At 36.4% G+C, this 72,089-nt stretch overlaps 2 protein-coding genes and 1 long non-coding RNA gene across 4 annotated transcripts; all 3 read right to left on the bottom strand.

Moving 5' to 3' along the window:
- Positions 1-32,281: 32,281 nt before the first annotated feature.
- On the bottom strand, positions 32,282-35,042 carry LOC135155633 (uncharacterized). 2 transcript variants are annotated; one of them, XM_064105289.1, is made up of 4 exons: positions 35,000-35,042; positions 34,627-34,780; positions 34,122-34,186; positions 32,282-33,512 (listed from the first exon to the last, which is right to left on the bottom strand). In XM_064105289.1, the coding sequence occupies exons 1-4, from the start codon at positions 35,034-35,036 to the stop codon at positions 33,355-33,357; spliced, it is 414 nt and encodes a 137-aa protein (XP_063961359.1). In that variant the 5' UTR covers positions 35,037-35,042; the 3' UTR covers positions 32,282-33,354. The 2 variants fall into 2 exon arrangements, with proteins under 2 accessions (XP_063961359.1, XP_063961355.1); XM_064105285.1 differs by lacking the exon at positions 34,122-34,186 and having other exon boundaries at positions 32,436-33,512.
- A 16,159-nt stretch (positions 35,043-51,201) lies between these two features.
- LOC129267674 (uncharacterized) lies at positions 51,202-52,681 on the bottom strand (the record flags this gene model as incomplete). Its single annotated transcript, XM_054905343.2, has 2 exons — positions 51,202-51,425; positions 52,408-52,681. Coding segments are annotated over 2 exons (498 nt in total), but the record flags the coding sequence as incomplete, so codon positions are not given.
- A 10,666-nt stretch (positions 52,682-63,347) lies between these two features.
- LOC129264448 (uncharacterized) lies at positions 63,348-71,712 on the bottom strand. The gene is made up of 4 exons (XR_010294775.1): positions 71,593-71,712; positions 68,899-69,240; positions 65,458-65,670; positions 63,348-63,428 (listed from the first exon to the last, which is right to left on the bottom strand). It is a non-coding gene; the product is annotated as an uncharacterized LOC129264448 (long non-coding RNA).
- Between the last annotated feature and the right edge of the window lie 377 nt (positions 71,713-72,089).

Here is a 72,089-nt window from a genome sequence, read left to right as displayed (position 1 = left end):
TTCTCGACTTTCCATTGCGCAAACGCATGACAAATCAGGAAATTTAAAGCTGGCTCTGTATAAATGGACAAACACTAATCTAATGTAAGTATATTGACACTATATTTACACTTATCTAATGACAAATTCGTCATTTGCCACTTGCCACTACTCCACTCAGACTCAGGATATGCCACCCCAAGGAGTGGTGGTGGACCACCCCTCCAGGTAACCAGGGGTGTAAGACTGCCCCTCTAGCAGGTTCCCCTTCCTTCTCAGCATGCATCATTAAGACTGAATGACCTATTTAGCACTTTACAAAGCAGTAATCATGGTAATGTCGTCCTTCGAGAAAGGCAAAGAATTAAGATAGAAGGATAACAAGATGGATGGATAGATATATATAAGAATAAAGATATACATACATTGAAGTAATTTAATAAATGATAGTCATTTTCTAATGAACATATAAATCAATAAAGAATAAGGAGGAGAGGGAGAGAGAGATCGTTAGGGTTTGAAATAGTGAGTTTATGCACCCCCCCAGGATTTGAAGTAAGTCGTTGTGTTGCTAGGCAGGTCAATGATTTAGGGTTGATATATACATAATTATAAGTCATATAAGTGATTCTCATTTCAAACATTTTAGTTCACAATATGTTTTTTTCTGAAATTTGTAAGATGTGAAAGGTCCGTGCAATTAGTCAAATCTGAACGGGGGAAAAATCGAATTCTCTCTATGAAACACAATTGTGAAATCAATTATTTAATGAAGGGGAACTGTTCCTCCATTATGGCTAATTAAAGATATTGGCAATTATCCATTTCACTCCAGTACCACTGAACGAGACAATCACCTGTTCACAACTAGTCATGTATATAGCCTACTGACTCCCCCCTTTCAAGAATCAATAAAATCATAATTTTTGCTAAGAGTATACTGGAGAGTAAAAAGAACATCTGATCAAAAACCGACATCTTATTTGAGAGCAGATTAGGACAAAAAATTTCATTATCTATAATTCAATAATAATTCATAAATCACACTGTTAAGTTAATGGAGATACGCATGGTTAAGGGTGTGACCACAACCAAAGGTGTATATAGCACACATGTAGGTGAGGGTGTGTGTGTGTGTGTAGGGGGGGGGGTATGCATGTGAGTATGGGAGTTAGGTATCTTTGGGGTCTGTTTATGTGTGGTTGCGGGTTTTGATTGTGTAGGTACTTATGAAATTACGGTATATGTCTATATAGATCGAGGGCAATACCTCGAATAACGACGACTTCAAAACGCTTTATTGACCAAAACAAATTATATCACGACATAATTTAACATTATAATAATTATTTTCTCTTCTTTCCAATGACCTCCGTATATTTTCTTGCGTTGTTTCAAAGCTGCCAAGAGTCGATACATGCACACAACAAAATGTATCCCACAGAGAGAAGCATTTTCACCGCAAGAAGACTTCATATATCACCCCCTTCCCAAAATATACTACATTTTTAGAAGAAGCTGAAAATAAATCCCATTGCTGAGTCACACTTGATGGTATACTGGCCCCATACAAATGGAAATGGAATTGAACGTGACGATGGGCCTCAGACCAAGGTTTTATTTACTCCTCATTTTCGGTCTCTGTGGATCTTTCAACGTTAAAAAATAGAAACAATGAAGGGGATTGGTGCCCTCTTTGTGTCTAGTATTATAAATGTGAAATCTAGAAATGACACATCGAATATATGTGATTGTCGTAACGGAATGAGACTTGAAATTGCGACGATGAGAATAAAAACAATTCGGTGTCATTTTTGGGGGGGTGATGTTTGCAGGAGTGGTGCTGAATGAATGATGTTCAGCGTGATGTAGCACATTTCAGTTTTGAAAAAAAATGTGAAGGAGTGGTGGTGTAAAGAGCAAGCGACTTTAAGAAGGGTTAAAATTTGGACACACATAATTGAAGCAAACGAGTGAAAAATTACACTCAGAGTTATGCATAATGAATTGTAATTATTCTATAATGGATTCGGTAGGTGATTTGATTTTTATTTATCTTAGAAAAAAAAACGGTACGAGCAAAAAAATAAAGAATAAGGTGAAACCAGTCTGATATTCATGCAAGTCCATTTAAAAACATTAATTAATGTTGAGAATAATTCCTATGCCAATGATTTAACAAAAACAAAAATTATATGTTCTGTACGACTTCACGATCTAGTGCGACAACGTAATATACCAGGGAGTTCCCTTCACCCGAACTCTGTGCATACAACGAGTATTTTGAGAAACGCGCATACGCTTTAACCCTGGCTTGCACGAGGGGTAATGTAGTCATTAACACTCGACAGTTAATATTGTTGACAGTTCATTTTCCTTTTCTATTTCTAGAATCCTTTTCGAGTTCTTAAAACCTCACTCCCTCGCTCCCCGTCCCCTTCTTCCACAGACCATCTCTCTCTGCCCTTCCCTTCCTATCTTCATTTCGATCCATCATCCATGCAAACTAGAAAATGAGACGATGTCTGCGGTTCAGCTCCACCCGATTTCGGATATAATTGGGGCAACCAATAACCGATTTCCTGAGGAAATTGAATAATTTCGATTTTACATGTTTATTCCAATTGATTCCCCTAGTTTCTTTCAATGAAGCAAGTGCGTAATACAAATGTGCAGTTGGTTTGAATGTGATGGATTTAACACTGGTCTCGGCAAATGAATCCTAAAAAGATATGAATTTTGAATAATCATGTCAAACGAATAACTCAAATTTTGAGCTATTTTCAATACTACTCGAATAAACTTCTCGCAAATATAGTTGATATGAAATAATGAGTAAAGTAGAATTTACAGAAATGTCAAATGTTAAAAGTAATAAATGGTTGATTGAGCCAACAAGAAGTACATAGATTTCCTCTTCACATTAGTGGGTGACGAAATACATTCGTATTTTTTCCTCCATAATTCAGAACCTCCTGAATATTGTTCTGAAAGGGGATTCTACATTCATGAACTCGCAAATGTTCAGTCAAAAACTCTTATTAAGCATGCATGGACCTAGATCTATGCTTTAAGTCACACCATGGACTAGTAGGTCCATGGCCACACCAACAGAAACCGATCGATGGTGTGTTATTGGTAATAACGTATAACCTATGTCGGTCTGCAAACCCTTTTCCCGATTTGACAGTAGAATTGGTGTAGGTGTGGAACATGAAACATCGTTGGTTTATATATCAAAAGGATCTCATATGAAAATTGGTGTCTGATACTTAATTGTATAATATAGACATGGGATGAAACAAAATGAAACCTGAAATATTCAGAACTTCATGCATGACACGTGGAAAATATTTTTAGTTCGAGGAAGGAAAGTGTCTCTCTTTTTTTTCTTCTATTATCCGAGTTCTAACACTGAGTTACTCATTGCCTCGTGATTGAACCCACACTCATCCCATGATATCAATGTTGAAGGAAACCCTTGGTGAATTTATCATTTTATACCGCTGTGAATTCATTAAGAGAAATAGGAAGATGTGAGAGAGGGGAGAAGGGTAGAAAAAGAGAAGGGAAGAAGAGAGAGGATCAGGGGGAGGGGAAAGGGGTTAAGAAAAAGAGAGAAAAGTTGGGAAAACGTTACAACGTTGAACAAATCGGAGACCAAACGATTATCTTTTACTTGAAATATTTCTTTCCTTTTTTCATCATCTGTTTACATCAGATCTGAGATTTCATATTCGATGCAACATGACGTTTTGTTTTATGATATCTGACAATGAATACAAACTTGAAAAATCTTCTGATTTAATAAAACCAAATGCGGGCTTACAGAGCAGGGGAGTGGCACGAGGAAATGAAGCCCCGTCATAAGAGAGATTTGAAACCGGGATTTTGTGGTTTAGTGTCCCGGGCTTAACCACTGATCCACAATACTTTGATCGGTGTGATTTACGTCATTGGTCAGTGGACATTGTTTTCATGAACAAAGCATGACTGGGACCGGTTCACCCGCCGGTTCATGTCTTTCGATCGTCGATGATAGATAATGAAAGACGACAAATTAGAAATGTTGATCAAATTAACACTTATCAAAACGCACACAGGTGCACTTTTGACACTTGCTCCACTTACGAAAGTCGTGCCCATGCGCACAAATTTACAAATAATAATTATCAACTGAAGAATAGAAATTTATAAACTTCATAATTTTAAACTATGACTGATAAATCAAATAACGAACGAGGTGTAACTGGACAATGAAATATGCTAGATAGATATTCGGCCCTACGTGTGCCAATATTATCATTTTATTTGAGGGGCGGGCGATGAGCAACAAATGATTCGCGATAACTTTGAAGCATTAACATTTTTTTTACTGAACCATATTCCCTAATCCACGTATTCTTCCCATCTGGTAACTTGTATTCATTAGTGAATAAAAAATAATGAAAAAAACATTACTTGACGCTGAATATCGAAACACATTAATCGAACCACAATGATGTGTACAATTTAGCAGTGATAAATGAACGATGCATATTGCCACAACCAACAGGATCAGATACACGGTTTTCTTCATGAAGTCTAAGCAATGATAGTTGAATGAGGTTGACATCTAGCATACACCAAACAAACGGGATAGCCGTACACTTTCATGATTCAGAATTAAACCTTTGACCTTCAAAAATATATATTGATAAGAACATATTAACAACTTACAAGACAAGATGTGATGACGTCACTGTAAGAAATCCTATGTCAAGAAAGTAAGAGGTGGAAAAGTGCAGGTCCACTGTGATGACACAGAGATGAATGATATTCTCGTGCTGCACTTTGGCCAAATCTGAAACTACCTTCAGAGTTCATCAAAGCTTAAATAAAATCGCTCAGTAAATGAGAAACCCACACATTTAACTCAGTCTCAACTGTAAATGTACATGTATATCACTTTAATTAAAAACTGGGATTACAGTAATTTACGTCCGGCCTAAGTACGGAGAGAGGGAGAGTGTGTGTGTAGATTTTACATTGTCGCGAGGGCGCCCCTTTCCTATAGTTACGTTCTATTATCCGTTTGGACAAAACATTTGCTAGTGCCCTACCAGTAACCGTTGATTTTAATATCTTTAGTAAATTTCAAACGAAAAATAATGATGTGATGAGCATTTCATTTTATTCCAACATGTTATGAGATGTAATTCAGCATACAATATCTGAGTTCCTGCCTTGTTGCAATAACCGAATTGCAGTAATTTTTTTTTAAATTGACAGTTTGACATCGTACTTAATTGTTAATGCAGAACGGGATCATTAAGTTTTAATGACGTATTGGGGCAATTTTTCTCTAATCACTTCTATTTTGTTTTTGCATTTGGTCATTCCACATTTACGTACATAACCATATATGGTTATGTACGTATAGTATTTTGCAAGTAGCGTTTAGAACCAAATAACTCTTTCCCTTCCGGGAATGTGTGGGGATAATCTAGACCGTTCTGGAGTGAGTACATCTAGGGGTTTATCATCAAGGGATGCATTATTTAGCTTACCTTTGTTGAACTTGTCCTTGGTTCGCCCCCACATCCCCTCGAGGTTGTTCGCCCAGGTACTAAAGTTGAAGCTAGGCGGTCGGTTATGATCTATGCGATTAGCATTATACCTCGGTGGGTACTGGCCCCCACCGGTGTGGAAAAATCCACCACCTCCATCGCCATAATTAACTCGGCTCACCGGGACCAGCTGCATACTACGCTCACGTTCCAGTCAAAGTTTGAATAATTAGAATTAAATAATTTAAATAATTAGTGTATGAAAATCAAGGCTTTGTTGATTGATGAACGGGGATGATAATCCGGGTTAAAGCTCCTGGGTTAGAGTAGGAGTCGGCGACGATTACTAATCACCTTCAGTAGAACTCACATCAAGGATACATACATTCATTTCTTTGTCACAGTCCCCCAACGACGATTTTAGACGATTAAATGCATTTTTGCTCCTTCTTAACTTATTCTTGCAGGAATTGACAACTGTATCCACTTCATAAATCTAGAGATAAGCGTAGTCACCAAATTCTTTGCTTTCACAAAATGCAGACTTCAAAACTTCACGTTAATCCAAATTGGCTATCACCAGCGACGATAAAAAAAAAAAACAAGAAAACAAATTATGCTTTATTCGTTTTGATCAAAGCAATCATCACAATGAATAATGACATCATAAATCATTTGTAATGATTCCGCCGACAGAGACTACTCCCAATATGGCCACATTTCTTTAATCTCACATTCGTTAAAATTATATTTCCATTCTATCCTGAGAGCTCACTTGTTTGATTCCCACTGTCGTCTGTTGCTAATCAATACATATCGATATCCGGTTTTATATCGTTCCAGTTTTCCCCGATGAAAGATTACTTTTCCTGTCCTCATCGCCTGCTCATCCTTCGATCTTATTCCTTTGTTTGAAATGGAGAAGAGTCATCTACGAAACATGCTGTGGTGAAAGACGCGCCAAACAGAATTCCCATGACGATTCAAACGATCAAAACAATAGAATGGATATTCTTAAATCGAATGATGATTTCGAGTGAAATAATGCTTCTAGAAATCACGTGATTTATTCAATCATCTTAAAAGCGGAATTCATCGATATTTTCAATATTTACCCAAATACGCCTCAGAAGATGACGATAATCCATTTGCCGTTATTTCAGTGGATGTATATTGTCCAGTTGTTGAAAATCGAATATTTCGCAGTGTCAAATCTGTAGGAAAACGGAAATGAAAAATATTAATGATATCTAAAGACACGATCAGGGGTCTGTTTCATGAAAGACTTACAACAGTTGTAAATTGGCCACAATATGGCAACTACCATTGTAACATAGCTCACAGCCAATCACAGTATATATTTCCATGGCAACTGTTCATAGTACTTGTCGTTATGAAATGGGCCCCATAGCTGTTTAATTACTTGATCGTGTCTACATGCAAGAAAATGAGACAACGATCAACACATAATTCACATAATACATAATATGGTTTTAAAACATTTGTACTCCGCTGTAATAACTTTAATATCAATAAATGAAAGACTGATTGAAAGTAGTATTTTACTTACAATGTCACCAGTGAATAATTACAAGTCATATGACATCTTTTCACCAATTTACCGACATTGTGAGTACTATGATAATAGCATTGTAATAGACTGTGAAATTTTTGTACATGTGTATATATATTTTTTCTTTAGTTTTGCAACAACAGTAATTATAATATTATTACTACTACTACTACTACTACTACTACTACTACTACTACTACTACTACTACTACTATTTCTACTACGACGACGACTACTACTTCTAATACTATACTACTACTACTACTAATAATAATAATATAAGCATCTTAATATCTTGTGACGTGGGCCTTACAAAATCAACCATACAAGTGTTCAATATTTCTTTGCTCTCATGATTTTAAATGTGGTTTTTATAATAGTTATTATGTTCAATCAATATTACTCTTCAATTTCTAGATTCCCATGACCAATACTGATGGAAATGCGTATCAACCATTCAACCATACTAATCCAGTTCTAATTATTTTACTCCGATGGACGCTCATCATCAGGTTAGCATTTTAATGCCATTCATAATATGTCAAGGCCAAGTTCAACCAAACATTTTATTGTTTCGAAAGAATGAAGAAAAATCAACAAGAAAATATAAGTGAAAATTCAATCAGAATTTTTCATTTATAATTTTCATAAAACGGCGATCCGCATGACATTGTCAGCATGCAACGAGATAACAATTATTAATCATATTTCTGTCTGTAAGTAAGGGTATGGAGTTCAAGCTCCAATTTTAATATTCGCATTATTAATGTGAATTGTTTTTCTGTATACCCCTTAACGTTTAAGTTAAATTTTAGGCTACCGTTACACCAATAAAACCGACCCCACATCGATCATTCCGATGATAAATTTATATGAAAAGTTATTCGGTTTGAAGTCACTTTCATTGGTTTGACAGTAGCGTAAACGTGATTCAATGGAGAGCATAATCACAATTGAAATAAGGAAACAAAGTATATCCATTTCAAATAATAACAAGTGGAATGCCTCTGGCCGTCTCACCTGCATCACGCGATTCAATATAGCAGCAGTGCTGATTTTGAAAACTACTATAACTCGCACAAGATGTTCAGTGATACTTGGTTACTCTTATTTCCACGTTTTATGAACTAGACCAATACACTTATAGAGATATGATGGCAATTCAACAAATACCCCCAACGTGGCCAAAGTTCTTTGACCTTACATGACCTTTGACCTTGATCATGTGACCTGAAACTCGCACAGGATGTTCAGTGATACTTGATTACTATTATGTCCAAGTTTTATGAACTAGACCAACACACTTTCAAATTTATGGCTGTAATTCAACAAATACCCCAATTCGGCCAAAGTTCATTGACCCTAAATGACCTTTGACCTTGGTCATGTGACGTGAAAACTCATGCAGGATGTTCAGTGATACTTGATTAACCTTATGTATAAGTTTCATGAACTAGGTCCATATATTTTCTAAGTTATGATGACATTTCAAAAACTTAACCTTAGGTTAAGATTTTGATGTTGATTCCCCCAACATGGTCTAAGTTCATTGACCCTAAATGACCTTTGACCTTGGTCATGTGACATGAAACTCAGGCAGGATGTTCAGTAATACTTGATTAACCTTATGGCCAAGTTTCATGAACTAGGTCCATATACATTCTAAGTTATGCTGTCATTTCAAAAACTTAACCTCAGGTTAAGATTTGGTGTTGACGCCGCCGCCGCCGCCGCCGCCGTCGCCGTCGCCGTCGGAAAAGCGGCGCCTATAGTCTCACTCTGATATGCAGGTGAGACAAAAACCATAAATAATACGTAATACCACCGACTTCCACGGTGTGCACACTACTACGTTTTCATAATGCTTATCTAAATCATGGAGCTATAACTCCATCTTTAAACATTTGGATTTTGGGTGGACATGGCCTTTACGAGCTGTGGCAATGTTTTTTGTTGTTGTTGCTTTAAATACATATCATATACTTATGTTGTATTCATTATGGATTATGACTATATTATTTATATTATGAATTATTTTGTACAGTGTGCATGTAAACACATTTCATATTACGTATTGTAATATTTTGAACGCAGAAGTAAAAGCAAAGCAAACAAACAATGAAACTATAACAATTGTTGTATTCATTCATAAACTTTATCTTATATTTTGGCAATATCTACATATTCACTACAGAGAATAAGCAATTCAATAATCAGTCATTACAGGGGTCATGCTACATACCGTTTACGCAGAAAACCCTTCTCTTAACTATTAATCCTATAATAGACTCGGAATAATAATGCTCCTAAAATGCTAAGTTTTTGTTCACATATTCTTTTTAGCAATCTAATCAAATATACTTTAAAAAAATTCAACATCACATTTACTTTCTTCTGTATTCTATTGTTTCCTGACTTTCTAATTACATGTATTTCCTTGCTTTTCGACTTTTGGGAATTGTTGGGACTTTATTTTGACCATAAACAAGATGAAAATAATTGATTTTGATGGGTAAAATGACAAACAATGATACATTTATGAATCTTGGCTAAAAACTATTTGTATTATTGGATTTGTACACGAATTCACGTTTTTGAGCAATTTTGGGTCTGCATGCTCTTATGAAATGTTGCGCAATTTCAGAACCGCGTACCCGGGGTCGCAATTTGGTCTGAAAAGTTGCGCGAGACTTGAAAATAAAATGTCAGCGAGCGACGCGGTGAAAAAAATTTACGCGGCGGATTTATCGCGATAAATGTCGAGGGAGGGGGGGGGGGGCTGTATCGGGCCCCCAGTCTTATTTGGATTAAAGTACAACAAATATGTGAGTTCACATTAGATTGTATACAAATAGCATTCAGTTTTCTGATCCAATTAATTTTTGGCTATGATGCTTATCTTACTCGCATTCATTAAACGTGTCTCCAACTCCTTTTCGTTAGATATTCCAAAACTCTATTTATGTCTGTCAGTAAAAACGAGCACGGGAGCAATTCGCCACATTTTCTTATGAGGTGGGTGTCGACTCCTAACATGGTTAAGCTATCATTTCCTTACAACATAATCTTTGCACAAAGATCACCCATATAAGTTTCCATTTCATTGTCTAAAAATAGAAGTTCGGGATACATCAAATGTGTTTTAAGAACCGGGCAAATTTCCAATTGGGCTCAAATGAAAAGACAGATGTAATTGTTGAAATTTTATATATATATATATATATATATATATCACTTGAAAATTATAATTAACATAGTTAATTATAATTTTCAAGTGCCACTTACGAGAAGAATTACTCCCCCGAATAATTTAACAGAGGGTATACAACACTGATATAACAAGGTATGGTATTGTAATTTTAGTCCAAATTATATATTATTGAAAGCATGCAAATACGAAATATAGTCAAGTTAGTGTAAAAACCGGTAAAACATATCACATTTTGCTTGTCAAAGTCAATCGAGTCATACTTAGTTTAATTGTGTGCCTACTATCTGCAGTACGTAATTTCAGTACAGTGTGTTTTGTTATGCTATAACTTTTTATCCACAATCCCTTTGGGTTTATCCTTCCCCTTTTTGATGTCCCATTCCCCTTCTACAAACTCTAGCGATCTTAAACCATGGTTACACACAATTTATGGATTCCCAATGCATAAATACACACAATCACTCTCTCCCAAATGCACACACACACCCACAAAATACATACACACACGCAAAACAAGGAATAAACCCGTAACGCACCAACATACAACGCACGTCCCACACGCTCAATCCAAAATTTAGAACTACGCCTATAGACATGATAAAGAGGAATAGCCTTTCTAACATTCTAAGATTGTCTATTTCAATAATATGCACTTTGCTGTCAAGTATACAAATCCTCAAAGTCTGTCGTTTAGGGTTTCTTATCAAGAAAACAATTAATTGAATTTATTCTCTATTTTGAGTGTAATTCAGGCTTAACACGAATGTGGGTGTGGGACGCATTGGATCTTATTTCATAAAGAAACAATCTGATAGAGATCTCAACACGAATGTGACAGATCTTGATGCCAAACAGAAAGACACTTTGACACGTGATATAATCTTCAACCCAAAAATCAAGAGCTAAGAAAATACGTCGAATTTAGTATGAAATTCAGGAAATTGCTCACAAATTTAGATTTATATTGCTTCATTTTAACCTAACGTGCAGTGTGTGGTAGTAGTATGAATATGGTACTTAAAACACTTTCCAATTGCAAGTAAAGGATCTCCCCTTCGGTATGGTGGTCTAAAATTCACCCTTTTACATCACATTTACCTCAGATCATGCACCATATTTTCCATGGTCACTCTCATACTCATAATTCATCAAATTTCCCTAAGACATTTTAACAATAACACGGGCGTTTCTAAAGTACACGAATTATTGCGTTCTTCCTTTTGTAAACTACTGGCATATTTTGCTTTGTTTAATTCGATTTGTATTGTTTACTATGGTTTATATGAAGTAGAACATGCGGAATTTACTTTACAATCGAAGTTTAACGAAATAGCAAAAAGATTGCTATTTATTTTAAAATTGAAACACTGATCCTAAATTCTAGGTAGTCAGCTAACCATGTCGATGATAAATGAGGAATAATCGGTATATTAGAATATTCGCATTATGCATGACTATGCATAAGCATTCACCTATTTGATTTCATTGATATTCTTCAATATTTAGATCGAGTGCTACTTGCATATCATTAAATAATTTGAACTGAATAGGCATAAATGGTCCCATGAATTATTACACAAATTGAAATCTAACAAATATGACTTTGAAATTTTGGCGGTCCGTCAAAAGATTACATTATATTAGGCCAAGTCCGATGTACTTTCAGCCCGGTCAAAAGATTATCGTGTTCATGGTCGCATTTTTCGAAATCTGACCAATCATTCAAATATCATAGAAATGGAGTGATAGAAAAAGAAGAAATATAGAACGAGAGAGAGAGAAAGGGAGATATGAATTAAATTCTTTGTTTTGGATATCATGGGAAAATTGTTGCTAAGGTAAGGGATCTCACCTTGTAATTTTTCGTTTAATGAAAAAAAGTGGGGGGGGGGGAGAAAAATAGGAAGAACACAAAAGAAAAGATGGATGGATGTAGGATGTGTGGGTGTTTTTTTTTTTTTACTTATGTATTATATTTCTTAATGTCTTTCAGTGAATTGGCAAATGAATGGATTAATTCATAAATTATGCATATGTTCACGAAGTACTTATCTACTGGTACCTTGATGTATTATTCATGAAGTTATTATGATGTATCATTTATGTTACAAAGTTTATGAAGTCAGTTTATGTTTTTATTCACTGGTAAAAGCAATAAAAGGATACTATAAAACAAAAAATGAAGAAATAAGAGTGTTTAAATAGTGGTTTGAGCCGTGCGCATATATATGACACTCCTAACTCCCACCCCCCCCCGCTTCTCCTATCAAGATACCTTTGCGCTGCCCTAGAGTTCTATGAGGAATATAGTGATTATTACCTTTGTTCAAATGCAAAGGTATGTTTTAAACAAAATTATCATATCATCACGAGATGACTAAATTGATATTGCAGGAATATTATTCATCGACAACGTGATGTATTCACTCTGATCCTGGTATTATGATATTAGCCGCGCATATAGTCATTATGGTTGTTTTTTCCCTTTCTGTTGAAGGGCTCATAGGGAAAAATGTTGAATGGGATACTCGTGCCAATTGTGAATCAATTAATTATGGTATCATTGTGCTTCTAGACAATATGCTTTACATAGATTTTGTTTGTTCATTCTGTACATGAACGGGAAGAGATTGAACGTCAATGTTATCACTGTTATCAAAATCATTGTTGTAAAAATTCTATTAAAATTATCGTTATTTTATATTATTATTATTATAAGTATTATCATCATCATTATCATTTTATTATTATTATCATTATTATAATCATCATCATTATTATTATTTTAATCATTATTATCATAACTATTATCATTATTATTGTTATTATTATTGTTATCATCATCATCATGATTACCTTAAACGTTTTCATTAACAATATTGATATTTTTCGTCTTACTAACAATATCATTGATCACTATTGTTATCATTTTGTAGCATAGAAGTTATTATAACAGTAATTTGGGTCTATAGTAGCAGTGGTGATATGATATTTTTCAGTATAGACTATTATCATTAACAGCATTATTTATTTTAATAGCTTCGTTCATCCTTGTTTTTTGTATATAACCTCATATAAACTTAGTGATACATTTGCTATTTGTAACAATCACAGACAAATATTGTTGTAATCAATGGCAGCCTTTACGACTGAATCAAATAATTGATGTTGATATCATGATGTTTGATCTGTAAAATTAAACCATGAAATTATCCTTTCATCCAAACATGGCCAGAATCCAGAGTATAATAACTGCGAACAGTTTGGGCATCTTTGATAAAAAGCTATATGAAATAAGCCTTTTATTTTCATCTGAAAATAAGCTAATCGTATGAATTTATAATTGTCATATTGATCATTGAATACTATGAATTGCAAGAGTATAATTTAGCCTCCTCAAAATCATTTCATTACATTACATGCGTTATTGCTTAGAAACTGCCAGACAAAACATGCAATACTTTAACTAAATTTTCCACTTTTAACGCGAATAGATAAATTCTTTATTTTTTTTGCAACTCCGAGCAGATTGGGGGCGGGGAGGGTGGTCGGAGATTTTACCCTTCTCGACCCCCTGTTTATTGGTGCCGAGACGCAGAACGGATTCAAAAAAATGTTTTGAGAATGCCCAACAAATGACAAAAAATAATAACCCACAGTAACCACCAGAGGGTTCTGCATATCATAATATGTTATTATCACCCTTCTAAATGCTGAGCGCCAAGCAAGAAGGCAGACGGTCCCATTTTTACCAGTGTTTGATATGAAGCGGGTGGGGATCGAACCCACAACCTCCCGTTTTATACACGAGGCGGGCGTTTTACCACTGAGCCATCATGCCCGGCTTGGTCTTTTTCGAAAATTGGTGAACGGGAACATATAAGTTTCGTCCTAAGTTTCGGAGTTGACGAAAAATTGCAAATAAATTTCGTTTGTCCAGAGTCCAGGCCGAAATTGCTGTATTAACAAGTTTAATTCAATAAGTTCGACAGAACTTCTTGGTTCTATTTTGTTATGAAGGGCATTTCACAAGGCATTTTTTTATCCGTTCTGCCTCGTGGTGAAATCATTCCCTAGAGTATTACAGAATATAGAGACATAACACCTGCCATCGTCAACCAAAAAAAAACCCGACACTATTTTTATGATCTTAAAAATAGATTTTTTAGAACACGATATTCTGCTCAAGGAACACTTTAAAGGACAAGTCTATCCCAACAATGAGTTTATTTGAAAAAAAGAGAAAAATGTAAAAAGCATAACACTGAAAATTTCATCAAAATCGGATGACATTTTTAAGTTTCGGTTAATTTCACAGAAACAGTTATATGCACATCCTGGTCGGTATGCAAATGTAGAGACTGATGACGTCATCCACTCATTATTTCTGTTGTATTTTATTACATGATATATGAAATATTATAATTTTCTCCTCATTCTCTGTGAAACAAAGTTTCCTTCCTCCCTGAACATATGGAATTACCATTGGTTTAGAATTTTATGGTTCAGTCAAGTTGGTCCTTATTGTCAAATATGTAAAAATTGAAATATTGTATAATTCAAATAATAAAAACAAAATAAAAAGTGAGTGAGGGACATCATCCATTCTCTTATTTGCATGACATTTTGTCGTGCATATATTCCTGTTTTGTGCAAAATAAGCAAAATTTCAAAATGTTATAACTTTCTTATTCTACATCCGATTTTTATGAAATTTTCAGCGTTATTCTTGTTTGATTTTCTCTATTAATTCAAATAAAAAAAATTCTAGGGTGGACTTGGCTTTTAAATGAGGAAAACAGGGGGAATACACTTTTCATTGTCACGATGAAGGAAATAATATGGGAACAATTAAGGGTCTTGCATATTGTCTTCATTATCATGCTTGTTTAATGTCTCGAAGGAGGCACTAGACACTATTTTTTATGTTATGAAGAATAGGGTGACGGTAAAGGTACAAATTTCTTGAACAAAATATGATCATCTTCTCTATCGAAATAAAAATTAATTTACAAACCACGTAATTCTTTTAAAATGAAATTGAAATATTTCAAATTTCATGTTATGAGATGAAAAAAAAAGAAATCATAATAACTTTGGTATTTTTCATCCGGTTTGAGAGAATTTTATTCTTTTATTGGATTAAAATACTTTTTCCATTTAAAAGTCATTTCGGAGTGGTTTAACTGCACAGGTCTTGAATTGAAAATGCCTTGCCATCAGCTTGGCAATACATACAGAGACTAATTAATATGTATAAACTTAGATGATTAGGAAATCAATTACATAACTATTTCAAAAATGTAGTTACATAATACTTACATAAGTATGTACATACGTATGCGGTAATCATGGTAATAGACTCGATTGTTAAAAAGAACAGAGTTTAATTCACTATTATAGGGGTAAAATGTTTAATTGCTTTCACCTCCTTCAGCTGAAATGAAATGTGATACATTTTGAGACCCTGGACATGATTCTGATAAAACACCCTTTAACGTGAAACACCGTGGGGATGTATAGATACATCACAGGAAAATGTATGTCTCAAGAAAATGTATGTCTTGTGTCTTGGTATAATAATGTATGAAATCTAGTGGTTGGATAGACGGGGCTCTGTCCAAGGGGCGGGGGAGAGGGGGAGGAGAAAGAGTGACAGAACAACAAGGAGAGAGAGAGAGAGAGGGGGGGTGGGGGGGAGAGAGGGGAGGGGGGGGGGTAATGTGAAAAGATAGCGGGGAAGACGTACACATTATTTATCGACATGGGGAAGATAGTCAGACATCAACAGGCAACCAATCCCATCTCTTATACGAACATAATACATACCCCCAAAACTCACCCTCTATCTTATGTTTCACACCCTCACATAACACTCCCACCCACTTAGTACCTCTTATTTTTCTTGTTACCCCCCCCCCCCTCTCTCATCATGCTCACTCTGTCTCAACTCTCATTATTATATTTGATAGGTTACTTTTAACAAAATTATAGGGTCAGTTTAGGCCAACTACACGTTTTCACGCCCAAGTACAACACTTACACCCAACCGCCACTATTGCTTAGTCTATAATTGGAAACACCCTGGTTTGGGGGAAGCCCCCTTCGTGAGCATCCTGGGTTGGTTTTGTCGGTAAACAAGAAGTATTTTATTTAGGAAGCGGAACAGATCGATAGAAGTTACTTCCCGCTCTGGATAGCTGTTGGCCTATACACAAGGGGTATTTAACACTTCAGGCGTGGTGAAGAAGAGAGAAAATTTTTGTACAGCTTGAATTCATTATCATTTCACTAATTAACAGTAATACCAGCGACACGACACTGCCCCTTCAGCATTAGCGGTGCAATAACTTCAAACATAAATCTTTGGTTTATAAGTGACCGGATATTGTTTAAAAAAATAATGAAAAATAATTTGACCAGGAAATTTACATTTTTTTATTTTTTTAACAAGTGCACACCTATAGTTCACTTTATGCGTATAGCATTTTCATTTATTTTAATGCAAGATAAAAAGAGCATTAAATACTTTTTTCATTGGTTATTGATCGATAGAGCGATAAATGTAATGGACGTAGAAACTAGAAATTATGTCCAAGGCTTGAATTCATTATCACTTCACTAATTAACAGTAAGACTATAGCGACACCGCCCCTTCACCATTAGCAGTTCAATGACCTAAAACATAAATCCTTGGTATATAAGTGACCGGATGTTATTAAAAAAAAATGATACAAATAATTTGACTAGGGAACCAAGTGATCGATCGCAGGACTGAGTTTACGTGAATTGATCATTATATGCAATTAATCGGATAAATCGGCTACACAATCAATCGTTGGTCTAATGCGTTACGCCCCCCATCACCAGATCCTTTGTTAAAAGTACTATTACACAATCTAAATCCCCCTTATAAAATAGTTAGATAACAAAATAACTAAGTAAATGAGTGGATAAATAAATAATGAATAAATGAATAAATAAACAAATACATAAGTAAATAAATACATAAATGAATAAATATCATTAATGATTGCCACTATTCTTCACAAAGTCTATTTAATCGATTGAAGTATTGGTGTAGATATATATTTCAGTATAGGATAGTGTTATTTGATAAGACAAAGCATGTTTATTCTAGTTTTCTAGTTTTTTATAGTACATGTATGGGAGGTTTATGCAAAAAATTGAAATTGCGCCAACTGGCTGTTAAAAAAAAGGAAAAGAAATATTTAAGAACCGATGATATGGATTAATTTATATTAAATACAAGAAGAGGAGTGATTTATAGAAAATGTATATAACTTGATTAAGCTGGATGGATGAATGTGAGTATATAGATGAACTGATATAGTAAAAGAAGAATAAATGAAAAGTCAAAATATATGGATAAGTAAATGATTAAGTAACACCAATAATTTTCTTCTTCTTCTTCTTCTTCTCCTCCTCCTTCTTCTTCTTCTTCTTCTTCTTCTTCTTCTTCTCCTTCTTCTTCTTCTCCTTCTTCTTCTTCTTCTTCTTCTCCTTCTCATTCCTCTTCTTCTTCTTCTTCTTCTTCTTCTTCTTCTTCTTCTTCTTCTTCTTCTTCTTCTTCTTCTTCTTCTTCTCCTTCTCCTTCTCCTCCTCTTCCTCCTTCTTCTTCTTCTTCTTCTCTTTCCCTCAGGTGACCCCTCCACTGTTTTGGCTGTCTTTAAATTGAGCACACGTGTTTCATGTTACCATGCTTTGCAAATAATTGCTTGTCTTATAATTGACTTACTGACCTTTCAGTTTGTTGAAGAAGTGCCAAAAGGACAAGAGTTACAACTTCTAATTGATAACAGTTTCAGAACATTTGTCTTTTGGAATGGATGGCCTTCATAATGGATCTGTCGTTGCCAGAATTTTAAGTGATAAGTAAGTGTTTTCTTTCTGGAAATCCCGGAGTGTTATCAATTGATGAGTGATAATGTGAATCACTGAAATTTTTTAATTATAAGGTTCATAAACGCTCTAACAAAAGTACGTGTATTCACACACTAGTAATATGAATCATTTTAACGCAATCAAATAGCCATTTCTTAACTTTTTGGTCAGGCTTCTTTTTTTTTTCTTCTTCTTCTTCAATCTTCTTTTTCTCATCCTCATCCTTCTTCCTTCTTTTCTTCTTCTTCTTCTTCTTCAATCTTCTTCTTCTTTTTCTCATCCTCATCCTTCTTCCTTCTTTTCTTCTTCTTCTTCGTCTTCTTTTCCTTCACCTTTTTGTTTTTCTTCTTCTCCTATTTTTCTTCTTCTATCCCCTCCCTTTTCTTTATTACTTCGTTATCATTTTTTCTCCACATCTTCTGACTCCCTTCTCTCACTCTATATCTTATTTTAGAGTCCTTGTCCTCAACCTCTTAAAATCGCCCTTCTTATTATAATCCGCTCGAGAAAAAGTGGCGAAATTGATCACTTTCTTGCAAGTGCCTACATATACACGTGTTATGGTTATGCCCATCATTTTCAAACATTGACCTATTTACAGATGCCCAAGCGAGTAAAAATATCAAACTATCCTCAAACACCTATAAACGGTAGCATTTTTTTTTTGCTTTTTATCTTGGCTTATTCTGATATGATTGAAAATAGTTTTTTTTATTTTTTTAAAAACAAAATGTTTCTTTTTACTAAATGTATAACGACAGTATATTATGTGTTTGATCTTACTGATAAGAGGAATTGAGACCTGCGGAAATATTGTTGGGTATCATTCTCTTCAAAATTCGGAGTCAGATTTGCCCAGAAAATCATTTCATTTGTGGCAACATTCTCAGGTAAAAACCCAAAAAGGAGTAACACAGAATCTGACCTGATTCCGAGTCATTTTCGACCAGGAACGGTGCGTGGACCCAACGGACAGATAACTAGGTTACACGTTTATGGGACACATCTGACCATAATTATTCCGTGTCATTTTTTCTTACCCGGAATGGACTGATTCCTGGGTCAAATCTAACCTTGAATTTAAAGAATTGTACGGTTGGTATCAAGGTGTGCTGCAGAAGGGCACATTGTGGCATTATTCTAATATTATCACTGATTATAGTAGCCTTCCATGGAGGTATTATTTCCCTGCCGCCTTTCATGAACTTCTGCACGCTGCAAAAACTCCGGTGTTGATTTAACACCAGCCCGGAATCTATATATGTCCACACCAGGGAAGTATTGAAACAACACCAGTTTGGAATCAAACCGATACTGTTTTAATACTAATTGGTGTTGTTTAAACACCTATCTAGTGTTAGACCAAAACGAAACTGGTGTTGTTTAACACTTCTCTGGTGTGGACGTATATAGATTCCGGGCTGGTGTTAAATCAACACCAGAGTTTTTGCAGTGCAGGAACCTTTCATCAGCTTGGCTAATATTTGATTGGATCCACGAAAGCTGGTATCAAGTTGAGGGAATGGGAGAAAGAAAATCATTAATGTTGTAACTGATTTCAGACTTTTTCAAAATTTCTATCTTTTTTATTATGACAAAAGGTTTTTGGGAGTTGGAATAATAATTAAAATGATAAATTGTGTCCCCACTTTTACGGTTGCCTTCGAAAAGGGCAAGTTTGTATGAAGTGAAAAAGAAATGTATCCATCATGTTATCAAAATATAGTTGAGAAAATGTAAAGAAAATTACTCTCTTTTTTGTTCATGCTACTCATATATTTACAGAATTTTGTTTTCCCTCTGTTCTTTAAAAACTATATACTGTATTACATTTAGGCAACACACACACACACACACATACCTCTACTGGATTTGATTGTTAGTTATTATACTCCCCCATCATGTTAGAGCGTCTATGACTTTTTGTTGACTGTTACCTCTAAAGTTATTGGCAAACATATCTGTGAATGATAGCAATTAAAAACAGCATAATAATGAATATACTGCCAAGTTAATCTTCACTAAACCTCAGTCAAGCATTGATAAATAATACTAGTGTATCACTGATGAAGAACAATAACTGTTTTTATCTGCCAACAAACCCGTCATGTCGTTGTATAAGAAGGGAGTGTCACCTAGGGGAGGGGTATTGAGAGAGGGGGTCGGGTGCGTGTGTTTGTGAAGGGGGGGGGGTGGGAGAAGACACGGATACCCTTATGCTCAATGGACAATTCCTGAAAACATAGACCACAATACATTACATTATACATGTGGTTACCGGTAATTCCAGGTATCGTATAACGTGGACCATCTAATTGGTCTCCCTTTTTCATGAAATAAAAAATAATAATTCTCAACCACATAACGGTGTAATGGTATATCGGTGTAATGCCCTGATATTTAAATGTTTTTTTTAATGATCATGCTTATTATGAACTGAATTGTTAAAAATAGATAGGAAACTTAAATTCATGTTCATTTTCAATTTACTAGGCATAAAATTTTAAATTTAAAAAGGGTAGGCCTATGTGGGGGTTACATTTGCATCATGTTTATTAAGTGGAACATAACAATAGTAATTTTTTATCTATAGAGTTAGTGATCGACAGGTCTATAACAGTACGTGAAGGGAACAGTGATGATACCGAAGGCGCATGGGGGGGGGGGCAAATTTTACCCAGTAAAAATCCCCCGTTGCTTCCCAAAGAAATTTGGAAGAACTGAAAAAAAGTAGTAATATTATGCCTAAATGCGGTCATTAGCATCCTATTCCTCGTAAAAGTAAAACTCCACTATGAAATACTACCGTGACTAATTGAAATTCGATTATGTTCTCTCCCCGTTGCTAAGCTCCCTTCATGAGACAAAAAAAAAGTTTCAATATTAGGTGCATTGGGAAATATACCTCCCTCCTCCATTTGCCCCCCATCCTTAAAAAACACATAGTGCCCTATTAATTGTTCACAGGGGTACTCTGAAGTTTGCATTGTTTTTTCAAGGTTCATGCACGTTGAAAAACATGTTTGAATGTATCCATAGTGATAATGTCAAAAGTCAACATGTTCTGTGTTATCGCGACACTTTTCGTCTTCAATAATGTTTTGATCAAAATGAATTATTTCAGATTTTCAGACAATGACATACACATGAAAAAAAGGATTTATAATATCAACAGCTCACTAATTTTTATAATATATATGTTATCAGTTAATCGGAACAAAATCGATCAAAATGCAATTATTATTTTTTTAATTCCATATTGATGATATTTTCACTGTTTGTTCAAATCATTGACCTCAGAGTACAACTATCCCTTTAACAATTTCAGCAATTTGCTTGGGAATTTCAAGAGCTTCGCATGTTGCTGGATTCTGAAATGTGTTAATGCAGAACCGTGACTCCACATACCGATGACCATACAACTTTAGCTATCTTACTTTCTTACCCCTCAAAACTTACACTATAATGTCTAAATCTCTGGTAGATTTACCACGTGTAAAGTGTTCTTAAGTATTTAAGAGATCTCCGAAGTAGATGAAATTTATCTGCTATGGATCTAAAAATTTAGCCTAATAACCCTTTTTTCAGGAAGCATAGGAGTAATCCATTACGTAAATATTGATTATCAAAATATAATGAATGTCACATAACAATCCCCAAATTGAGAATCGCAGAACTAGATTTTCGCTTCTAAAATTCCGCTTGTATGGTCAGAAGAAAGAATACTAATGAAAAATTTTGTAAAGATTTCTGAGGATTTGTCAAAGTAAAACCAAACGAATGTGTTCGTATATAAGTGCACGATGAAATGCAATATCTTGAACTCGTTCATTGATTTTTTTTTTTGAGCCACGTCACTCAAGTGACTCAACTCCTTTCCAATATCATGCACTCTGTCGTAATCACCTCAGACTAAGTACGATATTTTCTTGAATAGATAATAATTGTCATAGACAGAAATTGAGTCTATCTTGTCATACCATCATGATGATAGGACTCACGAGTTCATTCAGCTGCGGTATTTATATACATGTACGTGTAACAATGGTCACTACATACTGGTAGTAATAATGATCAAACGAGAAGTTCATAATTTTCTCCTCTTAATCGGATACAATTTATTCATGTAAACCAGGGTTATAACGAGTGACTAAATTTTGGGTCGAGTCGGGTCATTTTATGGTTCAAGTAGACGTATCAAATAGATGGGAATGGGTCATGGAATACATGCTCAATTCACTGGTAGGTTAACCTTTACTTCAGTCATGCCATGATTACAACCCTGATATAAACTAATAAAAATATGCATTATTTTATATTCCATCGAAACAAATTGTATTAGAAAAAGTTAAAAAGTTTAATAATGAAGATAAATAGATAGATAGACTCAGATAGATAGATAGATAGATAGATAGATAGATAGATAGATAGATAGATAGGAAATGTCATTTACGACGACAGGTATATAAACTATACATCTATTGGAGGTGACGAAATTAAATCATAAAATAATTGCAATATGTACCTTTAACAACACAGACATTATTTGATGATCCATTTTCATATACTCATTATCAGTCATTCCGAGTTTTTCCATCAGTGAAAGCTCTGTCAAATCTTACGAAGGCGGGTTTTTAAAGCTCGATTTCAAAACAGTCGCGTCATTTCTCTTGTGTTTCTCAATATTCTTCAACAATCCTGCTTTTATTATCTTTTAATCTGACGTCTCATCAACCAATGAAAACAGATTACGTGAAAGGATCAAAACTAAAATCCTCCATAAGGCATTCAAGACAAAACAAAACAGTGACAAAGATTTTCAGCATTCTAAAGTTTTATCTGATTCTTTTTGCTATTCGTCAACATTTCATTCAACATATGCGTTTGTGATTTAGAATTGTTACAAATCAACCTTCACAATTATTCAGAATACATGTCAGAGCAAGTAATAAAGATAAAGTATTGAAGGTTTGGTATAGAACGGCGCATTCCAGAGAGTTGTGCCTTCGAGAGGACTTGTTACATTTCCCAACATTGAGAAAATCACATAAAACATACACCAAAAGTTGGAAACCTCGATCATTTTTTTTTAATAGAAAGAATACTGTAGTTTGTTCAAAATAAATTCAATTAAAAAAAATGGAAACCTCGATCAAAAAAAAAAAAGAATACTGCTCTTTATTCAAAATATATTTCACTTTCATCAAGCTGCACTTGGGTTAGAAACATATATTAAAGGGGTCCATGCATCCATCTATAACCTACACACTAAGAAATCCCGGTGCAAATGGGGTGTACGATACGTGCGTACAGCCCTTAATACCATCGAGGTGCAAGTTAACATTTATGCGAAAGTACGTGTCTGTTGTACACCCTGTACTCTTTGCGCGCACCCCACCAGTCTCGCTGATAGACGTATGGTATAGATAAAGTTGATTTGTGATCGAAGATTACCCAAAATAACAATACACTAACGCCACACTTTACCGAAGTGAAATAATTTGTTAAATATTTATTATTTATGCCCGGGGGGGGCCACTTCCATTGACGAGTGGATACCATGCGCGACCATGGGGGTTCGAAAAGCACCCTAAACACGTATTTTCCATATTCTGAAAATGCACCCCTTAACAAGTATTGACGTCTGAAACCCTACCCTTAACAAGTATTGGAAACAAAACGATACTCTTGGCAATTGAAATGAACCCCTAAACAAGTACAGCGATATTTTATTGTTATGTCACGGGTCCGTCGGTCGTCGTCGGTTTTACCTTTACACACCATTTGGTTTAGTACGGTCCCACCTTCCACACCTCGCGCAAATCAGACTCTAAACACGTAGTGTTGGGGCAAAAAGGACATCCTTTATAAAACATTTTAATTTTGTTTTATCATCCCCGCAAATTTGACCCTAAACACGTAGCAATCCTAGCGAAATAGATACCCTTTTTTCATTATTTTTGTGTTTTTGACACCCTTATCACGTTACGTACGTAACGTGCCCTATCTTGAAAAAGACATCCTTTTTACGTGTTTTTTTGGTCGCGCATGGTATCCACTCGTCAATGTAAGTGGCCCCCCCGGGTATTTATGTGATAATTGTTTCAAAAACACTTTTGATTACGTATACACTTGGAGAAACAGTAAATACTAGTAGATCTACTTGAATCACAACTATCAGCACAAGTCAAAAAAGAATCAGATCATATCGCTAGGGACTTCATCCAATCTCAGCGCTTCTCGTTGGCATAGCGGGAAGAATCTTGACTACAGATAAAATGAGGTAAGTTAGAGTCCCAACTAAAGTAACTAAAAAATCGATACAGAAATTGAATGGACCGGAAGTCTCGACAATCTTTTTGTTATTTTATGTGGGGTACATTATGCACCCTAAGGGGTAGACGTGTACACCCTGTAAGGTGCAGATAGACACCAACAATAGGGATGCACACTGTACACCCCTATTTAGGGTGTATGTGTGCACCCCTTGGAGTACTCATATAGGGACAAGCCTGTGCACCCGTAGGGTGTAAAATTGAGCCCGAATTTCTTAGTGTGTATCAGAATAGTGCTGAACACCATCTCACAACATCATTTCAAAGACTCGAAATAAAGATACGAATTAATGCATAAGAATAATGTGAAACAATTTTTATGTGTAGAATGATTTTAACCAAGATGATGCGCGGTGATGTCACTTATTTCTAAAAAGCTTGTCTACATGGCAGTAACCATTTGGATCATCTACAACGTTCTATGCTTTTCATATTGTTGTTGTTGTAATTCTTGCTGAATATTGTACGTTGACAGGGCAGAGGTTTGTCAAATTACACCTGTAGGTCTATAGGGAGTTATTGTAAAGCGACTATGGAGAATTCAAGAACAGAGAAAATGTATTGTCAATTGCCTGTCATGACAAAGAGCAACCAAGAAGTCTGTGTCTATTAATAATAATGATAAGGAGTATTTCTCAAGCGCCAAATCCAAATTGATTACGTGATCAAGGCGCATTGGAACTTTACTCTGGCGAAATTATTTTTTTCTCGATTTTTCGTAAGCTCTGAAACTTAGGACAAAACTGCTGTTCCTCTTCACCAATTTTCGATAAAGACCTTCCAACATTCTTTGTCATTTGACAGGCATTTGCAATTCACTTACTCTGTTCTGCAATCCTTTTAAGGCCGCTGAGCGAATACTTTCTCCTGAAACAGCAACAACTTCTGCATAAGAATAATATCCAATCTGTTAATAAAGGGGATGAACTCGGTATGTTGAGGAGAGGTAGGATGGAAGGGATCAGAGTTTAGTGTCCTACAAACAAAGCCCATTATAACCCGGAGGTACTGTATCACCATGGTCCATGGGTCACTATAACTAAATTGGCAATTAGCGAGGAACTGTTGAGTTTCCTGGATTTGCTAATCGGAAGTGCGTCGCACCATTCTCAAGACAGACCAGTTCAGTTAAGGTTCATTTTTGTTTATTTTTGCACGTGTTTTTAACTATACATGTATGGTCGAGATTGATCAAGACAATTAGTTTTCATCAAAGAACGAAATATTAAAATATGCGACGAACTGTTTTAACGAAATTTGACCACAATCAGCAACTGTTCTTAAAAGAACATGGCTACGACATGTATGACGAAGACCCCCCTGCATGTCAAGTTTCAGAGATGCAAGATTGAAACCAATACCTAAGTGTGAAAATAAAGGCCTACATTGACCTAATATAAAGTATCACGCAACACATATTCCCCCCCCCCACAAACAAATGTCTAATCGTAACAGAACGACAAGGAAATTGTCAGCATGTTATGTAGTCTACAATAAATTATGGACTGATTCTTAAAGTACTACTAAGTCATTGACTTCGAAAAAATATGGGTAATAATCAAGATGTAGAAAAAAATTGCAAATTTGGCTGACTTGTATCGGTCTATGAGACAATATAACATGAACATCAGAACCCCGGCCAAAAAAAAAACCCACACACACACGGCTCCGAAACACAAAGGTTTGCCATAAATCGCTGATTCACATTTGCCAATCAAGGTAAGTGTAACATGCGTATTTCGCTCAAAGCACTGATCAGGAACCAATCGGAAGTGGTCTTTCATATTTTGCTTAACAAATGATTTGAATATCAAGTGACTGAGCTCAAAGTTTTTTTTATCTTTTTTTATTTATGTTTTTATCAATAAATCATCAACATACAAATCCTTAACATCAAAGTTCACTATAAAGATTACATTAAAAAATAATGATAATTAAAAAAATATTGGAGTAATCAGTAAAATTAAGGGGAAAAAGCAGAGTACATGCATATCATTTCATTAAAGGTCAAGTCCACTCCAGAAAAATGCCGATTTGAACAAACAGAGACAAATCAAACCAGCACAACGCCGAAAACCTCATCAAAATCGGATGCAGAACAAGAAAGCCACGACATTCAAAGTCTCACCCACTTTCACAAGACAGCGACACGCACAACTCAGTGATATGCAAATGAGACGATCGATGACGTTCCTCACTCACAATTTATTTTGTTTTCTATTGTTTGAATTATACAATATTCCATGTTATTATACAGATTTGACAATAAGGACCAACTTGACTGAACCATATAGCATCAAACAATGCTAATTCCACATGTTTATGGAGGGATAACTCGTTGTTTCTCTTGACAATGTGGTAAAAGTTAGAATATTTCATACAATGAAATACAAAAAGAGTATTTTTTTGATATTGGCCTATTTCATCTAACTTGTAGCAAACAGTATTTGCACTAATAATGGGCATACATTTACAGTAGGATTGCTAGTGAACATCAGTTCAAATTCAAATTCAAATTCAAATTTATTTTATTTCACTTCCATCAAACAAAAACAAATTGTATACCATATATAAACATAAATATTTGTATCCGTTACAAAAGTTGCTGTGTCACCCTTGTTAATTGTTGGAGAAACACGGATAACTTATTATTTATCAATAGCCTATATTTCAAATTGAGATAAGTATTATAAAAAAATAATTTAGGAACCCATTGTTTTGTTTTCCATGTTTCAGTCGCTGATATAGGCTCGTTGGTAATCCAACGATCTGTTATCTCGTCTTGTCCGATTCCCAACCCCCTCCCCCTAATGAAATCACCGCGCATGGTTGTTAAATGGAGGTCACCGCCAACTCATGTCATTTTCACGCTCCCTAAGATCAAGGATTCAACTAGAATTTTATTAAAATTGTTTCGTTTGTAGTGTGAAAGTCTCCATGAAATCAGCACAAGCAAGAGTTATTTACCTTTATCATTTTTTCTCAAACAAATTATCTTAACAAACATGACAAAGGTGATCATTCGGGCCCACCTTCGCAAAAATAATGATTCATTTTGTTTTATGACTGATTATAATTTAATCTCCTCCCTGGGGATATGTATAACGGTGGGTGTTTCCCCCTGGGAACTTAAACTCTTGTAGGACCTTCTCTGTATTCAACACCCATACACAAAAATACAAAAACACCCAGACACAAAACTTGTCTGTCTTTCTGCATGTATGTATTGTGTAAGGCTACAATAAATTGCGTTATTCATAATATTTTTGTCTTTAGTTCGTATGTTACTGGTAAATGCGTGTGAGCTCTTTTACCCTCTCCGAACCCCCCCCCCCCCTCTCCTAAAAATAGTATGTTTTTTACAGCAAAATTTATGAAATTATCAATTTTCGAGGACACCAGACACCGCATGTTCAAAACTCCATGGAAACGCGATTAAGTGATGATATCTCATTTCAACCATAAATAATTATCGTTTCAATTGTAAACCTTACTCTATAGATATGATAAAGTTACTATAGTTTATCCATTCACAGAGACGAAAAGGGTGTTATTGTAAAAAGGAGAACTGAATCAACCCACTTTTAAGTTGGGGTGCATGGGAAAGAACCAATTATTGAAAATTCACGGGAAATTGTGGCATGGAACTTAATTTTCATTTTCTCAGCAAAATTGAATATATACGTGCCAATGTGGGAGTTTTTTTAATTTCCCCTCTATCTCTACCTATTTCATGTTTCGTTTGGCTTCGTGCTTTCCACAAGATATTTTACATGTTGAAGTAAAATGCCTGCATAAAACATATGTATATTCTTACAGGATGGGTATACACAGATATCAATAATTCCATTAATAGAATGAATTAAAGATAACTTTGTGTGGGGTGACACTAACAGCGCCAGTTGGTAGAATTCGATAATATTATAAATAGACCTATTTGTAGCAATTACTTTGAAAAAAAAATCGTTTGCAGTACAACTGCGTAACGTCTGCTAATAATTAATCTTGGCAATCATACATTATTAAAGATTGTTATGAAAGACAGCTGTTGCGGTCACTTCCTTACAAAAATAACGATAGTATATAATTATTGTTTGCCGCGATATCCCATTTTATAAACAATGAAAATATTTACTTACATGTGCAATAAATATCCTCTGCAGGTCGCAAGTACTGGTATAAGTTGAAGAAAATAAATTTATTCCGAATGTTTTGCAGCAAGGTGGAAAGGCGAGTCTTCGTTTTCCGTGTAAATCAGAACAATATATTTCACAAACACCTTCCAACAGAGGTGCAAATAAATGTCATGCCACATCACAACATGAACTTGTCCAAAAAAAAAAATACACTGTGCGGTACATGAACCGGCAGTTTGTTAGCTAATAGTGCTGTTTATGAATGCAAACCGGGATTAATCCCATGACTCAGACTCCAACGGATCACTTTTAAAAAGACCGGCTTGTTAGGATTTTTCTTCCATGTCTGTCGCGAATCACTTCTTCGAATATCGACGAAGAGGGCGGCAGACAGAGTCAGTGGTGTATCGAAACGGTCTGTAAAAAGAAACCACTAATCAAAAGATAAAAAGGGAGATGGTAGACATGGTAGAAGGAGGAATGTAACATGTACAGCAACATATTTTCCCAAACTATGAGGTGTTGCCTGAAAAATATTCATTTCCAAGACTATATTCTCATATTCTTTTTTCCTTTAAAAAAATAAATAGGAAAATAAATCAAAGGACAGAAAGGACGGAGAAGGTTGGAAAAAGGGCCAAGGAGTGACAGCATTTTCCATCCTTCTTGAAAATGCTATCACTCTTCGTCCCTTACGAAGATTAATTTAGCCCTTTCTACCTTTCATGAATGTGTTTCACCTTTTTTCACACGTTGGGTTTTAAACGCAGTAAACTCAGATAATTATGCTAACAATTGTTAAAAGTGTGCTACTAAAGAAACCAATACTTCATAAATTTTCTTCATGTTCTTTGTCCATGGATTGCCCCCTCATTCCAGTAGTGGATCTTTCTGTATTGTGTTGGTAATCATCCTAAATCATCAATGAAATGGTTTCATATCAGTACTTTCCCTACATTTACCATTTATATCATTTCCAAGTTTTGTTTTCTCACTTGATCACTTCTTCTTCCTTTCCTCTTCTTCATCTTCTCCCGAACTAATAACATAGATATTTTTCACAAATTTAACATTTATGTTATTCCTAATGGACTCACGTATAAAAGGTCTGAAGTGCCTTTTAAGGGTGAATCACTAGTTTCTGTAGTGTGTCTATGAATTCCGATAAAAAAAATTCTGAGGGAATTTCATAATCATGATGGACTTCGTCTTTTTCCAGTACAAATTAGTTTAGACCCGTATCTGTACCTAAAGATTAAATAACTTTATCTCATCATTTTGTCTTTCTATACTTCTACTATTTCTTCACGCAGACTCATTCCCATACTCTTCGTAAATTTGCCTCTTAAAATCTACTTCCATTCATTCATTACGGCAACTCTCGTCATTTTGAATGTTTGACTCAAATGCTTTAAACACATAACGTCCTATTAATTCTGTTTATCTTACTGTACAACTCTCATAATGTCTCTTTTCTATATTTTAATGATATTCATTTTTTTTAAATTAATTCTTCAACTATTTAAACATTACAATTCACTCACGACTTTTGCATCACCTTCACGCGATGTCTTTTAGTTTCTTTTACATTTTTTTCTATTTTTTCATGAATTATTTAACTTTTCTTTCAATGAACTAATGTAAAAACGGAGTTTCTGACTTATTATTTTTTCTTCATTCTTTTGTCGTGTATGAATTAATATGATTAATTAATTTATTACTTTAATCATTTGAATCATATCATTTTTATTCCCACCAAAATTAAACTTCTAATATGAAAACATAGCAAGTCACATTATCACACGTTTGAAATTTATAAGAAACAAAATGTTATTTATTACATTAAACATGCTGATATACATTATCCACTACAAGAGCTACACAAGGCCCCTGCAATTCAACATATTAATCAGTCAATTAGATAAATATATTCATGACTAAAATTTACACTATAATTCACGTGAAGAGTTTATTTACTAGGGTAATATATCAAATAGGTATAAATTGTGTATAAAGAGAGAGAAAGAGAGAGAGAGAGAGGGAGAGGGGATTGAAACATTACATAGTAACATTTGTAAACTAACAATATATCATTTTTTTCATAAATGCATTTCACAGCTACAGGGGGAAGGCGCGACAACGTGGGGCTACCCAATGCTTTTTTTCTGTTGGTGTTAGCGCGTTAAAAAGAAAGTTAAAAAAGATAAAAAATGATAGAAAGACAAGGGAAACATGGTACATCTGTGTTATATAACTTATTACATCTTAATAGGTCGTCTTCCTTCACTATCATAAAACCCTGGCGCCTTCCCCGATGTTGTTGCTAGATTATAAATTCATATCACATACTGTACAATATTATTTTGTGAAACGTGGAGTATGCATGCATACAATTATAAAAAAAAATAAGAATGTTATTATTATTATCAATCATCATCATTATGACAGTGGGTGATTTTATCATACAAAATCACCCTATAACCCACTATAAGTATGTACCACATTTTCAATAATTTTTAAAGCTATTTTTAAAAATTATTTTTTATGTTTTAATTGTAGTTTTTTAGTATTATTTAATTGAGGAAAGAAATTAAATTGTATCAAAAAGATGTTTTCTTTCTTACCTCTTTTGTTATTATTTTTAATTTTACACTGGTAAATCAATCACAAACAAATGCTGTAAGAATATATATATATATATATATATATATATATATATATTTAATGCAAGAATATAAATATGTAAATAGGATCATCACATCGAGGAGGTGAATACATATATTCATTCAATCGTTGAATTAGATATGTACATAATTATGATTAGAACTACCTTTGCTCTTTTTACATAAATATATATAGATAACATGTAAAATGAATAATACAAGTGAGGTAGTGCTATAAAAATTACCTTCGAAATAGATCTCATTCTGATCAAGAATGTGAATAAGAAAGACATTGTCAAACATGATCAACCATGTAACATTTTATTGAGTATAGATTTCATAAGCTAAAGTTTTACCAAGAAGGCATTCTGAACAAGATGATAACAAAAATATAAATATCCGTTTAAAAAAATAATGAAAACCTTGTAACAAACCTGGTGAAGCTGGAATCTCTATTCTTACACCACCGAATTCCAATTTTAGCAAAAGTTTTATGGTCGCATTTGAGTGCTGGCCGTATATCAGTACGGTCGTCGTTGACACTAACCAATGATTTAATTCAAAGTAGACACCATAGAGAATTCGGCTCCACGGATCTTTTTCTTCGGATGCATATATCTCCAAACATCAACTTATACATTTCTAAATAAATATCTTGGATCATTGAAACATGAGATGCACTACGAGAATCCAAAGAAGGTTGCATATAGTACTCCAATCAGCTTCACAAATTAATATATATCCGTCTTAATTTTATTACACCAATGTCATGAATGTAGTATTGAAAATAAAGCTTTATCATATAGTTATTTAAGCGTGCATAACAATGCAGTGATAAATAACGAAAATTTTTGTATTTCAGTCATTTCAATTTTTACAGTGTGAGCAAAGGACATAAAAGATTTTTGATACCGTATAATTTTTTTTTTTAATTTAGACCAGAAATTGTGATTTCGTGCATGAATTTTGCATGAAGCCCCGGAAAATTAATACTAATTAAAATTACCCAATGAAAATAATCGTCTTGCCCCCCCTTCAAAATACCCCGATGACGCCCCTTAAAAAACAAATTTATTTACTCTGTTTTACTTCAGTATTTACGGACATTTTCAGCGTCTCTAGTTTGAAAAAAAAGTATCATAACGATCAGTTAAAGCATGGTTAGGAAAGTGATGAAACTATAAAAAAAGATTCCAGGGATTTGTACAATGGATTTTGAATCATACCATCAGGTTCCAATCCATAATAATATGGACCTTGTGATGGCGGTTCTCCTGTTAGAGGATAACGATGTTCACCAGCCTGGACATCCTTGCTTTCACCTTGAAGAAGAGGGCCTTGGATTGAGTAGTACTTCTTGTCAGAGCATGATAATTGACTCTGAGCCCCTCTCCCCCTTAGAGACCTTATCATAGAATGATCGCCTGGGATGGATGCATATTCATACTCATGTGTACTATGATTATCAACTGAACCTTCAGAAATCACCTCATCGGGAATTCCATTTCGCTCAGGTCCAGGTTGGACCACCCGGGCACAATCATCGACACCTACTGTTAAGGGAGGAACCTCATTTGGATGGGGTCCAACAACAGATGATCTTCTGAAAAGATTCGGATCACTTGCCCACAGAGATAGAGGATCGTGATAGCTTTGTTCTTCCCTGGTAGGTGGAAATTCATTCGCACGGTCATCCTCGGTGTCAAGTTCAGCGTAAGGACGATCTTCGCTTACTGGTCGGTCAGGGAGGGGTCGAGCGTTTACAGAACGCAAGTGAGCGCTTGTCTCAACTAACCCTGGTCTAGCCTGCATTGACGGATAAGCATTCGTGATAGAAATCGTCGAGTCGGAGATGGACTGGTAATTTTCCTCCACACCTGAAGCTTCCTGACTTGGGGCGTCACTGGTAGAATTTGGAGAACGGAAACTTGTCAAGTCGGAGGGAGAAGATTGATTTTGTCGGATTATCACCGGCGAATCTGTGGTCACAGGATGTTCCGTCTTTATGCTACATTCGTATTCATTTTCGATGACTTCTGTAGGATAAGGGATCCAGAAAGGTTGATGGAATCTTGACGTTCCTTCTGGATTGTGGGTTTCTGATCTTCTAGGTCCATGGGACTCTCCTTTGGTGTTGAAAGAGCACAGCTGGCAAAGACTCCTATGATTGAAATGGGATTTTACAACCCTTAATGATCATTCACATAGACATTTCTTTTACAATCACATGCCGACTTCCATGTAGGTTTGCGTTAAGTAATCGTTATATATTCAAGTTATCATGATAACTTATTAATTTGAACGAGCCAATATTTAAGTACTTTTTGTGAAAGGAAACCCCTTTTCTTGATTAAAAAAAATAAACGTTCTTAGCGGCACATCCCCGTATACACTATAAATACTCAATATGTATAGGTTGGAGTACTTGGAGGTCTACTCCAATGCCTTTCCACATAAAGGGAAACAAACAACCAACTATATACATGATATAAAATATTTGCGTTTTAAAAAGAAAATATTAAATTGACTCGCACCCCTTTTCCTCACCATTATCGTAGTGTAGAACAGATGAACACATTATGACAACTATTTGGGCTTACTGTTGTGACAAATTTTAAAAAAAAAATTCACTCTTATCTTCTAAGGAAAATAATTAAAAGCGTCTCATTATTTTCTCTTCTCAGATAACTTTGTAATCATAACGAGGATTGGTTTCCCCTTCTCTGCAGCGCCACCACCGTCCGGTCTTGCATTTAAAAGCAATACTTGCCTTGAATAACACGTTTTATTCGACAACACTGATCATCACCGGCATCACATGACCTGAATGTGCAACTATGAGGTGCATGAAAAATGAATAGTAGCAGGTTAGTGCATTAATCTGAAAAGAAATGGCTCATTTAAAATCATATTAAAAAAACAATTGTTGCGAAAAGTTTCGTTTTAGAAATAAATTGCTTATATACTCATATAGCATGGTGCAAAAAGTATTGTAATAAGAACTTTTAAAAGTGCTAATCCATAAAATGGACATATGTGTCCAGTGGCATGCTAATTTCAGTATTATTCATATAATAATCATAGACGTGTGCTGGAAATGTCGATTAAGTAAAAGTTATATTTTTCTGAGCTAAAGTGATAAATGAAAAGTAAATGGTGAAAGTGAAATTGTGATATTCTACGTTTTCTCATTATAGTGTTTGATTTGGTTAGTAATTATTCTCACAAAAATTTGCATTCTTTTCAAAATAAGAATGATTTGAAGTTGTTCTTACCCCATAGATGTTTCATCTCCATTATCATCTTCTTTCTGCCGTTTCCGCAAAAAGAGACCACCGCAAAATATGGCGCCGATAACAAAAATGGAGACGATGATTGCGATTTTTCCGCCTACTGAAATTCCGAGACGACTTTTCACCGGACCATTTTCTGTGAATTAATTTAAAACAATATCATTTTCACAATAAAGCCGCATGCGTAGATATTAGTAAAAAAATAAGTTATAATCTCAATTTCTTGGGGTGCTGCCTATGGAAAATAATACACGCATCACCCCCAGCACAGCCCTTCCCAGGGCAATGTGCATCATCCGCCTAAAGATATAGATATGTGGCATGCTAGCAACTGCCGTTTAAAACAGATTCTTACCATCATCCGTCCTGTTAGATGTTGGCTGGGAGAACATACTTGCCGTTGCTAAAGAGGGAAAGATAAAAAAAAACATTAGTAACTTGTAGATTTGACTTATTGAGTCATCGGTTGTACATCTAGACTTACGTTAGACCAATGAGCTTGGTACTTAGTCTCTTAGTCTTGTTTCAAAAGACTTTCTTATGAAATAGAAAGTCTAATTGCTTGCTGCAACGAGATCTACTGTCTTTTACCTATATTTTTTAACCAATTCTCAATTAACCATGGCATTATTCGACTGCAGGCATATTAGACAGGTCCATATTAGTCAAGTTAATGCCCTAGCCTAGCCTCGCCAGCCTTGCCTAGCCTAGCATTTTGTCTGGTCAATAATGGCAATTTGATAAGTGTTTAAGAATTGGATTTGTTGAAGCCTATAAGGGTACCGAAAATTTGAGAGTGCTGATTCATTCATGGCATACATGGAACATGAACAACCCAAAACGACCCCAATTTTGTAAAGTGAAGTCAAACGCGCATGCGTACTCTTATTCCGAAGACGCAATTCATGAATATTCATATTGGGGTCCGGAACTGCGGTGGGAAAAATAATTTCGCGCCCGGCGGGTACGCGGTTCCAAAATTACCTGACATTTGGTAAGTGCATGTCAGACCCAAAATTGTTTTTTAATGTGATTCCGTGTACTAAGTCAATGCAAATTGTTTTTTTTCTCAATCAAACATCATACCCTGTCAAAATATCAGAAATAAATAAATAAAATAAATAAATAAATTCATGATAGTTTATTATACTTTTGTTGGTTTAAATGCATTTATTTTATTTATTTATGATCTAACTGATCGGAAAAAAAGAATTACATAATTAAAAAACAAGTAAAGTGCATATAGGAAATTTTTTGGGCATTTTTTTTAAAGATATTTTGTTAGAAATTAAATGTATATTTTCACCAAAATTTTGCATTTTACTAGCTATATGGTCGCATGTCATAAGGTGGTCCAATTTCGCGAACAGGGTAAAAATGGTCAAAAATTTTATTTTTTGAATTGTTATAGCTATTACCATTCTCTAAATAATGGAAAAGTTTGAAGTCTCGAATACCTTTATTTTTCCTTAAAATTACTAATTAACAGCTAATTATTACATAGACGTCAATGTAAATGTGAATTTTGAAATGTGTTTTTCTCAAATTAGACCTGCTGCACATAAAATGGTGTCAAAAGTTAATGCAACATTGGATCACCCTAGTAAATTGCAGTTATAATCTTGAAACATCAATAATTAAATCTGTACCAAAAATCGCATAATTATCTATTATTGTATGCATAAATTATACTAATTAATTAACAGTATTTAATTTCACATTTTTGCCCCAAAAATACCTGTCACTGTATTTATATGCTTGGCAAAATGACATCATGGGTAGAAATATTTGTTGCAATGATACACAACATTTGTACTAAAAATCAAGATTACAAATTAGATAATTAACCAAATCTCTCCGGTTTACTAATTGATTAGGTTGCAGATCAGAGCTGACATACACATGTATTCCATTGCTGCATATTTTCAAAATTGTCAAATTTTTATGACATTTAGTTGTTCCCTGCTTTAAAACGCCCAGAAATATGAGGATAACAGTCATATTACATATTATAGTAAGTTGTTAATTAGGCTTCATTAATATTTTATAATTTACCGCATCCACCGGCTCCGCCACCCTGTTACTTCAAACTTAATGTGCTATAGTTTTTGTTCCTGACATTGTATTGATCTAATTCATAGTAATATATTTAGCCTATAGTTCTAGCTTCAAAATGACATATTACTCAATAAATTTGGTCAAGATGCTGTGATGTAGCAACAATTTATCCATGGCACCGTGTGGAAAATTGTTCATACGCCACCCTTTTTGCATACCCAACTTATGAAATGCGACAATAAAGAGTATCTGATGTTACTACAGCTAGCAATCAGGGAAGTCTATTTCTTTAATCTACATCTTGTCATAAAAAACTTTCAAATTTGCACTATTTGTGGCGTGGCAATTAAGTTTAAGAACTTCAAGACAAGTTTGACGAAGAAAGCCCCAAATGATGGGTACTGTTGGCCTGACAATATCTTGTCATTACTCCAAATTTATCTTCATGGATTTATGCGAATGGTATTGGGCACATTGATCAATGGATCCCCATTTATTTCGAGTATGACTAAACCTAGAATCATTCATATTTTCATTCATTAATTATCTCTTGGTCCATACAACCATTTTGGCTATTTTCTGTTGATCCCCTCTTAAATTGTATTATCCTAATTTGTCTACAACCACTTATTGATCCAATGGCCACTTATCCAATTTACCACATTTTCGTTACAGTTATAGGTTATATCCACAGGGGGTTCCAACTCCCTGATATCCACATCGTCTGACATCCATTTGGTTTAATACATTTGGTCTATAATGATTATACAGTGCGTATCAAAAAAAGTTTACACTTAGAAAAATCCCATAAAATTATACATTTGTAATATCCTGAAGATTTTTCCACATTTTAACATTGGTACAGATCCATTTAAGCAAATGACGATATAACTGTCAAAAAATATTTCCGCTTGAGTGGGCACCACTTACTTTTGAAAAGTTAGTGAAAAAAAATTTGCGCAGAACTTTGAAATAGTTATGAGAATAAAAGTAGACCATAATAATGAAGAACACATGGAATTTAGCTAGTAAAATTGATTTGAAGATATCTTTTACCTTTTGTAACTCGTTTCCTTGCCCAAAACACTTCGAAGAGTGCATTGCGCCCCACCCCACTTCCCCACACACCGAGGCCATCGTGACGATATTTGCTTTACACTGAGCTGTGATTTACATGAAATTGCTTAGGCTTGATTTTCATTTTGTTAATCGTTTTCAAGCTTAGAAAAAGTGTAGAAAAACAAGTATTAAATAAAAAATATAATGTAAACCCACTTTAAATGATAAAAACTTAGTGAAAAAATGCTGGAGATGTCTGATATAAACGTTTGTTCAGATTCAGTTATGTCCTCAGATCCAGCTGGCACAAAAAGGGTAAAGGTTGTGCTTACTAAGTGTTGAAATTTCAATTTGGGTGGCAAAATTGTTACAAAATGCTTGAATGTATCCGTTTTATTACAATTGACTAAAAGTGCAAGGGAAATGTATGAGAAATGTTTCGCAGGGTAAGTTTGATTTCACCCTTTCCCCTTGATACAGCGTGAAAACGAGCATTTCTGCGCAAACAGATTTCTGCGAGCTTTACAAAAATGGACAGTGCTCTCTTAAGTGTAACATTTTGTCAAAACTTTTACTTTCATTGGATAGATGAGACCCAAACCCAATATTATATGTGAAAAACATACCCACATGTTGTATATTTTTTTTTATCAGGGGTTTTTCAAAGTGTAAACTTTTTTTGATACGCACTGTATAATTTGTTTATGAATTAAACTCTTAGTTGAAGAAGTGCGAAAACATAAGTAGATGAGTAGAAAATAGACCATCAGGGCATTTATATAGAATCCATGACTTTTAGCCCACGTGAATATCTGAATATCAGAGCAAGTGTTTGACTAAACGGCAATTGGAACAAAATACCAGTCCACTTGATGCGGGACTAGATGTCAAGCGATCTCCTGCTGCTAATCAAGAAGATATATCTTGTATAAATATGGATCATGACAGGCCAGGCGTGTAGCCAGGGGGGGCGGTGGGGGCGGTCGCCCCCCAAAAAAAAACGTCCCCAAAAAGAAAAAAAAGAAGAGAAAAAAGAGAGGAGAAAAGGAAAAGCGAAGGGAGGAAAGGGAAGAAGGGTAGCTTTGTGGGTTTTTCCTTTTCATTCTTTATTTTTTTTCTCAAAAGAGAAACTCCTTCACTCTTGCTCTAAATTTATATGTCAATTAAATGACAATATTGCAGTTCTCCATTGTTTCCCCCACCCTTTCTTTAACCCTATTTTTCTACCTCAGCTATATGTGTTTTTTGCCAGATAAAGTTCAAATGTATACATAAGGACATGGAATTAGAGTAAGGTTAGGCCGAAGTATATGAAGTTATCTTTTTTTTTTAATTGATCGCGCAACTTCTGGTCGGGTCGGCTCCGGGCGGGTAAAATCTTTATATCAATTTCTGCCGTCACCTCCATATAGGCAACTTCTCCTGCTTTACAGCTCATTACTAAACAACCATAATTTTGGGGCAAACAGGTTCCTAATTTAAAAAGAGGAAGGTACAAAATTCGTGTCGTTTTAAATAAAAAAGTACAATATTTTTTATCAAATTCTATTAAACTTCATGTCATTTCCCTGCACATTCATCTTGTGTCCTTTTTTGCGCCCTCAGTTTGAAATTTTGAATGACACTTAAGTTTCTTTATCATTCAAAATGAAGCGCTTCAGGATAAGTCAAAAAAATTATACATCATCCTTTTTTATATAATTTCAATAAATCACAGAAGTTTCAAGTTTTTGCGCACTATTTTCCTTGTAATGAAGTTCAATAATCTTAGACAATCAATTGAATTAGAGCCGATGGGGTAGTAGAGATATCTGCAATTGATGAAACGTCCGCCCTTTGAAATTTGAGAGTTTCATTGCTCTGCGCGGGGAGGAATATCTTCCTCCCGGCATATACCCTTCTTCTCCTCTGTTTTGGGAGTTAAAGATATGCACTGTCGCTAAATTGTTTGTAATCAAATCTGATCTTTCCAAGGGAAGTATTCAAAATATCTTAGAGAATACCCTTTTCTTTGCAAAAAAATTGATAAAACGCTTTAGCTTCCGGGCTTCGCGCGGGGTTATTATTATTTCAATTTCCACCATTGTATTCCTTTTTTGTGCGTTCACAATCACTTTTGAAAATAAGGTTCAAAATCACAATATAGTCAACTGAATTGGAGCTGATATAGGTACTAGAGACAAGAGAGACGGCTCCTTTTCATTTTAATTTATAAAACACCGAAAGCTTCGCGCTTCGCGAGGGAGGGGGAAACTCCCCCTCCTTGCACCCACCCCCTAGGGAGCGCACTTCGCGCGCTCTGTAAGTGTTGGCACGCTTCGCGTGTATTTACCGCCCCCTCCAAAATGAAATCCTGGCTACGCGGTTGGATCATGAGGAGAACACAACCTCCTTCTTCACTCGTACATGTGTTCTGTTATAGAATACAAAACGGAGAACGTTTCTTAACGTCGTAAGTGGCGTACCGTGAGTCAAGGCATGGGGGTGCACGAACAAAAATTTGAAAATAGTTTAAAATTCAAGCATACGGCATGAAATTTAGCAATTAAAGTAAAACACATACAACTTAACTTTTTTATTATGTAACCAAAATGAATAAATACTAAGGCGTGTTGTCAAAAGTGTGCGTGCGTCTTTACCTTTATAATCTACGGCGAACCCGCTGAGCGTGCCATTGTCCATTTTTCTTTCCTACGGGTCAGTGCTCTTGCCATTCAAGACGCCAGCGTGCCCTTTTGCAGCGAAAACGGACGCGGCTCTTTTATCTTTTACAGTGACACCTCGATGAATCCTCTCAAGCAACTATCCGATTTGTTGTTTTTGCATGAGCGCCCTCTATGTTGACAATGCGAGGATCCATGCAAAGGCCGATAATAGTTCAGTGGCGTGTACGTTTAATTGTTATATTTTCCAAAAGCTACGCTTCTACAAATGTTTATACTTCCTGCTTTCAGGCTTCAGTAGTAACAAGTTCAACTACATGGGCGGAAATCCCAGGGGGGACAGGGGGGACGTGTCCCCCCTACCAAAAAGAGTAGGGGGGACACAATATCAAATGTCCCCCCTACTATTTTTGGTCTTTTATGATGGAGAAAAATGCATCATTCACATTCGAAATAATACGTGTATTTTAGAGTAAATAAAATAAGATGAGGGGAAAACTTGGAAAATAAAAATAATCTTTAATGTCACCATATAAAATTTTCGCTCGCGCTTCGCGCTCGCATTGCCTGTTAGGTGATTTTTCAATATAGAGCTTAAATATCATGTTTGGAAGTCAATAGACATTATACATTTCACCTCGGAAATCAAACTTTCATTTTTTTTTTTGTGATTTACAAACGGATTTTTAAAAAAGTGATCTGTAAAAGTTTCAGCTTTTATGGTCTGAATATTGACATTTTCTACTCGCACTGAGCGCTCGCAAAATTCGATTTATTCAGTACCTATGATTTTTGTGTATTCCATTTAGTTTGAAAATATCCCTTTTCAAGTCTGATTGTCAAAACGTAGCAGAAAGTGCTGCTCGTATTTTGATAGGCGATTTATGTATGTCTCAATATTGATTTTCATGACAGTTTATCAAAGATTTTGGCTCGCGATTTGCGCTCGCATTGATGGTTAAAATGTTTTAACTGATGCATTCTATTCCTAATTACAAAAGTGCTTGAAATGTCCAGTTTTCAGGCCATAATATCATAAGATTTCCCGCCCGCATTATGCATTAATAAATAAGATATCAATTTAATGATTAAATTGTCCCTTTTGTTTCATCTTGCGCTTAGTAAGAGGAAAAGGAAGATAGTCATCATTTTCATATGACTTGTCCTAAGGATGTCCCGGTCCTATGTCAAAACTCAAATAATAATGAAAAATATCAGCTCTTTATTAAGTGTGATCCATATCCACCTCACAATTTTCCTACAAAGTGCTTGAAATATATAGCTGAAATTGACTCTTTTTTTCAGATCGGAATATCAAATAGTTTATGCTCGCGCTTTGCGCTCGCTGATAGATGTGTAAAATGCCGAGATTTTAGGTCTAAATCTGAAACACGCTCATGTTTATTCAGATATTCAATTTGTTCTCTATTTAAATCATTATCCAGTTTCAGATCACAATATCAAAAATTTTCTGCTCGCGCTTTGTGCTCGCATTATTAATGTAGAAAGATCCCCTATTACTCATCCTTTTCATGATTTACAAAACATGAGTAGAGTGTCCCGTTTTTAGGTCTAAATCTCGATTTTTTTTCTGCTCAAGCTTCGCTTACATCTATTGTTTAGTTATATAGCTACCCTGTTCACGATTACAAAAATTGATTAAAATTTTCGATTCTTTTGTTAAAAATGTCAAAAATTTTCAGCTCGCGATTCGCGCTAGCATTGATTGTTGAAATATGTAACGTCTTCATGGCTAAGTGCAAACAGTCCTTAACAAGTACCCTTTCGATCAATTCAAATTAAACGTATATGAACATTTTCTGGCTGCATTTTGCACTCGCTTTATTAATGTAAGGACCGGGTGTAAGAAAGACCCCAATTACTCATCCTTTTCATGATTTACAAAACATGAACAGAGTGTCTCGTTCTTAGGTCTAAATCTCAAAACCTTCCGCTCGTGCTTCGCGTTCGCATCAATTGTTTAGTTATATACCTATTATATGTTTAAGTTACAAAAAGTGCTTAGAATTTTCAGTCTTTAGGTAAAAATTTCAAAAAATTTCAGCTCGCGCTTCGCGCTCGCATTATTTGATTGTTGAAATATGTAACGTTTTCATGGCTAATTGCAAGCAGTCTTTAACAGGTACCTTTTCCATCAGTTAACCTCTGCTCGCACTTCGCGGTCGTAGTAAATATTTAGTTGTATATACATCTTTTTCAGGATAACAAACATTGCCCAGAATGTTCAAATTTTAGGAAAAAAATACATAAATTTTCCAAAAAAAATTGCTCGCATTAAATAAATAAGGAAAACGATATCATATATTTATGTTGATTTATAAGGATAAAGCTAAAAAGTGACCATGAGGACTTCTCCTTCAATGAAACAGACAAAAATTACCTTCGAGCTGCCGATCGGGGATTAACATATGACTGAAAATGTTTCGCCCCCCCCCCCTATTGGCGAATGCTGGATCAGCCCCTGTTGTCCCCCCTACCTTTCGGGACAGATTTCCGCCCATGTTCAACTAGATTTAGATTGTTTTGATAGATTAATTGAGCTTAATAGCATGAACATGTTGTTTTAGTTTCAAGAATAGACCGTGTTGACCGTCTAAAACTTAACCCTAAAAGGACTGGGGGAGCATGATGCCCCCCTTCGACACTTCGCACGATATTTCTGAAACGCAAACAGATAGCCCCGCAAAATTTTATGACTTTTTTTGAAGTCTCGCGCAACTTTTGAGACCGAATTTGTGACATATGGGTATAAGCATCGCGACGTCACTTGACTTTTTACGAGACAATGTCATGCCGAAAATGGCTCATTTTCATAATTTGTGTACAAAGTCTATGGGAGATGAAATATAATTATAAAAGGGTGAATATTTGTCGTTCTAATTGGTCTGCTTGATTAATTTAGGGTTTAATATAAATAAGGTTACAAATATGAGATCAGAAAAAAAGAAGAAACTTTGAAGTGAAATTGGGTGTAAAACATGCAAATAATGCTTTTCATGAATAAATTTGCATATCTTATTCATAATAAATAAAAAATAATTATTTTCAGAATTTTTTAATACTATCTTGTAGTTTATATGGCAAGGAATGTGCGTACCAAATTTCGGCGCGATCGTGTGAACAGCGGCCGATATGAGAAGGGGGGGGGGGGCATCATCCCCCCAGTCCTAAATACATCTCAAATAGCCCAGTCCTTTAAGGGTTAATGTTCAGGCGCGGGTAAGATTTTTTTTTTTAACCACACTGAGCCCGATCTTTTTTTCATCTTTTTTCATACAAAAACCCTGATAGACATGTGGTTAAATAAGCATTAACTGGATTCATGCTTTCGGCAAAATAACCTTTGTTCATGTTCATCGCGAGTAAGAACATTTAACTGTTCAGTGTTGGCATCACAGCGATGAAGGGGGGGGGGGCGGGCGGAATTTTTTTATCCACAAAAGGCATGACCCGCGATCAGCCGCTCAAATCTGATTTTTTGTTTTGTTTGAAGGGGTAGTCCTATTGTCAATTCTAAGCTTTATTCTTATAAATCAAAATAAATCTAACATAGTCTCATAAGCCTTTTTTAAATAGTGCGAGCGCGAGGCGCGAGATATTTCTTAAATTATTATTTCATGTATTTTGTCCTAAAGTGGCATTCTGGCAATGTTTGTCATCCTAAACGAGATGAATAAAATGAGTTTTGATCATTCTGATAAAAAGGGAACTGTTAACGGCTGCTTGTAATATCCGTAAATGAAAACGTTACATATTTCAACAAGTTAATAATGTGAGCGCGAAGCGTGAGCTGAAAATCTTGACATTTCTACCTGAAGAATGAAAATTCTAAGCAATTTTTGTAATCATGAAAAATATAGTTATACAAATAAGCAACTGATGCGAAGCGGAAGCGGAAAATTCGAGATTTGTATGAAAATTGTGAGTGGATATGGATCACAGTTAAAAAAAGAGCTGATATGTTTGAATATTATTACCTTAAGTTTTGACATATGACCGAGACATTCCGCTTTAACTGCAGTGCATGGTATCATGCATCCAGAAATTGAATTAGGCGATGAATTCAAAACGTACGTATATAGCCGGGATGGCATGCAGTTCGGATGATACAGCACTCTAAAATTAGAATAATCTCGTATTACAAACATGACAAATTTCAATTTTTGCGAAAATGCACACAAACTCAAATTAAACTTGATAAACTCTGGGGGATGATGACGTTGATATAAAAATCGCATCGACCTCGGTATGCAATCATGATTGATACTGCATCGGACTTGGCAACCAGCAAAAACTTTTCCATAATTAGATAAAGGCCATCCATTCTCCCTCTTCTTAATTTTGTTTGAAAACTGAAATATAATCTATGTATTTCAGGATCATGATATAAAAATCCTTTTATAACAAACATGATAAAGGAAAAATGTGTCTCATGTTATACATGGTTCATTATACCGCAAAATATACCAATCATCTTCATTTGTTATAATTTGATCATCAACATTTTCACTTATATTATTATTCGTATTATCATGTCCGTTAATATCACTTCATTGTTATTATTATCATTATCATCATCACTGTTATTATCATTATCATCATCATTCATTATCTATTTCCAATCGTTCTCCAATGTCAATTTTATATTTTCTATAATTATAAATATATGAAAGGTAATAGTAATGATTATGGTGATGCTGGTAATCATGAACATTAGACCCGTTTTGTCAGGTATTTTATGCGATTTTACGTGCTAATTGCTACTCGATGGTGGTGAAAGAAATCTTTTAAATAGCACAAAAGAAGTCGGGACGGTAGTTACTGTATATACGCACTTTAATACACTATAGTACAAAAGATTCCCCATCGGACCGGCCAACGGTCTTTTGAAGTAAGTTAATCTATTGAAATTACGACTATAATCACGACAGCGGATATGGGGAACTAAAGTCTGTGCGCGTCTCTCCCATTGTTCTCTGTGGCGAACGCGCTGAGCATGCCATTGTCAATGATTCTCTACTATACGGGTCAGTGATCTTGCTTTTTCATGATCATAGGCCTGGGCAATGACTTAGAACAGTTCGATGAGTATAATGCCCAGCAATTAATCCTGAAAGGAAAATAATGTTCAATTCTCTTGATGGAGAAGACTATATCATGGCCCTATTTGCTTTTGCCGTTAGGCCATTAAGTGTACAAACTAATATAAATAATAAATATATAATAATTACATTTCATCTATTTTAGAGTAATGATCTAATTTTAATATTATTCTACATAATTATCTCCCTGCAGCTTACGGCCCCATATCTTCACCCGTGAAGTATTGAATTTTTAAGCTTGAATTATTGAACATCATGGCATCCTAAATAGTATTGCAATGATGTTTACCATCACTGCAATATAGATAAAAACAAAGTTAATTCTACTCACATTGATTTTACTTTAGAACAAATTCACACCCCCCTTCCCGCTACAACCTTTCTCTCATTTTTATTATTTCCTTACCAAAATGATCCTAATTTCAATAACTACGATAATGACATAGATGATTTGCTGTTGACTTGACTATAATGATCCTGCTGATGATAGTGATGATAATTAACACTGATGATGGTGGTGGCGGTGGTAGTGAATGTGGCAGCCTTGATGATTATAATAAATGAAAATACTGAAAGTTACGAAAGTCACACATTCAATGAATAATACCAAGAAACATAATTTTTGATGATATAAAATTCACACACAATGTATGCTTCTTGTAGGCCTCCTATTTAATCTATTCTTATTACAAAAAACTGCAGTGTATCCGTTCATATTCCTTCTTTATGGTTTAAAGCTTTTAAGTTTATAATTATATTGGTAAATCCCGGTCAGAAAAGTTCATGTCACCATTCCATTCCCTATTACTGTATTATATGAGCATGGCCCTAAATGATTGTGATGTGATAGGTATGAAATCAAATGTGTTTTATTGGAAAATTTAGCCCTTTTCATTTTTTTTCCCAGCGATTTGGCGACCGACCAAAATGTCTGCGTATTTTTTTCTTGTAAACCATCTATCGGGACAGACTTCACGATCTGGGTCTGAATAACATTACAACATATACTTCGTTTGGTGCTCAAAAGATTATTTCTAAAATAGAACATCATCGAGAAATGGTGCTTGATTCGTGACATCTGAAAAAATCCGATGATCACTGCACTTTTGTAAACAATTTAGAATGCTTGTTGATACTCGACAAAATTCTAAAGACAAAATTACGTATCATTTATCAAAGTTAATCGAAGAGTTTTAACATGACAATTAGAACCATAAGAGGGTTTATAGACAAGCCTATAATACATAATTTGTTGACCGGATTGACAATGATCCAGGCTGTAACAATTAGCATGTTGGAAGCCCTTAATATCAATAGCTATGATTACATTGGAATATCATTATTAAAGGAAGGCAAATATTTTTAGTCTTAGTATTCACCACTGATCATGATGATGATGACGCTGAAGTCCTGGGACCCAGTCCTGACCCAGATATGGCCAGATAGCATATTGTTTAGTCAAGCATGTGTAGCCAGACTACTGAAGAAAATGTTAAAGAAAACAACCTGCATGAAGCTACTAGGCCAGACGGAATCTCTGCTGCACTTCTTAATGAGACTACTCATCAGATCTTACCTGCCATAAGTTTGCTTTTCCTGGCCTCACTTTATCATGTTTATGCGGTGATCGAAATTTCAAGAAAGTCTAAGTCGTTCTCATCCACATAAGAAATGGTTGTCAACTCTAACAAACTATATACACACCAATTCAAATACTGTGATTTGTTCTTGCCAATCCCATCATCTTGTCAGACTAACGCTTAGGAAGCGAAGAACATATTTCCAGTATTTTTCCTTGAATATAAATCATATTAGGATAGATTTGAATGCTTAGTGATAGCAGCATATTAATTTGAAAAACTGCAATGTTTTCACTGCAGTCAATGTGATAAAAATCAAAATTTCTTGACATTTTCCATATAAGGATACTTATTTGCATAATATGCAAATGAGGCGCATTTGCTAGCTCTTTTAAATAAAGACATTGAACTTATTTATTCATCATGAACTTTTGTTCAAAATTACTTGCTGTGGACATTTAATTTGTAATCTTTGGATTAATTTCCTCATTTTTTTTTTAAATGGCTAATTTGCATAATATGCAAATTATTTTTCAGGCATTGGGATGAATTTTCATGTTTGGAATATAGTAGCATATTAATGTCAACATTAATGAAATATTTTCAAGCAGTCTATATGAGAAAATTCACAATATCTTGACATTTTTTCCATATAAGGATGCTTATTTGCATAATATGCAAATGAGGTAGAAATTTTTGCACTTTTGATTAAAAACATTGAATTCAGTTATTTATCATGAATTTCCATTCAAATTAAATTGTTTTGGACATTTAATTTGTAATCTTTAGATTATTTCCCTTCTTTGTCTAATTTTTCATGGCTAATTTGCATAATATGCAAATTTAATAAATTTCCACTGCTTGGATTTCTTGGGACTTTTAGTATGTTGTTTAGGGGACCTTCCTGGAAAACATTTCAGTGGAATATCTTGTGTTGCAATTAGTGGTGGGTTACCCCCCTATTCTGGCTAGATTGACTGGACTACTGGGGAATGATGTCGATATAAAAATCGCATCGACCTCGATATGCAATCATGTTTGATACTGCGTTCGACTTGAGAACCCGCAAAATCTTTTCCAAAATTAGATGAAGGCCATCCATTCTCTCTATTTTTAATTTAAATATAATCTATGTATTTCAGGATCATGATGTGAAAACCCTTTTAAAACAAACATAATAAAGAAAAAAACGCGTCTCAAGTTATACATGGTTCATTGCCGCAAAATATACCAATCATCTTCATTTGTTATCATTTAATCATCAACATTATCACTGATATTATTATTCGTATTATCATGTCTGTTAATATCACTTCAAAGTTATAATTATCATTATCATCATCACCATCATCATTCATTCATTATCTATTTACAATCGTTCTCCAATATCAATTTTATATTTTATATAATTAAGAATATATGAAAGATAATAGTAATGATTATGGTGATGCTGGTAATCATGAACATTAGATCCGTTTTGTGAGATAATTTATGCGGTTTTACGTGCTAATCGCTACTCGATGATGGTGAAAGAAAGAAGTCGGGACGGTAGTTACTGTATACACGCACTTTAATACACTATAGTACAAAAGATTCCCCATCGGACGGGCCAACGGTCTTTTGAAGAAGGTTCGTCTATTGAAATTATGACAATAATCACGACAGCGGATATGGGGAACTATTCTCTGAGCGCCTCTCCCATTCATTGTGGTCTATAGCCAACCCGCTGAGCATGCCATTGTCAATTAATGATTCTCTACACGGGTGAGTGATCTTGCTCTTTCATGACCATAGGCCTGGGCAATGACTAAGAACAGTTCGATGAGTATTAATGCCAAGTAATCCTGAAAGATCAATAATGTTCAATTCTCTTGCTGGAGAAGACTATATCATGGCCCCATTCGCTTTTGCTGTAGGCCAGTTGTGTACAACCTCATATAGATGATAAATAATTATCTTTCATCTATTTTAGAGTAATGATCTAATGTTAATATCATTCTACATAATTACCCTGAAGCTTACGGCCCCATATCTTCACCCGTGAAGTATTGAAATTTGAAGTTTAAATTATTGAACATCATGGCATCCTAGTATTGTACTGATTTTTACCATCACTGCAATATAGATAAAAACATAGAGTTAATTCTACTCACATTGGTTTTACTTTAGAACAAATTCACCTCCTTCCCTTCCCGCTACAAACTTTTTATTTTCAGTCCCTTTCATTATTTCCTTACCAAAATGATCCTAATTTCAATAACTATGATAATGACATAGATGATTTGCTGCTGACGATAATGATGCTGCTGATGATAGTGATGATAATCAACACTGATGATGATGATGGTGGTGGTGGCGGTGATGGTGAATGTGGTAGTGGTAGCCTTGGTGATTATGACAAATGAAAGATACTGAACGTTACGAAAGTCACACATTCAATGAATAATACCAAGAAAAATACTTTTTTGATGAAATAAAAATCACACACAATTTATGCAACTTGTAAGCCTCCCATTTAGTTTATTCTTATTTTTTTAACTGAATTTTGTCCGCTTACATTCCTTCTTGATGATGATTTAAAGCTTTTAAGTTTATAATTACATTGGTAAATCCCGGTCATAAAAGTTCATGTCACCATTCCATTCTTGAGTACTATATTATATCAAGGAGATGATATCTCCTTGGTTATATGAGCATGGCCCTAAAATGATTGTGATGTGATAGGTATGAAATCAAATTTTATTGGAAAATTTAGCCCTTTTCACACATCCAGCCTCCGCCACTGCAAGTCTTCCCCTCTGTTCCCCTTTCACTTTCCCCCTTTTTTTTCTCCCCCCCCCCCATCGTCCACCAGCTCTTTCTTCTTCTTTCCCCTATTTTCTGTCTCTATCCATTTCCATATTTCAATTTGTCCCCCCTCTCCCATTGATTGGCGATCCTAAATTTCTTCCCCTCTCAAATTTCCTAGTTTTTTTTCTCGTTCAACTGTTTTTCCTCCATATTTTTTTCACCCTTCCTCTTCCTCCACCCCAATATTATTTTTTTATTATCTCTCTGTTTCCCCTTCCTTTTCTCTCCCTATCCTTCTTAGTTTTCTTCTTCCTCTTTTCATCTTCTCTTTTGGTCCCGCTTCTTTAAAACAAGGAGATAAGGAAATTTAAGACTAAGACAATATGTTATCCTGGGGAAATGGTTGCCCGTCCAAAAATTGAACAAATTATTTCTTACAGTTTCTAATAAATCGTTGATCTATCTATGCCTAATAGTGCCAAGCTGTTCCGGTCATAGTCATTTCATCTTTCCATTTCCTTTTTTTTTTTTTTTTTTTTTTGGGGGGGGGGGGGCTCCAAACTTGTTTCAGATGCGAGTAATAATAAATATTCCAAGTTGACGTGAATTCTACGAATGGCTTGGGCCTACGAAACGAAAATGTGTGGAATCTTATTTTCCCACCTAAAACATCCTGAATTGACTCTCTTCCAATTGCAAAAAAAAAAGAGGTTTTCATGGTTATTGCAGCAAATTCGAAAGATCAGTAACGATTTATGACACGTGCGTGATTTTTGATTAAGCTACCGTGGCTTTACTGCACCCGAACTTCCATTATAGATGCGAACCACAGTGACCCGAACTCTCCGATCCGACAGTAAATATGAAGGCACGCCTTTGTTTTGGTCGTAGAGGGAGCTATTTAGAATAGATTCTTCGGTCTTTCGACAGAAATTAAGACTTGCAGGAAAGACGAACAAAAGAACGGTGGCATCAATGGACCTTTGATGGCGGCCGTTCCTTTGAAGACAAGGGAACGTTGGGCGGGAAAGCCGAAGCGAAAACCCGGATGCGGTAAAAACGATCAAGAACGGTGCATGGACTTTTGACAAGCTCCCTAATTCCAATAAAGAAAATTTAACAGATAGTTATTCTTTTATATTTTCGTTTTTTATCTGTTTCTCTTTCTTTCTCCCACTTTCTCTCCCTTATCCCTCTTTTTTATGCCAGCCGATTGGGGAGGAGGCAAGGGCCGCCCGCACCCTCCGTAGTTACGTCACTGAACGTAGTCATGATAATCTCACTTTACTTACCAGTATTCCTCATTCGGCAAGATGGAATGTTTCCATGCCATTCAAAATCTTGATTTGTAGAGCTCTCCTCACATCGCATCCTCCCATCTCCATCAATAAGCTCATAGTTTTCATCACACTTAGCGGTGATCGTTGTGCCGTATAGGAATCCATTCATTGTGTTATACCAAGATCCGTTTTCGATTTCAGGGGGATCGCCACAGAAACCATTAGTTACTATGATAACATGATAAAAGTTACAGACCAAGCATAAGAAATAATATTCTTTAAAATACAGCACCATATTCGGAATGGGAGTAAGAAATATGCATGTAAATTTCCTATTATCATTATGAAAGAATGATTCATCTTGATTCATTTTATATCAATTTTGCACGGTGTTTCCTTTACACTTGGATGTTCCGGGGACACTGTTTTAGAAAGAACCAAATCTACGGTAATTCCTATAGAATGCTACAATTCGGTCAGAATAAAATGGGCACATTGAATACCCTCCCTTTCTGTTGAATTGACTTTCCAACACTAAGATGTTTGATTTACATCTTTAAGTTCAGTAGATACATGTAACAACAATTTTCCTTCGAATGGAATTTGGTGATATTTTATCCGAGAGGAATGCAATATCAAATTCAGTGAAAGGATCAGATGCATCCATGCCAATACAAGCTCAGTGCTAAATGACACAGTGCTTCCGTCGTCATCAAGACAGACTGCAATTTTTTTATAGTTAATTATATTCAGCCCTTTCTTGATTTATTTCAGCAATTTCTCAATCATATTTGGTCTCGAATAAACGATGATTGTATTAAAAGTTAGTAATACAATATCCTAATATGAACTCAATTTTATTTCAGCTGACGAAGTGGTTAAGTAACCAAAGTGACATCTAGCACAGTACTAACGTTCATTTTTATTAAGTCGTCATAATCACTTTAAAAATGCCAGAAAGGGGATATGATAAGTCGTCTAATTACAGCTTTCAATCTGTACAAGTTGATTTTTTTTACTAGTACCATCATAAACAATATCAACTGTTTACCAAAACAAATATCACAGACAAAAATTGTTCTGAAATCAATTTTGATAACACAATTTTTTTGCATGTTACGTTATAAAACTATTATTGGCCAATTTGTATTTTACTGGTTGAAATTAATTGAAACTGGAAATGAAATAAATCACAATAAATCAAACTTACAATCGAAGAGAGGTGCCCAGTACTCGGTTGGGACAAGTGCTTCATTACAAATATCACGATCTTGATGAAGACTGGAAACATTAAGTTCTGATTGGTTGATACATGAGCAGTCGGATCTGTTTCGATGCACAGCATATTGTGGAGAAGATAGCGCCCTGCAGTGGGTAAAACACTGGTCCCTTCCAAGCTTTTCACTTCTTGACATCAGATCCACTTTGTATTTGGTAAGATTAAAACATCCAAGCTCATTTATAACTATTAACAGAAAAATTAATGAAAGAAATGTTCATGATAAAACTTTGTTTGAAACGGTGACATGGCCTTGAGGGGGATATCAAATATATTACAAAAAAGTCATATTGGCCAGAGTCTTTAGACGAGGGCAATATGGTTTTTTTAAGGGCAATGTTTTTTATGTTTCCCGAAAGAAGTCAAGAGCCAGTCAATAGTTTTGTTATCAACCATATCAGACATCTAGAGCAAAATCATAAAAATTGAGATATTTCTGTCATGAATATGGTTCTCCTTTTTCATCAGGGGCCAGGCTCTGCACTTTACCATTATGACATACTTGTAATTGTAAGATCGCCCCGGGGCCGGGGACGCATATCCAGCGCCCCGATCCAGTGTTATCTTTATTACACTGCAAAAACTCCGGTGTTGATTTAACACCATCCTGGAAACTATATATGTCCACACCAGAGCACTGAAGTATTGAAACGACACCAGTTTGGAATCAAACCGATGCTGTTTTAATACTAATTGGTGTTGTATAAACACCTATCTGGTGCTAGACAAAAACGAAATTGGTGTTGTTTAACACTTCTCTGGTGTGGACATAGACAGTGCGTCCCACAAAAAACGAAACCGAGATTTATCGATTATTTATCATAATAATAATAATAGGCATTTATATATCGCAATCTATCTAGAAATATTCTACTCCGAGGCGCACAAGAAAAGAAAGAAAGTTTGGATGAGTGTCAAAGTGCCAATAACTAATACTGTTAGAAAAGATAAGACTTCAGTAATAGAATAGACAAATGACCTACCATTTTAAAGCTTAGGATCTCCTCTTTCATCTGAAATTACCTAGAATTTTTATCATTCACGCATGAGTAAGCAAAGACAATTTGAAGAGGGAATACCAAAAAGTCACTTGGCGTGCTGTGTCTGGGTTTCAAATAGAAACCCACATTTTTAAAAAGTTCAATATCTGCTCTTTAGTTTGATACCTCAATTACAAAAAAATGGTCAAGAAATAACAAAGATCTGGATATTTGAAATAAGGCTTGAATTTCAATAATTTCATAAAATGAAGAGGTTTTACAGGCTAGCGTCCAGACTCACTCGACACACCGTTTTGTCGACGATCAGTCATGCATTCAGTCTTTTGTTAACCCTGCGATAGCTTCTGTGGGAGACCAGTGAAAACGCGCTTATCTAATGAAATTATGGAAATACAAGCATTGTTTCGAGGGAACAGAACTTTTTTTCTACGCATCCTCAAATGCCCAGATGTGAGACCAGGTAAATTCAAGGTTTCATATTGCGTCGTCTCTGCATGGAAAGTCAATACGCGCATAGAGACCGAGCAAAATACAAACAACACGCCTATCCCTTTCCAATATTCAGAAAATCTAGGGCAATACGGTTTTGTAAATTACGAGCTTATATGTCTGATACGGGTGATAATGAATAATCACTCATAAAATATATGGCATATTGAATAAAATAATCCACCAGAGATAGACCTTTATATCCGATTCTACCGCTGACTCTAAGGCAATCACTACCCGTCTCTTCATTTAAAAGGGAGTTCAAATATTTTTATTTTCCAATCCAGATTTTTAGATTTTAAGATTCTATTTATGTATCTTTTTTTTTCTTGTTGTAAGCTTTTTGGGTCATTCTAGGAAAAGCGCAGTTTATTACTAAATAATAATGCTAAATAATAACATGATAATAATAATCATAATAATTATAATATAATAATTTACTATCAATAACTGGGATATATTCATTTGATTTGCTAGTTCATTACGATTAACTTGCACGCCGAAAAAAAAGTACACAATTTTCCTGCGCGCGCGCTGCATCTCCCTACGAACGCACCGAACGCACTATCCCAAGATCATCGCGCAATTGGGCGTCCATTTCCTCTTTTACTTTCGCCTGCCGTCGAGTTTAGTCGCAAGCTAAGTACACTCCCAAAATTGCAATTTCGTTTCATACTTTGGATTCTTATATTTTGCATTTGTTCCCTTAGTTCAATCTTTTTTATTTTTATTTAAGATTGTTTTAAGCATATCCCATCGCGCGGAGCCCTCCGTGATATTTATTTTCACGTATTTTGTTATTCTTCTTGTGAGTCTAAACATAAGATACGTTTTCTCGCAGGATGGGTTGCTTTCGCTTCCCCTCCGCGTAGCTCCGCGCTCCTGCGTGTCGCGGGCGTTGAGCCGTCGCTCTCCTTTTTCTTTATTAATTCTTTTTATTTCATTGACTTCTCGCTTCTACGCTTACGTCTTGAATTTCTTTGAATTTTATTTTTCTTTCCACAGATAGGTTCTGTTGGACTGTCAGGAGAGTCGTGTTTATCTGAAACTCGTTTGAACTTCTGTTGTTCTTGTTTCGAGTTAGTTGATTGTTCTTTTGTTCCAATCACTTCTTGCATTCCTTTGTTATTGTGAATTAATTAATTGAATTAATTAATTATTTAATTAATTACTTCTAATTAAAAAAAAATTATCTTTGACCTTGTCTTAAGAAATTCGTTTATTTTTTTTTTCCTTCGCAAGAAAAATTTATTTCTTTTTAAGGAAGCCGTTTCTTGTTAGCGTCCCTTCTCGCTAATTTCCTTCTGGGGCCTATTTCATAAAGAGTTGCTATCATAGCAAGTTGCTATGATAGCAACTCTGGTAGAATAGCAGCTTTTACTTGCTATGCTAGCAACTTTGCATTTCATAAAAGCACATTCGCTGGAAAGTCAGCTTGACTTTCCAGCTATTTATTTGAATAGTCATGTACGAGGCTGATTAGGGGGAAATCCCCTTTCTCTCCAGTTTTTTGTTTTCAATTCAAGTCATAAGTTTAAGTAGAACGCACTGGCGGATCCAGGGGGGGGGGCACAGCCGGCCCGTGGCCCCCCCCCCACCTTTGAGAAGCAAAATTAGAAGAAAAAAAATTGAAAGAGAATTTTTTTTGCTCATTAATTTTTTCGGGAGCGAAATTATTATTTAGCAGCTGCAAACAGGGTCTGCAGCATAAGACTAGCAGTTGAAGCAGAGTGATGGCTCTATGGCGATAGTTTGCAATTCTAGAAGAGAGTAAGAAGAAAATATAAATTTGTCACAGGATGGCATAGCATTGTTTCTCCATTGTGTAAGTTTTCAGAGAATTGATTTAATTTAGCCCTATGCCAGGGAAAAAATTATCTTAAAAAGGGGGAAAATTTATTATTATTGCCGGTCGAAATTTCACCTTCAACAAAGTTTCTACCGTACAATTTTCATCCCAGTCCCACACTTGACTATTTGTGTCGGTAATGCAAGGTTGTATCAACAACAAGGCAGGCGCAGGCCACTGCTGGTGCAGTGCTATTAAAAATCACCCTGAAGCAAGTAAATGTGTAGGCTCTAATTATGCATGAAACATCGAAAATGACCTTAAAAGATTATTTTTGTTAAAAATGGAAATGATTTTTAAGTTATCGGTTTCAACGGTGAATAACCATTCAGTAAATGGATTCAACAATGCCATGGCCACAACTTTTTTTTTGTGAGAAAGTCAGAAACAGAAAAAAAAAGCAATCATTTTTTAATCGCATACATTCCTAATTCCGAAGCTTCATTATTCCGAAGGTTCGTTAGTCCGAAAACGAAGTGAGGTTCATAATTCCGAAGGTTCGTTAGTCCGAAAACGAAATGATTAACGAACGTTATTTCGTTTTCGGACTAACGAACCTTATTTCGTTTTCGGATTAACAAACCTTATTTCGTTCTTGGATTAACGAACCTTCGGAACATCAAACCTTATTTCGTTTTCGGATTGTCGAACCTTCGGAATAACGCCACAAATGTTCGGATTAACGAACCCTTTTACGTTTTCAGATTAACGAAGGTCGGGGTATAGCCTTATAGGCAATTTACGTGTTTCGGAATTACGGACCTTCGGAATAAAGAACGTTCGGAATTACGAAGTGTAACCTTTTTTATGGTCTAGGGCTTTTTTAATTTAGGCCTTGAATTAAACACTTCCACACACATAATAGATCTACCTGTCTTTTTTTTCCCACAAGAAAAAAAAATCCTCTCCATTTTTTTTTTTTTTAAGTCTGTCTATAACCTCCCTTTTTTTCCATTTGCCTGCCCTGGGAAAGACTGGAAAATTTGCTGTTTCGGAGGAATTTTTAAACATTTTTTTTGGGGGGGGATAGGTAGAACAAAAAAAAAAGAAACGGCATTTCTACTAGAAAGCATTACCTTAAATTATTCTTCATTAGCATTATTATCATAGACATTGCTCTAGATATCCGTTCTCTTGTAAGAGCCCATTGGGCATGCCTGAGCACAACGTATGCCATTCTTCACAATGAAAACCTTTTACAGTGTCAACTTGACGCTCCCCCATGACCAGCGTCAAATATTTAACCCTATTTGACGCTCCAGTAACCATACTTGACGCTCCAGTAAAAAGTTGACGCTCCCACTGGAGCGTCAACTTTTTATGAAATGCGCTGCAGCGTCAAATATTGAATTTGAAGCTGCAAGTGAAAATTTGACGCTGTTTTGGGACTTGACGCTGACGCTGTACCTTTATGAAATGGGCCCCAGGTCTTCCTTTTTCAGGAAAGCAAGCTTTTATTTTCTTCTTTCCTTTTCAGATTAGCTTTTTTTTTTCTCAGCTGATCCTGTTCTTAACCTCAGACTTATAATTTTTTTTTTTCTGAACAGGTTTTCACACACAAAAAAAAAAACGTTGCGTTTTTTCTTAGGTGGTTCTTTCAGGAATCTAGCAGGAGCGGTTTTCTTGTTGTGTTTTCTTAACGAACAAAAAAAAGGAGAGTTTTTTCATGAAAATTTCTTAATTATTACTGTTCCCTTTAACTGTGATAGTACTTCTTTGTACTTATCCTTTGAGATATTGAATTTAATTAAATTTACTTATTCTCGCAGTTCGTTTTGTTTGAAGTCTCTTGACTTCTGGGGTTGGGGTTTTTTCACCCCCTACCCCCCCCCCTCCCGTTTTCTCTGTTTTGTTCTTTCTACTCGCTACTAGATTTACGTCTATGTGAGCATTAGCCTCTCGGATTCCTCCCTAGAAGAGCTCGAAATGGCCGCTGGAGAGGTGTCCAACACCGGGGTTCTGTTCCTTACCAGTGGTAATGTAGAAAGCAACAGAGAAAGATCCCTCGTGGGTTCTAAGAAGGGTGGAACCATGGATCCGAGTCCACGTGCCCATGGGGGTGGAACCGTGGAAGCGCGTCCATGTGCCCAACTAAAGAAGGGTGGAACCATGGAACTGCAACCACGTGCCCGCAAAGTGATAGCCCAGGCTTCCGTCCCGGAACCTGAACCATATTTGGGGAGCGTCGTACTAGCTCAGAAAACGCCGACTCCTCCAGGGCTGCCAGACCCACCGGCTATCGGGTCACCCAAAGACCGGGGAAGAGCACGGGCCTCTCCTTCTGGCACAGACTAGGCTCGATGCCGTGTCAGACTCCTCAAGGGAGCGTCGGCGAAGCACCGCCACTCAAGCCTTTCACGGGCGCCTGCTACCCTCGGGGCTCCGCCAAGTGAGGAGACGTGGGTTGGTTCCCCCCTCTGGAGGCGGAACAGGCTTTATCGGAGGACAAGTTCAATCCCGATCCTCCGAGTAGCCCGGCTCCTCAACCGTCTGCCAGCACGGCCCAGGACGCCACAGAGATCCTCCATAGATATCTTCCGCACATCTACCCTGCTAATGAGCCGGTAGAGGGAGATATGGACTCTCTTTTCTTCTCGCAGCCACGGAAAACCCCTCAAGGTATTCCACTCACCAATGATTTCAAGGCTGCATACGAGAGGGCGGCCTTACAGGCTAGCATGCCTGCCGCCCAGGGAAGAAAACCGGTGTCCTTCGGAAAGAACTTTGCCTTCTCCAAGGACAACACCGAGGCGTTCTTCACCCCCAAGACGTTCTCCCCCCAGCTTAACCGCATCGGGGCACGTTTGGGGACCCGTTTCTCTTCCAGTCATTTTGCCACTGTTGAGAAAGCGGACGTTAGATATGAGGCCTTGACTTGTTCAGCCCTCAGACTTACAGCCTTCTTCAGGGCCTTGCTCGGTTTAAGAGCACAGTCCTCCAAACTGGAAGTGACAGCCAACGACAGTGTCCTTCTTGATGAGGCACTTTTGTCCTTGGTAGGCGAGCTCTGGATGCAACTAGCTACTGCAGCCACTACTGCATCCAACTCGTGCAGAACTTGCGTCCTTAGTAGACTGGGCATCGCGTCCAAGGACTTTCTAGAGTTCCTCCCGGGCGTCCCCCAATCGAACAAACATTTGTTCGGGGGCGAGGTGGCCTCTCTTCTCAAAGAAGAGATCGACGGACGCAAACAGGCTTCGGAGCTTCTTTAAGAACTCAAAGCCTCGCGCCCGATGGCTCCACCCACGAAGTAGCCGGCCCCCAAGGCCCGTCCTTCCTTTCGTCCCGTGGTGGCCCCATCTCAACCCTGTGCACCCGCGCCGCCAAGTCGCAGAGCTCGCACTAGACCTCCGGTGAGTACCTCACGTGGTGGTTGGGGTAGGGGCAGCCGGCCAGCCTACAGGGCTCCGGCCAGGCCCAAACAGCCTCTTTGACGGGTTTTCCCGAGCGCTGGGACCGGTCGGCGGTCGTCTCCGACGCTTTTATCTTATCTGTCGTGCGAGATGGCTTCTATATCAATATAGAGGCCTTCCCGCACGGCGCGATTCGATCCGCCCCGCCGACCGTTTCTTTTCTTCATCAGCAGTACATCGAAGCAGAAAACGGTGCACTGCTGGAGAAGGAGGCGATAGAGAGGGTTCCAGACAGTCCACATCTCTGTCTCTCTCCTATCTTCGTCGTCCCCAAGCGCTCGGGGAAATTGAGGATGATTTTGAACATGAAAATGATCAACAAATTCATCCAGCCAGACCATTTCAGAATGGAAACACTAGCATCGATTCTGCCGTCTCTACAGGCATCGGATTGGGCCGTCTCCCTAGACCTCAGGGACGCCTATTTCCACATACCAATTCATTCCGCTTCACGGGACCTGTTGGGTTGAAGCGACATACAGATACCGGGCAATGCCCTTCGGTTTACGCCCGGCACCAAGAGTCTTCACTAGGGTGGTCACAGCAGTGGACGCCCACCTGAGAGAACGAGGCCTCAGGGTTTTCGTTTATCTAGACGACTGGTTGCTAGCCGCAAGTTCAAAGACCAAACTCCTTTTACACGTATCCCTTCTCCTGCGGGTCACACAGGAGTTGGGATTCGTAGTGAATTGGGAGAAATCGGATCTCTCGCCTTCCCGCGTACCCACATACTTGGGCGTGGTTCTAGACCTGCCAAACCAGATCGCTCGACCAAGCCCCGACAGAGTTCGGGCAATCGTCTCTCTGGCTCGCAGCTCTGTGAAAGCTCGCACATGGCTGAGGTTGCTCGGGTTTATGGCAAGCCTTGTCGACATCCTTTGGGATTGTCGCCTGCTTATGAGACCTTTTCAGAGACACCTCCTGCGCTATTACAGACCGAGCGTAGATTCTCTGCATCTCCGGATCCCACTGTCTCAGGAGATCCGTCTCAGCCTGGCCGCCCGGATGCGATCGTCCTTTGTAGCGAGGGGCAAGCCCTTCCGCACTCCCCTCCCATCAGCCGCTCTGACTACAGATGCGTCGCTTACGGGATGGGGCGGCCATTGTGCGGGGGAGATGACCTCGGGTGTCTGGTCGTCCCAACGCACCTTACCTCATATCAATGTGTTGGAGATGAAGGCTGTCATGAACTCCCTTCAGCATTTCCGACACAGGTTAGTCGAACGAACGGTCCTGATTCGCACAGACAACAAGTCAGTTGCGGCGTACATCAATCGCCAAGGCCCTCAAGGCCCGATCGAGCTCTCTCAACGCCCTCGCTGCGGAGCTCTGGGAGTGGTGCCGCCATGCGAAGATCGTTCCAATTGCCTCGTACATTCCAGGCAGCGACAACCTGATAGCCGATTTTCTGTCACGGGGCCGGTGCCTACCATCCGAATGGTCGCTTCACCCGGAGATATTTCAGTCTGTCCAAGCCCACTGGGGGCCCCTGGAAATAGACTTGTTTGCCACGGCTCTCAACCGGAAGTTACCGATGTTCTGCTCTCGTGTCAACGAAACAGAAGCAACTTCCCTGGATGCATTCTCCATTCATTGGCTGGATCGGAGGTGTTATGCGTTTCCTCCGTTCCACCTAATACCGCAGGTATTGAGGAAAGTGAAGGAAGACCAAGCTTGGCTTCTTCTATTGGCCCCCAATTGGCCAAGGAGGTGCTGATTACCACAGCTCCTAGAATTGTTGGAGGGGGATCCGCTCATACTTCCTCTGAGATCAGAAATAGTATCTCAACCTCTGTCGGGAATCGTGCATCCTCGTCCAGCGGTCCTCCACTTAACTGCATGGGCGTTATCGGGCAGGACGCGAGAGCGTTAGGCCTTTCTGATCGTGCCTCACAATTGGTGATGCAAAGTCGGAGAAACTCGACTCTTGATCTTTACAATTCTCGTTTGGGCCGATTTTCAGATTGGTGCGCTGCGCGGTCTGTTGATCCTCGCAGCGCTTCTCTTGCCGCGATCGCGGATTTGTTTGTTCACTTTTTCGACATCGGTCGTTCGCTTTCTACCATTAGGGGCTTCCGGTCGGCTATTGCCGCGTTTCATTCCGGATTCCCAGATGGCTCCAACGTCCCTAATGCCAGTCTTCTCTCTAGACTGATGAGAGCGTTTTTCCTAAAGCGACCTCCGAAGAAAAGTCTGGCTCCTTCCTGGTGTCTACCGGCTGTGCTTAACGCCTTGGCTAAACCTCCATTTGAGCCTCTGGCCAAGAGCTCCTTGCATAATTTGTCTGTTAAGACTGCCTTTCTAATTGCTGTAGCATCCGGTCAAAGACGCAGCCTATTCACGCTTTGTGTATTTCTTCCGGTCACATCCGGTGGGAACGGCGTGGAGTCCGCTTGATCCCCACACTGTCTTTCATTGGCAAGAATCAGACTACCACCTCTCGTTCGATTTGAGTTCTTCCTAGCTCCTCTTTCAGATCTTTCCTCGGTTGCCGAGGACAAAGTCTGGTGCCCGGTCAGGGCGTTGAAATGGTATCTGGATAGAACGAAGTCGCTTCGCAAATCAGTTGTTTGTCACGTCGCGCGAGCCGTTTGTGGCAGCGTCGCGAGACACCATCTCCCGCTGGATCGTTGAGGCGATCAAATCAGCTGGTGATGATGCTCTCCTTTCGGACACTAGGCCGAGAGCCCATGATACACAAAGTATCGCTACTTCTTGGCCGGGGCTCTTTTCAATGGAGTCGCCTTAGACGACATTTTAAGAGCTGCCTTTTGGCGCTCTTCCAACTCCTTTAATTCCTTTTATTTAAAGGACATTCCTTCGGGAGAGGCCTTATTTGCCTCCTCTGCCCTCAAGGCAGCGGCCTCCGTGTCTTAATCTCCCTTATTTTGCGCACTTTTTTTCTAGACATGCCTCCCTTCACGTTGAATCCGTGTTGGTCTAGCAAATCAAATGAATATATCCCAGTTATTGATAGTAAATTATGAAAATACTTACCATGATTTTCTTATTTACGAATTAACTGGATATATTCATTTGAACCCTCCCACTTACCCCTCGCCTTGCGTGGCAACATGTCTTGCGTGCAGGCTCATGAGAGGAAATGGACGCCCATTTGCGCGATGATCTTGGGATAGTGCGTTCATAGGGAGATGCAGCGCGCGCGCAGGAAAATTGTGTACTTTTTATTCGGCGTGCAAGTTAATCGTAATGAACTAGCAAATCAAATGAATATATCCAATTATTTCGTAAATAAGAAAATCATGGTAAGCATTTTCATAATAATAATAATAACAATAATAATAACGCACATTTCAAACTTGCACCAGAGCTTTATGCCTATTTTCTCAGAGTACTTAAGGCTTTTAATTTGACGATTTTTCATTTAAATATGGTGGTGTGACCTTAATTCGCGCGTTACCTAATTTTACGCCCGGTCGAAAATCTCTTGAAAAACTGATTTCACCAACAGAAAAAAAATTACTCAGTATGGTAATTTTCTCGAAGGTTAGGTCTCAAATTGTGAAAATATTGGCAAAACATTGGCGAATTTGTTACCTTTTGCGTCCGCTCCGAAAAAATCCGATCTTCTCGGCAAGCATCAAGAAATCACCAGTTTGCAAGCAGAGGTCTCCAAAAAGGTAAGTAAAATGTGAAACTAACCGAATTTATGGCATTTTGACCTCCATCTGATATAATTATCTTACCTTTGTCTGCTTGATTTCTTTTCTTAAGCTTTGCAAAACGACCGTGCGCAAATTAAGGTCACACGTTTTTATGACACTTTTTCAGCCGAGCGCGCACCAGTCGATCGCCGTTGAATTTTGAGATCGCGATACGAGCAAAACCCTTGACCTACTTTATAATTCCGTCAAGCGAATTTGACCTTGGAATCTTGCCTTCCGTCTGGTATTGACAATTTTGATTAATTTTGTGTGAACTGTGATAATTTTTTGAGTGCAAAAAAACTTCATGATCATTTTTAAAATGTGCGCAAATTATGGTCACCCCATCATAATCATGATAATGTCATGTGTTTTAGAATTCATTTAACTAATATAAGTTTACCCTGATGAATTATCTAACTATTTGCCAACTGTAATCTTTGCACACACTCACCGTTGCAGGTTACAATCACTGAGTTAGAAGTCTTCGAACACTGGGATATCGAAGAGTTACAATCCCTAAGACGGTGAGTTTCTGTAAGACAGTGAAGAGAAAAAGTAATGTTGATGTCAAACAATAAAAACTGTCTACAAAAATGTATACAAAAATCAAATATCACTTTTAAAGGACAAGTCCACCCAAGCAAAAACTTGATTTAAATAAAAAAGAGAACAAGGTGGTTCATGAACCACAAGTCTTGCCTGATTTAATATGCAATATGATCTTTGACCCCTAGATGACCTTTAACCTTATCTTCTTCAAAAACACACGTGTGGTATTATGATTATTTGTTCCAAGTTTAAACACAACTGATGCAGACATAAAGAAATGAGAGCAAGTTGAACAAAAAATTAAAAACAAAAACTTAAAAAAGGATGGACATGACCTCATATCATTTGATCTTTTGACCCTTATGTGACCTTTGACCCCATCATTTTCATACAACACACATGGGGTATTACCCAAGGATCATTTGAACCAAGTGTGATCCAATTAAATTGGTGCAGAAATAAAGGAATTAAAGCAATTTGCACAAAAATGGACCTTTTAACCCTTATACCCATCATCCTTAACAACACACACACACACACGGTATTACCCAATGATCATTTGAACCAAGTATGATCAAAATTGATGCAGATATAAAAAAAATTGAAACAGTTGCACAAAAAATAAAAAAGGATGGACATGACCTCAAATCAGTTTAATTTTTGACGCCTATAGGACCTTTGTCCCCATCATCGTCATAGACTCACATGTGGTATTACCCAAGGATCATTATGTACTACGTGTGAACATAATTGATGCAGGAATAAAAGAAATGGGAGCAAGTTGAACAAAAACTTTAACATTCTGGAACAGACTAACAGGATACTAGGTCTCTGCTGAACTTCTTTCAGGCGAGACAAAATCTCAACAATCGAAACATTGAAAATTTTATCAAAATCGGATGTAAAATGGGAAAGTTATGACATTATAAAGTTTCGCTTAATTTCACACAATTTTTTTAATTAAAATCCTGGTCGGTATGCAAATGAAGGGACTGATGACATCATCCACTTGCTATTTCTTTTGTTTTATACGCCCGTCCTAGGACGGAACGCATCATGGTATAACGCTCGGTGTCCGTCCGTCCGTCTGTCTGTCCGTCCGTTAACTTTTCCTTGTAAACACAATAACTTCAGTTTAACTTAACCTACGCTCATTTAATTCGGTGTGTATGATACTAGCATAACTCCCAGTAAACCTCTTGATTTTGAGGTCAAAAGGTCAAGGTCACAGTGACATGCTTTCGTCTTAACATTTTGAAGTCCTTTTAAACGCGATAAATTCAATTTAACTTCACCAATGCTCATATAACTCGGTGTGTGATACTAGCGTGGATCACAGGAATTATATTGATTTGGTGGTCCAAAGGTCAAGTCGCCACCTTTCACTTTTCTTGCTCAAATTTTCGCGTTACAGGCGGGCGTAATTTTTGCTCGCCCCAACGACAGTCTCGTTCATTATAAGAAATACTTTAATTTTCTGATTCTTGTCATAATTATGAAACAAAGTCTTATTCATCTCTGAACATGTATAATTTTCATTGATTCATTGTTTTAACACTTTGTGGTCCGGTCAAATTAGACATTATTGTCAAATTTGTAAAATTTGAAATATTGTATAATTCAAACAATAAAAAAAACCCAAAATAGTGAGTGATTGACTCTCATTTGCATATCACTGAGTTGTGCTTTGTGTGAAAAATAAACAAACATTTAACATGTCATAACGTTTTTATTTTACATCCGATCGGAAGTTGATTAAATTTTTAGTGTTTCTTTTTTCTCTATTTTGATTCAAATCAACATTTGTTTTCTGAGGTAAATTTGGCCTTTAATGTTTTTTCCCCTAGTCGTTCCCTCAAAAGGTATCAAATACAGTAATTCAGTTTCAAATGAATACATGTACTTATTTCATGAATACATTCAATGTTAATTATAATATTAATAACTGGCATAAGAAGCTGTTGCTACTTTTTTCGATCCAGATATTGCTCCACAAAGTGGTCCATACTCACTTTCATTACACGTATAGCTTGTTCCATTTAATATTGTAGTAGAATCACCCCATGATGTTTCGTATGATCCTGGAAAACCTGCCTCTCTACAAATAGTGTCTGCAACACCGGCATGCCATTTGTCTCTACATACTATTTGATTTAAGACTCTGATATGCTCCGATTCCTTAGATCTTTCGTTTCCAGCTTCGTTTTGAGAAGAAGTACTAATTTCTTGAGAAGAGAAAGAGAGAAACGTTTGAGAACATAAATTATGTGAGGTAAGCCTATACAGCGGTGTACCATGGGTCGAGGCATGGGGGGAAGCACCAGCAAAAAAAAATGAGTCACTTGGTGGTCGCGCAAAGCGCGCTTAGCCGTTTATAACATTTAATTATTTTTCTTGATATAAAGATTTCATTTAAAGAATAAAAAACAATGTGGAATCGGGTCTGGATCATCATGGAGAAAATTTAATTCCATGGCGGTCTGTCATACAGGATTATTCAAATAATACCTAATAAGGTGAGTCAGGATCCGATTAAGTTAGCCTGCGCGTTTACAATTTGAGTGCAAAGGCGCAGCGCAGAGGACTCTGGTTAGCATTAGCTCGACAGGCCTACATTGTAGGACTAGGTCGACTAGGTCCGGCAACGATAGAATTGGTCTTTATTGTTTTCACATTAGGAAGGACTATAAAACAAATATATCAGGCGTTTCCTTCGAAAGCATAGTGGGAATTATTAATCCTCGGTTGGACTGGCAACAACTATTTTTCCTCGGGGCTTCGCCCCTCGGAGAAAATAGTGATACAAAGCCTGATCTAATTGTATAATATACAATAATTTATTCTTTCCCCACGACGTTTCTCTTTATTTCTCCCTCTTTGTCTCATCCCCCTTTTTCAGCCGAGAGAGGGGGGGGGGGGCACATGAGAGAGGGGCATATGCCCCCCCCCCCAAAAAAAGGTAGTAGCATTGCAAAGACGTTTAGAATCTGACATTTTTACACTCCTCAACTTTGTTTTTGTAGTGGTTCATTCAAGACACTGCAGTATTTTTTTATAGATCGAAGAGATGGACGATTAACGCGAGCATTTCTTGATCTAATGATAGTCACCGTCACCTGGTTATACATCTTAATAAGAACATACAGGTGTTGTGACAATATCAATTACCATGACTACCAAGACATACATGATCACTTAAAGTCGGATCAGTTTCCCGGTCTTAGTTTTTAAACTTGAGAAGCAGTCAAGTGGACGATTTCTGTGATATAACTTAATGTGATAATTCGATCCGGACGCACGTAAGGACCTCAATAACATTGAGAGATACACGATCCGTACACGTTAATTGCCACTTATATCTGGAATATTGGTTAACAATCAATGACAAATTTGCCTCTATATCAAAATATGCAGACAATTTCCCAATTAAAACACATGGAACTAAGATTACCAAAGGTAAACATGAACTGCACATCGATTTTCCATGATTTGAGTGATTTCTTATCAATTGCGCATACAATCTGTGAAATCGAAAGTTCCAATCATGAACTGCTTCAGGCCCTTCTCACGGTAACGATCATATAACCAAAGTGGACAAGTATGAAGAGAATATTATTCAGATTACAATAACAGCCACATGTTAGTGAATTCAATGAATGTCCATCTCTTATTAATAGGTCCATAATAATAATAATCCGCTTTTATATAGCGCTTAATACATCTAAATGACGTGTCTAAGCGCTTTACAGATATTACTAGTACTAACCCATGATATACGTACATGTCAAAGTTTTCGCTTCAGCGACGTAGAACGAATTAAAAAACACATTGAATGTATTAGAAATGACTGTCAAATGACAAAGGACATGCAGCTTCCAAGGAAGTCTTTCAAGTCGAAAAGCGGTGAACCAGAACAGCAGTTTCGTCCTAAGTTTCGAAGACTGTATGTCGTTTGTCCAGAGTCCAGGATGAAACTGCTGTTTTGATTCACTTATTTTCAATAAAGACTTCTGAAGTCACTCTTTTTTATATGAATGACTTTTTTTTTATTTCAAAGGAAGACTTTATTCAATATTTCTCCAAAAATCATATAATGAAATAAATAATGCATGTAATACATACAATTATAAAATATTACACATGTACAGTGCGTATCAAAACAAAGTTTACACTTTTATACAAAATTATACATTTGTAATATCCTGAAGATTTTTTCACATTTTAACATTGGTACAGATCCATTTAAGCAAATGACGATAAAACTGTCGAAAAATATTTCCGCTTGAGTGAGCACCACTTACTTTTGAAAAGTTCGTGAAAAATGATTTGCGCAAAACTTTGAAATTGTTATGCGAATAAAAGTAGACCTTAATCATGAAGAACACGTGGAATTTAGCTAATGAAATTGATTTGAAGATATCTTTTACCCTTTTAAACTTGTTTCCTTGCCCAAAACACTTCGAAGAGTGCATTGCGCCCCACCCCACTCCCCCACACACCGAGGCCATCGTGACGATATTTGTTTACACTGAGCTGTGATTTACATGAAATTGCTTAGGCTTGATTTTCATTTTGTTAATCATTGTCAAGCTTGGAAAAAGTGTGGAGAAACAAGTATTAAATGAAAAATGAAATGTAAACCTACTTTAAATGATGAAAACTTAGTGAAAAACTGCTGGAGATGTCTGATATAAATTTTTGTTTAGATTTAGTTATGTCCTCAGATCCAGCTGGCACAAAAAGGGTAAAGGTTGTGCTTACTAAGTGTTGAAATTTCAATTTGAGTGGCAAAATTGTTACAAAATCTTTGAATGGATCCATTTTATTTCAATTGACTAAAAGTACAAGATAAATGTTTGAGAAATGTTTCGCAAGGTAAGTTTGATTTCGCCCTTTTCCCTTGACACAGCGTGAAAACGAGCATTTCTGCGCAAACAGATTTCTGCGAGTTTTACAAAAATGGACAGTGCTCACTCAAGTGTAACATTCTGTCAAAACGTTTAATTTCATTGGATAGATGAGACCCAAACACAACATTATACGTGGAAAAACTACCCACATGTTGTATATTTTTTAATACCCAGGGCTTTTTCAAAGTGTAAACTTTTTTTTGATACGCACTGTATAGATAAACAAAAATAAAAAAAGTTTTATTTGCCTAGATCTATCAATATCTACAATAAACTTAATTTGTTGCATATCTATAATACGTTCCTACTCGTGTTAATATGTTAATTACTTTGAAATTATGAAAACGATAAATAACCATTTAAATATCGAGTTGAAAATATATAATTTTTAGCATATAAAATATCAACATTAAAAGAAAAATCATTTCCGCCTGGTATAAAAAAAAACATTTGACAATAATTTTTATGTTCTTGAACGCGTTCTGCGTCGCGTGCAAAAAATCCTTTTTTGTCGAGACATTTCAGTCCACTAAAAATACTCACCAGTTTGAATCGTCGCAGACAGTGACAAGTTAAATCCCTTGTTATTTTCTTCGTAATCGGAATTAAATATGATTTCAATGTGGTTACTTAAAGAGAGAAAAGGTGGAAAAGGGCTTTCCACACGCTTCCCGGTGTACTTTGATCTATAAGGATTTTTCTCTTCCTTGATAAAAAGAATGTCTTCAAGTTGAGTGTAGAAATCATTAAACGTGACGAGGATTCTTTGTGACGATGGTGCGTGTACATGCCAACGAGTGTGTAAATTGTTTTCGTACTTGTCAGGATAGTTCGAAGATTTCAAGCTTGTAACAACACCAGCAGTAAGACTAATGTTGATCGTGCCTGTAATGAGAAAGGATATATTCTCATCAAAAAGAAAAGAACGTTTAGGTAAATGTTATGACTTTTCATAAAATTGCAAAACCATCTCTCTTTTTTTCAGATTATCTACCCCTTCATTCAGTTCACTGCAGGAAGTTATCTCATGAAACACAATCATAACAAAATTTAATCTATTAAAAAATATATGGGTTACCGCCCCCATCGGCTTAATCTATATCATTATTACCATTGCCCCCTTTTTTCGCTAAGGTTATATTATAGAAAGGACAAGTCCACCCCAACAAAAAGTTGATTTGAATAAAAAGTGAAAAATCCAACAAGCATAACACTAAACATTTCATCAAAATCGGATGTAAAATAAGAAGTTATGGCATTTTAAAGTTTCGCTTAATTTCACAAAACAGTCACATGCACATCCTGGTCAGTATGCAAATGAGGGGACCGATGACATCACTCACTATTTCTTTTGTATCATATATGAAATATTCTAAGTTTCTCCTCATTCTCTTGTGAAACAAAGTTTTCTTCCTCCTTGATCATGTGTGCATTACCATTGTTTTAACATTTATGGTATTGTCAAGTTGGTCCTTACTGTCAAATCCGTATAAAACTGGAATATTGCATAATTCAAACAATAAAAAACAAAAGAAATAGTGAGTGAGCATCATCGAATCTCTCATTTGCATATTACTGAATTGTGCATATAACTTTTGTGAAAATAAGCGAAACTTTAGTATATCATAACTTTCTTATTTTATATCCGATTTTGACGAAACTTTCAGCATTATTTTTTTTTACCTTTCTCTATTGATTTGAATCAACATTTTTCTGGAGTGGACTTGACCTTTAATCACAAATGCGTCATTAAAGAGTTTCTGCTCAGGCAGATAAAGGGCCTACAGTGAAGTGGGAGTATGGCGGGCCCTTTTAACACTTTTTTCCCCATTTCTTCAAAGTGAAAAAAAAATGCAATTGAATTGAAATTTTGATATCAAGAATTCACTTTTTGATACTAGGATGTACAATTCTTGGTGGCAGTTTGTTTTTATGTCGAGAGTGGGTACTGAGACAAACAAGAACACATTATGAAACATCAGTGTATACACAATCAACATTGTGACGTAAGGCCTTTATTCCAATATGGCCGGATGGCCATGTCTATATGTCATTGCGTTTTGTAAAACGATCGATCCATGATTTGGATGGGTGGGGTGGGAGTGAAAATAAATGTTAAAAACTCACGCCCAATTATAAGCAAGAATTGTTTGCGTAGTAGCATTTTAATGCAATTTTAATGGTTTATAGTGTTTTTCAATGTTTTAAAAACATATTTACAATACATTATTAATTTTTTTACGATGTCAAAACTATATGGGGTGGAATCATAGGTTTGCCCCCAATGTTTTCATGTGGACGACCCTCCCTACCCCCAGGAATGACGCCTCTGCAAAATACGTCACAATGGCCAAGCCAGGGTTCTGCTGTATGACTAGGGACCATATTATTATTCATACACCACTCATCAGCAAAATTTGCCATTTTCTAAGGAAATACAAATGAATGCATAATACTGTAGCCTTTGTTAGTGACCTGTGATGCCGCCAGCTTCATGGGAAAACTTATAAGAGTTTTGTATTGAAAATAGATAGTTGGGAATATTTCTGATATTATTTGATCACGAAACGTGAATAATATCTCAAAGCCTATTGTGTCCTAAAAATTGGGCGAAACATTGTATAACAGTTTCAAAATGTGTATACATTCGTAATTTGACAATTTTTATACCAGCATTTTATTAATTATCGCAAGACTCCACATTAAAAAGATTTAAGATTAATTTGCTGTGCTATGATGTGTCACAGTTACGGCCACATGCGGCAAGTTGAATAATTTTAAAACATATTTCAAGAAATATTGCAACGTTTCATTATTTTTTGCTTTCCCTCGTAAAAGTTAGCTATGTGTCTGCTTATATTTCTGACCAGGGGCCCGTTGCAGAAAGAGTTGCGTTTAAACGCAAGTAAAAAAAAAAAAAATCGCAAGTCCCAAATGCGCGCTGTTGATTGGTTGAAAATCAAGTTGCGCTTGATTTTTAGAGTTGCAATTGATTGCAACTCTTTCTGCAACGGGCCCCAGACATGACAGAGGCCATGGAGCCAGCGACAAGTAAATTCCATTATAATTCCTTTCTCAAATGGCCAGTAAGTCTGTAGCGAGGCAGGGATCGTTTGTCTACATTCTGCAAACAAAAAACCAATAAAGCATGCCTGATATAGTTTTATCAAACATGGCTTTATGGTAAATGAATAAGATGGTACGCCATTACCTCCATGGGGTATGACACGTACTTACTCGTTCCACGTGCTCTGCCAAGTATCAGAGCAAGGAGTAGAGATGAACTCAGAACAGAAAGGTGAAAACTTTTTCCTGAATACATGATGTTTCCCACGTTTTTGTTGACTAATAGATAGGTTCGCTGAAAGAAATCCAAATCATGAAAAATAAATCATATAAGAAAAGAACAAGAGGTAAAGTCATGAAAACTTCTCATTTGGTCACGTGTCTGATTGATAGTCGGAGGCGTGACATATTATTTGTACCAACTCCTGGGGCCCGTTTCATAAAGAGTAACAACAGTTGCAACTTTGCCATTATGGCAACTACCATAGCAATGGGGCTTAGCAGCCAATCAAAATCAAGGTTACCATGGTAGTTACCATAATGGCAAAGTTGCAACTATTGTAACTCTTTATGAAACGGACCTGGAGACCAATCCGGTTGCTGATGTACAGGAGAGCTTGGTGTTATTATCATTATTATTATCATCATTATTATTATTATCATTATTA

This window comes from Lytechinus pictus, chromosome 1, assembly GCF_037042905.1.
Source record: "Lytechinus pictus isolate F3 Inbred chromosome 1, Lp3.0, whole genome shotgun sequence".
Taxonomy (NCBI): domain Eukaryota; kingdom Metazoa; phylum Echinodermata; class Echinoidea; order Temnopleuroida; family Toxopneustidae; genus Lytechinus; species Lytechinus pictus.
The sequence above is the reverse complement of the archived record's forward strand: the minus strand, read 5'-3'. Positions and strand labels throughout refer to the sequence as shown.

Excerpts from the sequence above, each read along its gene's own strand:
- LOC135155633 (XM_064105285.1), bottom strand. The coding sequence starts at position 35,036 with ATGTTCTCCCAGCCAACATCTAACAGGACGGATGATG. Across the intron at positions 34,781-34,999 it reads ATCTAACAGGACGGATGATG|AAAATGGTCCGGTGAAAAGT; the intron begins GTAAGAATCTGT and ends ATTAATTCACAG. Across the intron at positions 33,513-34,626 it reads GGAGATGAAACATCTATGGG|GAGTCTTTGCCAGCTGTGCT; the intron begins GTAAGAACAACT and ends TTTCAATCATAG.